Source organism: Erythrolamprus reginae, chromosome 1 (genome assembly GCF_031021105.1).
Source record: "Erythrolamprus reginae isolate rEryReg1 chromosome 1, rEryReg1.hap1, whole genome shotgun sequence".
Classification (NCBI taxonomy): domain Eukaryota; kingdom Metazoa; phylum Chordata; class Lepidosauria; order Squamata; family Dipsadidae; genus Erythrolamprus; species Erythrolamprus reginae.
The window spans coordinates 19,257,276-19,318,223 of NC_091950.1; the positions used below are offsets into that span (position 1 = coordinate 19,257,276).

The window sequence follows — 60,948 nt, forward strand, 5'->3', positions numbered from 1 at the left end:
TTGAGATCAGACTCACTGTCCCATATCGCGCCCTCCCCTGTTCTCTCCCCCCCCCCGCCACCGCCTTAACATTTCATGCAAAGAATTCAAAATCAATCAAAATCCTTGATAGAACATTTCCCAAGCAGAAAATTCCCCCCCCCCAAGCCACTTTTCGGTAAACCCAGTGCAACCGAGAGTTGCAAAAAGACGGCATCCGTTTCCCTCCTATTCTGCTTAGCCCAGCAAGAAAAGTGGTACCCAAGTCAGGTGCCAAAAGGATGCTCTCGAGAGCATCCTTTGCTCTCGAGCATCCTTATTACATCAACTCCGGTTCAGCCAACGCTGCATTATCAAGGTGAAAGCAAAAACTGTAACTCAGCCTTGCACCAAAGAAGACTCACCGTTTCTCCTTGAGGGAGGGGGAAAACAGGAGAGGTCCCGGGCCAAAAAATCTCAGCTGGTGATTGAAGTTGAGATGACTGCAGAAGTAGAAGAGAGAATGGAAGAGAAATCTATCAGTCTTAGTTTGTTTGGGGAGGGTTTGAAGTCTCTCCTCCTCACTTCTCTCCTTCCTTCCTTCCTTCCTTCCTCTTCCTTTCTTCCTCTTTCTTTCTTTCTTTCTTTCTTTCTCTTTCCTTCCTTCCTTCTTTCTTTTGCTTTCTTTCTTTCTTCTTTCTTTCCTTTGTTAATTTAGCAGCATGATGCTGACAGCTTCTTTCCAGAGTCTTAGTCAGCAAACTCTAAGAAGTAGGGAGGGAGGGAGAGAGAGAGAAAGAAAAAGGAAAGGAAGAGAAGGAGAGAGAGGGAGAGAGAGAGCACTGCTGCCTGGGAATGAAAAAAAAAATGAGCACAAAGTTGTAACGAAAATGACCGAGGAGCAATAACTGCATTAGAGCAGCCTGCACAGACCAGCAGAAGGGGAGGGTTTGGCACCAAAATGTGGGGAGGGTGAAGAGAAAAGGGATGTGGGAAGGAGAACCTGCAATTCCTTTGGCTGGATTCCTGGACAGCAGTAAAGTAGGTCGGAAGCGAGGCAGAGCCAGGCCCAAAATCCTGGTTCCAATTTTGGAGTTTGGAGCCTCATCATTACGGAAAGTGGCATCTTTAAGTTCTACCCAAAGTGGGTGGCTGGGAAAAGCCAGGCAAATTTTGTTTTTTCCAGCGACGTTACAGGCAGTCCTTAACTTATGACCACCATTGAGCCCAATATACCTCCGGGACCGCCTTCTGCCGCAAGAATCCCATCGACTGGTTAGGTCCCACAGAGTTAGAAACATAGAAACATAGAAGTCTGACGGCAGAAAAAGACCTCATGGTCCATCTAGTCTGCCCTTATACTATTTTCTGTATTTTATCTTGGTCTTCTACAGGTCCCGTCGACTAAACAATGTCGTTTGGCGGGACCCAGGAGAAGAGCCTTCTCTGTGGCGGCCCCGACCCTCTGGAACCAGTTCCCCCCGGAGATTAGAACTGCCCCCACCCTCCTTGCCTTTTGTAAAGTTCTTAAGACCCATCTCTGCCGTCAGGCATGGGGGAACTGAGACATCTCCCCCGGACCTATACAGTTTATACATGGTATGTTTGTGTGTATGTTTGCTTTTAATAATGGGTTTTTTAGCATTTTTTAAATTATTAGATTTGTTCTTACATTGTTCTTGTTATTGTTGTGAGCCGCCCCGAGTCTACGGAGAGGGGCGGCATACAAATCTAATAAATAATAATAATAATAATAATAATAATAATAATAATAATAATAATAATAATAATTTCTGTTGCTAAGCATGATAGTTGCTAATGGAATTATGCCTCATTTTACCACCTTTCCTGCCACGGTTGTTAAGCGACTCGCATGATGCAATTGTTAATAACACAATTGTTATGTGAATATGGCTTCCCCCTGCAAAGTCATGGAATCAGTCATAAATCAATCCATCACCCTTCATCTATAAACTAACAGCCTACTCTCTAACAAACAATTTCATTTCAAGGGGAAAAAATCCTGTGACCTGCAACTCCTACACTGCAAAAACATATGGACTTCACAACTCGATGAAGGTAAATCAATAGACACAATTTTAGAGCCTCAGTGTTGCAGTGGTTAGAGTGCAGTACTGAAAGCTACTTCTGCTGATCACCAGCTGCCAGCAGTTTGGCAGATCGAATCTCAGTAGGCTCAAGGTTGACTCAACCTTCCATCCTTCATAGGTCGGTAAAATGAGAACCCAGACTGTTGGGGGCAAGAGACTGACTCTTTGTCAACTGCTTAGAGGTCTGGAAAACACTGTGAAGGGGTATATAAGTCTCAATGCTATTGCTACATAGACTTTTGTAAAGCCTTTGATTCAGTAGTTCATGACAAACTACTTTGGAAACTAAAATATTATGGCATCTCTGGTCCCCTTCATGATTGGATAATTGCATTCTTGTCAAACAGATAACAAATTGTTAAAATAGGGAGTGCCCTATCAAATCCTGCACCTGTCAACAGTGGTGTCCCTCAAGGCAGCATTCTAGGACCAATACTATTCATTCTTTACATAAATGATCTCTGTGATCATATTATAATAATGTGCTTGTATCTAGTTGTCTTGGTGTGCAGGGCTCTGTAGCGACGTTTTGAGCATAGGAGTTGAAACAGTTAATGTCCAGGATGCAAGGGGTCAGTAAATATTTTCCCCACCTTCTTTTTGACTCATGCAGTATACAGGTCCTTAATGGAAGGCAGATTGGCAGCAATTGTTTTTTCTGCAGTTCTGATTCTCCTCTGAAGTCTGTGTCGGTCTTGTTGGGTTGCAGCACCAAACCAGACAGTTATGGAGGTGCAGATGACAGACTCAATGATTCCTCTGTAGAACTGTATCAGCAGCTCCTTGGGCAGTTTGAGCTTCCTGAGCTGGCACAGAAAGAACATTCTTTGTTGTGCTTTTTTGGATGATGTTTTTGACCTAGAAATTTGAAAGTCTCTACTGTTGATACTGTATTGTCTAGTATTGTGAGAGGTGATAAAATGGGAGGGTTTCTCCTAAAGTCTACCATCATTTCTACCGTTTTGGAGAATAGGTTGACTCCTTCTTTATGGCAACCCGAGATATTGGAAGACTGCTATCATGTTTCCCCAGGTCCTTCTTTTCATCAAACTAGCCATGCCCAGTTCCTGCAACCGCTCTTCATATGTTTTAGCCTCCAGTCCCCTAATCATCTTTGTTGCTCTTCTCTGCACTTTCTAGTCTCAACATCCCTTTTTCATCGTGGTGACCAAAACTGAATGCAGTTATTCCAAGTGTGGCGTTATCAAGGCCTTATAAAGTGGTATTTAAGCTGGGGCAGGTCGAACATTCTGGGCATTTCACTGGGGAACAATTTGTAATACAATTTCTGTTCATTTTTCAGCTTTTTTATTTATTTATTTATTTATTTTGTCCAATACACAATGAGGGTTTTAGTGGGTATATATCTATATACACATAGTAAAATACATGATGAAGGTTATAGAGGAGATACTCATAGCAAAATATATCTAAGAAATAATAGAAAAGAAGGTATAGTAATAGAACATATCAATGAAAGAATAGAAGAAGAGATATAGGAATAGAAGAAAGGTATAGGAGATATAGGAGAGCAATAGGACAGGGGACGGAAGGCACTCTAGTGCACTTGTACTCGCCCCTTACTGACCTCTTGATTCTATCCCTGTTAATGCAGCCTAGAGCTGTGGTGGCTATTTTGGCAGCTGCTGCACACAGCTTGCTCAGATTTAAATGGTTGTCCACTAGGACTCCAAGGTCCCTCTGACAGTTACTACTGTTGAGCAATGTACCACATATACTGTACCCAGGGGTGAGCAACAGGTACCACGGCTGCGTGTGCACTTCCATCACTGCCAGCCATACAGGTGAGATTTGGCTTCTGCACATGTGCAGCAGCAGAATCTCGCTGCCCCAGCCAGCAGCAACAGCGCCCCCTGACCTCCGGCCGCGTAGCCTGCTGTGCTTTCCCAAACCACAGGCATCTCTTGGAGCAGCGATGGTGGCTGCCCCAAGTGAGTTGTGGCCTTGGGGAGCACAGAGTTGGAGGCTGGTGCAGTGCTGATCTCCGCCATACCCAGACCCAGACGAATCGGCTGCTGATCGGAGGGCGAGGGGAGCAGACAGAGCGTCCCTCCGCAGAGAGAAATCCTCCCTCGTCCTCGCCCACTTCTGCACAGATGGTCTTACTTGTGCAGAAGTGTTGGAGGGAGGATGTCACTCTGTGGAGGGGTGCTCTGTCTGCTCCCCTCACCCTCCGCTGCTGCAACTGATTCGTCCAGGTCTGGGCTCAGTGGAGAGTGGCGTGCCGCCAGGTTGGGCCTATAGTGCGGTGCTTCAGGCCACGACTCGCTCGGCCGCCCCATACAAAAAGATATTGACAAAATTGAACGGGTCCAAAGACGGGCTACAAGAATGGTGGAAGGTCTTAAGCATAAAACGTATCAGGAAAGACTTCATGAACTCCATCTGTATAGTCTGGAGGACAGAAGGAAAAGGGGGGACATGATCGAAACATTTAAATATGTTAAAGGGTTCAATAAGGTTCAGGAGGGAAGTGTTTTTAACGGGAAAGTGAACACAAGAACAAGGGGACACAATCTGAAGTTAGTTGGGGAAAAGATCAAAGGCAACATAAGAAAATATTATTTTACTGAAACAGTAGTAGATCCATGGAACAAACTTCCAGCAGTCGTGGTCGGTAAATCCACAGTAACTGAATTTAAACATGCCTGGGATAAACATATATCCATTGTAAGATAAAATACAGGAAATAGTATAAGGGCAGACTAGATGGACCATGAGGCCTTTTTCTGCCGTCAGACTTCTATGTTTCTATGTTTCTATGTTTCTATCGCCATGCCGAGTTGCCTGCTGCAGCGCAGGAGAGTACAGCCACGCGGGAACACGAGATGAGGCAGGTCCTCGCGACTTGGCCGGGGGGTAAGAGCTCAGGGATCCCACGAGAGGGAGACCAGTAGCCCGCTCAGGCTGAGCTCCCCCTCCCTCTCAGCCTCGCCACCACCAGGCAGCGAGAGTCAACCTTCACCTGCCGTTCGATTCCCGGGCAACTTTCCCAACCGAGCACCTGAGTCCTTCCACCACCACCACCCCACCCTTCACCCCGCCAGGAGAGCACAGCTGTTCAGGTGCTCAGCATTTCCTTGCTTCCGCGCATGCGCAGAAGAAAGGAAATACCGGGGATTTGTAAAATGGTACACTGTACATGCCCAGAAAGCTGAAGGGTGTGCACGTATGCACACACACACACACACACACACACACACACTGGAGCGTTCCAGCAGGGCCATGAATGGCTGCCCTTTGCTAACTGTACCTGTGCATTTTGTTTTTCTTGCCTACATGTAGAACCTTACTTTTTTCTCCGTTGAATTTCATTTTGTTAGATAGCACCCAATGGTGATGATCAAAGATGAGGTTGATCTTTGGGCTCCGCAGAGGTCTAATATTCAAAGTGTTGGTTATGACCTATAAAGCCCTTCATGGCATCAGACCAGAATATCTCCGGGACCGCCTTCTGCCTCACAAATCCCAGCGGCCAATCAGGTCCCACAGAGTTGGCCTTCTCTGGGTCCCGACCCTCTGGAACCAGCTCTCCCCAGATATCAGAGTTGCCCCCACCCTCCTTGCCTCTTGAAAGCTCCTTAAAACCCACCTCTGTCGTCAGGCATGAGGGAATTGAAATTTTTCCCTTACCCCTATGCTTATAGAATTTATACATGGTATGCCTGTATCTATGATTGGTTCTTTAAATTGGGGGGGGTTAGATTATTTTTAATATTAGATTTGTTTACATTGTCTTTTTTATTGTTGTTAGCCGCCCCGAGTCTTCGGAGAGGGGCGTCATACAAATCTAATAAATTAAATAATTAAATAGTTAAATAGTTAAATAATTAAATAATTAAATAGTTAAATAGTTAAATAGTTAAATAGTTAAATAGTTAAATAGTTAAATAGTTAAATAGTTAAATAATCAAATAATCAAATAATCAAATAATCAAATAATCAAATAATCAAATAATCAAATAATCAAATAATCAAATAATCAAATAATTAAATAAATAAATACAGTGATCCCTCTATTATCGTGAGGGTTCCGTTCCAAGACCCCTCGCGATAATCGATTTTTCGCGATGTAGGGTTGCGGAAGTAAAAACACCATCTGCGCATGCGCTCCCTTTTTTTCTATGGCCGCGCATGGGTAGATGGTGGAGTTTGCGTTCCCCGCCGCCCACGCAAAGGGGAAACCCCGATTCGGCTCCTCGCTGCTGCTGCGCTACTGAGCAGATCAGCTGCTGGGCGACCGAAGGAACCTTCCCTGGGTCTTCCCCCTCTTGCTGGCGGGCAGGCGAGCGGCGGGCATCAGCGAGGAGCTGGGGTTTCCCCTTTGCGTGGGCAGCCGGGAAGACCCAGGTTGGGGGTTCGGGGGGGTGCTGGGAAGCCCCCCAGGCCGGCTGCGACCTTTTAAAACAGCCGCGCCGCTTCCCAGCTGACTCCCGAAGCCAAACCCGGAAGGGGAAACCCCGGCTCCTCGCTGATGCCCGCCGCTCGCCCGCCCGCCAGCAAGAGGGGGAAGACCCAGGGAAGGTTCCTTCGGCCGCCCAGCAGCTGATCTGCTTGGCGCAGCAGCAGCGAGCAGACAAAGATCGGGGTTTCCCAGCCGCCCACGCAAAGGGGAAACCCCGGCTCCTCGCTGATGCCCCCGCTCTCCCACCCGCCGCCCGCCAGCAAGAGGGGGAGAGATAGAGAAAGAGAGAGAAGGAAAGAAAGAGATGAGAGAGGGAGGAAGAGAGTGTGAGAGAGGAAGAAGCAAGAGAGAGAAAGAGAGAGAGAAAGAAAGATGAGAAAGGAAGGAAGAGAGTGACGTCATCGGGTGGAAAAATCGCGATATAGCGTTTCGTGAAGATCGAGATCGCGAAACTCGAGGGATCACTGTATTAGTATTATTCCAGGAGCAAAAGAACAAAAGAGTTGTGGTGGCACAGTGGTTAGAATGTGATACTGCAGGCTAATTCTGCTGACTGCCATCAATTCAATACTGAGCACCTCAAGGTTGACTCAGCCTTCCATTCTTCTTCTTTTTTTTTTAAAGAAAACAACTGTTAGTTGCCTTTCATTCTTCTGAGGTCGGTAAAATGAGGATTCAGATTGTTGGCGGCAACTAGCTGACTGTGTAAACCTACTTAGAGAGGGCTGTAAAGTGATATATAAGTGCTATTGCTATTGCTAAAAAAAAACCCTCCATGTGTAGGGGCAGTTACCCAAATATATGGGATACAGCAAAAGGAGGGAATTGATGGCTTTCTGCCCAGCTTGGATGCTTCCCAGAACAGGTGCCTGGCAGCTAGAAGAACAGACAGTCACTAGATGATGAATTTGAACTTGCACTGCATTATTAACCTCATCACTAGAGCCAACAACACACACTGCTCTGTATTTGATAGCTTTTGTGAAGGTAAAAGCCATTTTTTTTAGTTTACTTTTTACTTGCCTTTATTATTACTGTTGTTGTTGTTATTCACAAAAAAACAATAATACACAGCAAACATGCTGGATTTCGTATCACAATATCACAAGTCAAACACTTCCCAAGTGTTTAGGACTGTGTGATATATTTTCGTATGATGCACGCAGATCCAAGTACAGTGGCCCTTTGCAACTGATAGATTGTCATTTTGTCTATGTTTATTGTTTTCAAATGCCGGCTGAGGTCTTTTGGCACAGTACCCAGAGTGCCGATTACCACTGGGATCACCTGTACTGGTTTATGCCAGTCGTCGTAGTTCGATTTTAAGATCCTGATGTCGGCTAAGTTTCTCATCAATTCGACTGCCACCTGGTATGGTGACATCAACGATCCACACTTTTTTCTTTTCCACAATCGTGAGGTCTGGTGTATTGTGTTCCAAAACCTTGTCATCATCATAATCATCATTATTTTGAATAACTTAAAGAGATAACTGAAAAGAGTCGTGGTGGCGCAGCAGGTAGAGTGCAGTACTGCAGGCCACTGAAGCTGATTGCAGATCTGCAGGTCAGCGGTTCAAATCTCATCACCGGCTCAAGATTGACTCAGCCTTCCATCCTTCCGGCCAAGTCGCGATGGTGGGTAAAATGAGGACCCAGATTGTGGGGGCAATAGGCTGGCTCTCACAAGGCACTAAGCCAAATCCACCAAACGGCCCAAGTTGTCTTGTGGACACAGCCAATATGACCAGTAATGGGCAGCCAAAATTTTTACTGCCACACTGTGGGTGTGGCTTATTTTGTGGGTGTGGCCTAATGGTCATGGGACTGGGTAGGAGTGGCTTGCTGGCCATGTGACCAGGTGGGAGTGGCTTGAAAAATCATCATTGTTCAAGTGAACTGTTAAGTTCTCGACTTACAACCTCCCCAGGGTCACTCGATGGGGTGACAATTTGCTTCATGTTTCCTGGGCTCTCTGCCTTCCCCCCCCCCCCGCCTCAGGTTGGGTAGCTAGGCGAATGGGTGCTGCCAGAAGCATAAATGCTGCCAGCGCCGCTTCCACCCACGCCTTCTGCTTGCACCTCAGGAGGGAGGTGGCCGCGTGAAGCTGGAGGGGAGCCAGGCAGGAGAGAGGGAAGCTCGTCCGAGGCCAGGAAGGAGGAAAGAGGAAAAAAGCAAGGAGCACAGACACAGCAGCAGAAGCAGGGGGGGAAAGGAGAGCCGAGCCAAGACCAGTAATCCAGGAAGTGACAGCCGCCGATCAGCTAGAGCTGCGCACGCATCTTCATTTCCGCCAGTGGAACTGCGTGCCACCCCGTCCTGCCTGCTGCCCATCCCTGCACACACTGCTCTGTATTTGACAGCTTTTGCGAAGGTAAAAGCCATTATTTTAATTTAAATTTTTTACTTGCCTTTATTGTTGTTGTTATTCACAAAAAACGGTAATACACAGCAAACAAGATTTATATGCTGGATTTCGTGTCACAATATCACAAGTCAAACACTTCCCAAGTGTTTAGGACTGTGTGATGTATTTTTGTATTTTGGCCCCCACCCTCCTTGTCTTTCGCAAGTTACTCAAGACCCACCTATATCGCCAGGCATGGGGGAATTAAGACATCTCCCTCAGGCTTTCTTATATTTTATGTTTGGTATGTCTGTGTTGTATGGTTTTTAAATTGTTGGGGGTTTTTAATGTAATTTTATTATTAGATTTGTTCCATTGCTATACTGTTTTTATTGTTGTTGCCCCGAGTCTTCGGAGAGGGGCGGCATACAAATCTAATAAATTGAATTGAATTGAATTGTATGATGCGCGCAGACCCACGTACGGTGGCTCTTTGCAACTGATAAGATTGTCATTTTGTCAATGTTTATTGTTTTCAAATGCCGGCTGAGGTCTTTTGGCACAGCACCCAGAGTGCCGATTACCGCTGCGAACACCTGTACTGGTTTATGCCAGTCGTCGTAGTTCGATTTTAAGATCCTGATGTCGGCTAAGTTTTTCTTGTTTCTCATCAATTCGACTGTCACCTGGTATGGCGATTTCAATGATCCACTCTTTTTTATTTTCCGCAATCGTGATGTGTGTTCCAAAACCTTATCATCATCATCATCATCATCATCATCTTGAATAACTCAAACCCCAGTGGCTACATTCACACAAGGCACTGAGCCAAACCAAACAAACGCCCCAAGTTGTCTTGTGGACACAGCCAGTATGACCCCAGATAGCATCAATCAATTTGGCCAAGCACAAATAAAAGACACAAGAGTCAAGCTCTTTAAAAGTCATATATTAATCTGGGTTTTTCCCCCTTGATAATTCTGTAAACAGTGACTTCACGGCGCTGTCCCAAGCCCCTGTTTCTGCGTTATGACCAAGTTCTTTTTGTTCACAAACCAGCACTCCTTCCTTTCCATATGAAAAATAAGAAAATGGATAACAGAATAGCCAGTTCCTTCAAATCACATCCTCAAAAGGTTTTCAGATCTCTCTTGTTTGCTGTCTTCTCACATCTCCCACCCCGAAATCTCAGTGTAGTTTTTTAAAGACCTAACACCACCAGGTCTTTGTGTTAACTTTGTTCGCCACATCAAAAGGATCTGCTATAGGCAAAGGATCCACAGCTCACGTTAGAGAAACACCTTTCAGCTGTGGCGAGGGGGGCGTTTGCCCAGGTTCGCCTGGTGCACCAGTTGCGGCCTTATTTGGACCGGGACTCACTGCTCACAGTCACTCATGCCCTCATCACCTCGAGGTTCGACTACTGTAATGCTCGCTACATGGGGCTACCTTTGAAGAGTGTTCGGAAACTTCAGATCGTGCGGAATGCAGCTGCGAGAGCAATCATGGGCTTCCCTAGGTATGTTACACCAACACTCCGCAATCTGCATTGGTTGCCGATCAGTTTCCGGTCACAATTCAAAGTGTTGGCTTAGACCTATAAAGCCCTTCATGGCATCGGACCAGAATATCTCTGGGACCGCCTTCTGCCGCACGAATCCCAGCGACCAGTTAGGTCCCACAGAGTTGGCCTTCTCTGGGTCCCGTCGACTAAACAATGTCATTTGGCGGGACCCAGGAGAAGAGCCTTCTCTGTGGAGGCCCCGACCCTCTGGAACCAGCTCCTCCCAGATATCAGAGTTGCCCCCACCCTCCTTGCCTTTCCTAAGCTCCTTAAAACCCACCTCTGTCGTCAGGCATGGGGGAATTGAAATTTTCCCTTCCCCCTAGGCTTATAGAATTTATACATGGTATGCTTGTATGTATGATTGGTTCTTTAAATTGGGGTTTTTTAGATTATTTTTAATATTAGATTTGTTCACATTGTCTTTTTTATTGTGGTTAGCCGCCCCGAGTCTTCGGAGAGGGGCGGCATACAAATCTAATAAATACAAATACAAATACAAAGGAACATTTTTGATTTCACCGTTTTTGAATCTGCTTCAAGTGCACCACGCAGACGAGGCAAAGGTTGACGGAGGCTGTACAAGAACTCCAGAACGGATCGGACCACCCACCCACCCCAGGTTGCTTAAAACACTGTCAGAACTGGGGTTCTCCCAAGGAAGCACCTGTGTGTAACACCATTGGATTTGCGAGCAACAGTGAGCACAAGATTCCCTCTTCTTCTCCCGTTTTTCATTGGTTCTTCTTGTCTTTGGACTGGGAAACGGGGCTACAGAAAAAGGCAGGTTTGAAGAGACAGCGGTAAGCTAAGAGTTGTGGGCCCACCGCATAGGCTACGTTGCACAGGACCACAAACCACCAATCTCTTTCTGGGATGCGGTACGGGAAAGGAGTGCGATGGTGAACGGAGGCAGCGACGTGGGAAAACTGAGCCTGGAAAAAAGGAAGAGAGAACGGATTTTGAGCAGGGGGTTGGACTAGAAGACCTCCAAGATCCCTTCCCACTCTGATTTTATTCTGATTTTTTTTTAAGTCCCCCGATTTCATCATCAAAGTGGAAAATATACATTTAGGAATTGTAGGGCCTGGTTTTGGATTTTGTAAAAGTAAATAAAGTACATAAACTACACTGCTCCAAAAGATAAAGGGAACACACAAATAGCACATCCTAGATCTGAATGAATGGAATATTCTCATTGAATACTTTGTTCTGTACAAAGTTGAATGTGCTGACAACATGTGAAGTTGATGGTCAATCAGTGTTGCTTCCTAAGTGGACAGTTTGATTTCAGAGAAGTTTGATTTACTTGGAGTTATATTGTGTTGTTTAAGTGTGAAATTGATTGTCAATCAGAGTTGCTTCCTAAGTGGACAGTTTGATTTCACAGGAGTTTGATTTACTTGGAGTTATATTGTGTCGTTTAAGTGTTCCCTTTATTTTTTTGAGCAGTGTAATTTATATAGCAGTGATGGCAAACCTTTCTTGGTTTGCGTGCCAAAAGGGTGTTTGTGTGCGTCTGCTAGCACACACGCAAGTGTCCACACCCATTCCCTCCCTCCCTCCCATGCATGCATATTTATTTATTTATTAGATTTGTATGCTGCCCATCTCCGAAGACTCATGTTGTGGTGAGCCCCAACCTTAAGTCTAGCACCAGTTCTCCCAACAGAGCTTTAAGCTGATTGGCAGGAAGGTCAGAGGGAGACTCCCACTGTAAACGCCTGATTGGTCTGTTCCTAACACCATCGGAAATTTGTCTTCTCCCAGGGTCTTAGGAGACCCCTGTGAAACGGTTGTTCAACCCCCAAAAGGGTCCCAACCCCCAGCAGTGTTCCCTCTAATTTTTTTTGGGGGGGGGCGGAAAAGTATAGTGTCTGAGCGGCAGTCCCTTCGGGAATGGGTGGCACAGAAATAATAAATAAATAAATAAATAAATAAATAAATGAATGAATGAATGAATGAATGAATGAATGAATGAATGAATGAATGAATAAATGAATAAATGAATAAATGAATAAATGAATAAATAATAAACAAACAAATAAATAAAAAACCCACCCTGTTTTGCCTCAGAGAATTTCAAAATAAAATACTGTACTGTGTGAGCTCATAATAGGGCAACTCTATCAATATCAAAATGCCACTTAAATAGTTGAGCTAGTTTCAAACTAGATTTTGATTTTCTTTCTCTCTTCCTTACTCCCATTCTTTTTCTTTCTCTTTTCCTTCCTCTCTTTTTTCTATCTGTTTCTCTCTCTTCCTCTCTTCCTCTCTCTCTCCTTCCCTCTCACTCTTTCCCTCTCGGCTTCTGGGCAGGTTTGGGAAACTCTGAGTTGATGATGATTTTTAAGTGAGCGATTGCTCACTGCTCAGCTTAGAGGGAATTATGACCCCCAGGTTGAGAACCACTGATGTAGAGCATTGTTTCTCAACTTTAGCCACCTTAAGAGGTCTGGACTTCAATTCAGAGCACTCTGGCTGGGGAATTCTGCGAGCTGAAGTCCAGACATCTTAAGATTGCAGAAGCTGAGAAATATTGATGCAGAGTCACATCAGAAGTGATTCTCTTTATTTCAGGCAGTCTCATTCAGGCATCTGTGCCAATTGGCAAATGGTTCAATAATTCCAGGAATGATTTTGGAAATTCTGCTGGCTAAACGGAAGGTAGAGGAGTGGAACACAGCAAAATGCAAATATAGGGGACGAGAAAGAAATGTCACAGGGGAAGTGATGCATTTTTCTACATCTTCTTGGTGCCCTATTCAAAATTACTGACCTGGAAAGTACCTCCAAGGTCATCTAACCAACCCCCCCTGGAAAATTTATTTGCAGCAGTTGGCAAAAACAAAAAAATAAATGAGATTGCTGAGATTTCAAGCGTCTCAGCCTTTGAATCTTGCCTGAAACGCTGAGATTTTGTGAAGTCTCATTGCAATGTGGCCGAAATCTCTCCAAAGTTTATTTCCTGCCCAAAGTCTCACAAAATACAGCTACAGTGGTACCTCTACTTATGAACGTAATTCGTTCCGTGACCAGGTTCTTAAGTAGAAAAGTTTGTAAGAAGAAGCAATTTTTCCCATAGGAATCAATGTAAAAACAAATAATGCATGTGATTGGGGAAACCACAGGGAGGGTGGAGGCCTTGTTTCCTACCAAGAGATTCCTACTGAGGCCCCATGGAGGCTTCTCCCCGCCTTTTCCGGCCCTGTTTCCTCCCAGATTCCTAGAGAGGCCCCACGGAGGCTTCTCCCCACCTTTTCTGGCCCTGTTTCCTCCCAGGAGATTTCTAGAGAGGTCCCATGGAGGCTTCTCCCCGCCTTTTCCGGCCCTGGTTCCTCCCAGGAGATTCCTAGAGAGGCCCCATGGAGGCTTCTCCCCACCTTTTTCCGGCCCTGTTTCCTCCCAGATTCTTAGAGAGGCCCCATGGAGGCTTCTCCCCGCCTTTTCCGGCCCTGTTTCCTCCCAGATTCCTAGAGAGGCCCCACGGAGGCTTCTCCCCACCTTTTCTGGCCCTGTTTCCTCCCAGGAGATTTCTAGAGAGGTCCCATGAAGGCTTCTCCCCGCCTTTTCCGGCCCTGTTTCCTCCCAGGAGATTCCTAGAGAGGCCCCATGGAGGCTTCTCCCCACCTTTTTCCGGCCCTGTTTCCTCCCAGATTCCTAGAGAGGCCCCGCGGAGGCTTCTCCCCACCTTTTCTGGCCCTGTTTCCTCCCAGATTCCTAGAGAGGCCCCACGGAGGCTTCCCCCCACCTTTTCCGGTTACAGTTTCAGGGGCTTGGGTTTGTAAATGGAAAACGGTTCTTGAGAAGAGGCAAAAAAAAATTGAACACCCGGTTCTTATCTAAAAAAGTTTGTAAGTAGAGGCATTCTTAGGTAGAGGTACCACTGTATGTCTAAGTGCTATTGCTATTGATAATCTTTGGTATTGCAAGTCTAAGAATAAGAGAGCTGTGAATGTGAGAATACCTCTTGATCTGGAATTGTGCAGTATCCCGCAAGTTCTGCTACATACCTGTCCAATAGCACCAGCAAAAACCAGGGCCCAGTCTCTCATCCACGTGCATCCAGGAACAAGTAACGCATAGATGGAGATGCAGAAATAGGGTAGGACATAAAATAGATACACCAACATCTGCAAACAACCCCCCCCCCAAAGAACATTAGATTCCAGCATAGATCATTAATAGAATATCTCTTGAATGATAATGTCTATATCCAATTAATAATACAATTAATTAATAATAAATAATAATTATATTCTTATTTTCTGTTCTCCTTTTTTTGATAAATCAGTCTTATTTACTTCTTATTAACTAATATATATATGTACTTGAATCTAAATGTCACGAATTATATATAGAACATTAAGATATATACGTTAATGACAAGGACAACTTATATTTGTATCGTTTAAGAAATATAACATTGAGATGTAAATTTTTATGTATTACTATGCAACAACTTTACTATGCTCCTATATCCTTTTGATTTTGTACCCCACCCCTTTGTTCTTATCCCTTTCCTTTTTCTTAATTTAATAAATAAATTTTTATAACAAAAAATAAATAAAAATAAATAATAATCCAATTAATAAACAATAAATTTGGATGCACCTGAATCTTGGGATAGGCCACTGGATCTCGCAGGTACGGTTCTTGCTGGTAAATGTAGTCAAAGCAGGAATTAGCTGGGCAGTCCAGAACAACCTGTAATTGCACAGAGACATAATCATACACACACTGTTTGTAAATCTATTTCCTTTGCCCCTCCCAAAATCACGAACCACTCTCAACACTCTATTATATTTTTTTTTACAAAATATGGAATTGATTACCCCATGGGAATCAATGTAAAGGCAAATAATGTGTGTGATTGAGGAAATCACAGGGAGGGTGGAGGCCCTGTTTCCTCCCAGGAGATTCCTAGAGAGGCCCCATGGAGGCTTCTCCCCACCTTTTCTGGCCCTGTTTCCTCCCAGGAGATTCCTAGAGAGGCCCCACGGAGGCTTATCCCCACCTTTTCTGGCCCTGTTTCCTCCCAGGAGATTCCTAGAGAGGCCCCACAGAGGCTTCTCCCTGCCTTTTCCGGTTACAGTTTCAGAGGCTCAGGTTTGTAAGTGGAAAAATAGTTCTTGAGAAGAAGCAAAAAAATGTTGAACACCAGGTTTTTATCTTAAAAAGTTCATAAGTAGAGGCGTTCGCAGGTAGAGGTACCACTGTATATGATATGGCAGGTAAGTATGTGTGAAGAAAAATAAAAAAACTTTTCTGATTAAAAAAATAGTTATGTGGTGATTTGCTTAACAACCGCAACAACTGTCCAGGCTCATGTCTGGTCATTAAGTGTTGTGGCTCAGCTCCTGTCCCAAGGACTGTGGATGTGGGGGAGACATCCACATGCTGCAGGCCTGTTTTACCCCCGGTGGAATCTGCTGATGAAGGCTCCTCTGACCAAGAAGACATGAGTGACAGGGAGGAGGAGAGTGGGGCAGACAGCTCAGAAGGAGATCAATTATCTAGCTCCTCCTTGGATTTGGAACAAAAGTTAATGATACAGCCACGCATGCGGAGAGCGATGCATAGGCAGCAACAACTGAGAGATTATTATCAAAGAAAATGAGGCCACCTGTGGTTGGGTAGGGCTGTGGTCATTAGTGAGGCTGCTATAAATAGCAGCCTGTGGGTTTGACCATTGTGGAGGATTATCTGATCTTTGTGTTTTGTGACTGCTTTACTGACTTTGACCTTTTGTGTGCTGATTTTTCCCCGTTTTGAAACTAAACCAGAGCAAAGTGTGTTTCACTTTGTGAAAGAAGAAGGACTGTGAATTGCCTCACAGCTGCAAGCTAAGTATCTCAGAACTGATAAGGGATTTGTACAAATTACCAGTTTGTTTGGAGAGAGGGCTCTTTGCTATACCAAAAGAGGGCTTGGTTTAAGTGAATTTTCATTATAAAGAACATTGTTTTGAATTTTCAAACGTGTGTGTGTCTGAAATTGTATCTGTGAATTTTTGGGAGGAGTGTACCAAAGAGCTCGACAGAACATTAAGTGAGGACGGAATAGCTGAATTGGACATCTAGTGTCTATGCCATACCACTCAGTGTACATTTTGTACAGGCAGTCCTTGACTCACAACTGTTCATTTAATGACTGTTCAAAGTTACAATGACACAAAAAAACTTGACTTATAATCATATTTCACACTTACCACCACTGCAGCATCACAATAGTCATGTGATCAAAATTCAGACACTTAGCAACTGATCCATATTTCTAAGTTCAGCTTTTGTGCCCTTCTGACAAGCAAAACAGGCTCATTTCACAACTGTGTGAGTAACTTAACAACTGCTGTGATTCACTTAACAGTGGCAAGAAAGGTGACAAGTTCATAAGTCAGCAACAGAAAATTTGGGCCCAAGTGGTCGTAGGTTGAGGACTAGCTGTATATGACAAAGATGCTGTGGCCTAGAGGTGGAACTTTTGTCTCACAATCAGGAGGTTGTGAGTTCGATCCTAGGTAGAGGCAGACGTAGGGTCTCCTGCTTACGCAAGGGGGTTGGACTAGATGACCTGCAAGGTCCCTTCCAACCCTGTTAATCTGTTAAAGGTCTTGTTATATAAATATGTGGATTGACAGGTTTAATTCATCTTGTTCTCATGATACACTAAAAACAGTAATCATAATGTGATTGTGGATTTACTGTGATGTTCATCAGTGTGAAGACGGCTTCTAAGTTGTGGTTGTTGTTGTTGTTGTTGTTGTTGTTGTTGTTGTTGTTGTTGTTATTATTATTATTTATTGGATTTATATGCCGCCCCTCTCCGCAGACTCGGAGAAGTTACTTTTATTCTGTATTGTTGTAACTTTAAACGGTCACTAAATGAATGACTGTAAGTTGAGAACTATCTTATACAAAACATTGAAGGTTTAACTGGAAAAAAGGTTTAACTGGAAAAAAGTATTCCAGGGCTATTTTAAAGCCCAATTTAAACCATCAGGTCTCATTCGATATGCAGAAAACTGTACCTTGAAAGGGAAAAACAAAGATTAGATGAATAGAGAGATAGGGGTGACCCTGGGCATCAGCAGGGTTGGCAAGAGTCTCTTGACCATGTAACTCATCAGTCATTTTTTCCCCAGGGGATTGTGACCCCTCCATTAAGGATGCTTATAAAATGCAGATTGGGACCGAAAATGAATCTGCTGATCTCAACATTCTGGACACACTGCAGTCTAGGCAGAATTTATTGCCACAAAAGATCAGTACTTGCAGTCCTGCATTGATGGATTACCTGCTGTTCAATCATGGATTGAGAAAGTCCCATTTATTTATTTATTTATATTTTATATTTTTTTATATTTTATATTATTTTATATTTTATATTTTATATTATTTTATATTTTATATTATTATATTTTATATTTTATATTCTATAGTCTATATTCTATATTCTATATTTTATATTTTATATTTTATATTTTATATTTTATATTTTATATTTTATATTATTTTATTTTATATTTATTTTTAATTTTTATTTATTTTTTATTTTTTATTTTTTATTATTTTTTATTTATTTATTTATTTATTTATTCGTTCGTTCGTTCGTTCATTTATTCATTCATTCATTCATTCATTCATTCATTCATTTATTTATTTAATTGGATTTATATGCCGCCCCTCTCCGAGGACTCGGGGCGGCTCACAGCATGTACAGAAAAACAGGAAACAATAATAACAATCCAATTATACCTTAAGAAACAATCTTAAAATTCTAATTAAAAACTATCAATATCATTTGTTTAGCAGTCAAACTAAGCATTCATCAGTCAGGGGGAAAGGTCTAAGGAACCCCAGGCCTGGCGGCAAAGATGAGTTTTTAAACTTTTTCGGAAGGCAAGGAGGGTGGGGGCAGTACGAATCTCTGGGCGGAGCTAATTCCAGAGGGCCGGGGCCCCCACAGAGAAGGCTCTTCCCCTAGATCCCGCCAGCCGAAATTGTTTGGTCGACGGGACCCTAAGGAGACCAACTCTGTGGGACCTCACCTGTCGCTGGTATTCATGCGGCAGAAGGCGGTCTCGGAGATAATCTGGTCCTATGCCATGTAGGGCATTAATTGCATGAGTTGGACCAGGTCATCAACCTCTTATGGTACTCTGGTAGGAAATAAAAGTTTGCCTAGATCAGTATTTTTCTGAACCTTCAGAAAAAAGTTATCCTGCAACCTGCAACTCCTTCACTGCAAAAATATATGGACTACTCATCTCGATCAAGGGAAATCTATAGATGCAATTTATATAGACTTCTGCAAAGCCTTCGACTCAGTGGTTCATGACAAACTACTTCTAAAAACACTTCTATGGATTTCAAATCCCAGAATTCCCTAGCCAGCATGGCTAACTAGGGGATTCTGGGAGTTGAAGTCCACATCTCTGTCTAGACAGTTTGGCAGGCAGACAGAGAGATAATTATCCTTACCAGTCCTCGGAAGAGTGTGTAGACCACAGCCAAAAGGAGAAACCCTACCAATCCCAAATCCATAGGGCGCTGGAGCAGATTCTTCTTTTGCTCTTCTGCAACCTTTCCGAAAGTAGAAAGAAAAGTTGAAAGTAGGATTTACAGCAGTGCTTCGAAATTATTTTCTCTTCCCCCCCCCCCCCCCCGCTTAGAAAGAAGTAAAACATTTTGGGCACGCCCCCAACTTCTACCAGGATGATTGTTTGTAATACTCAGCACGTTTTGCATGGGGGGGGGGAGGAAATCAAGCGGCTTATCAGTGAGATTGGGATGTAATGTGTTTAAGGGATGCCTTAATTTATTTGGCTTCCTGCTGTCTGCTGCCAACATTTTTTAGGCACAGTAAACATACCGTTCTTTCCTCGTTTCCCACCATAGTCACAGTGAAGCCAAGCGCTACATACGCTTCATCATATTTCCTCGTCTTAGCTTTCAGGAGACTTTGTCTCATTATCTCCGTCTCTCTCCTCCTTTCTTTTCATCCCTCTTCTATTCTATTCTATTCTATTCTATTCTATTTATTCTATTCTATTCTATTCTGCTATTTTAAGACTGTAAACGAGTGAGTGACTAATCCAATGTTTCTCAATCTTGGCAGCTTTATAGTGTGTGGACTTCAATTCCCAGAATTCCCCAGCTAGCCCTGCTGATTCGGGAATTCTGGGAGTTGAAGTCCACACATGTTAAAGTTGTCAAGGTTCAGAATCATTAGTGTACTGATAAATTGTTTTCTGGATGGCCTGTCAAGTATCAATCTGACATTTTCCATCTGCTGTATAATTAAGCAGATCCTGTATCTCTATCCTCCTTTTTACCCAACCAAGACTCCTTCCCCAAAGACTTTAATGCTTCTGCTAAAAAAAATGCTGATCCCTCACTTTTGTGCCATTTTGGCTGCGTAAGCAAGAATCCTTGTCTCTGAGCATTGGAAATAGAAGGAATGAATTAAAAACTGCGCTGAATGCTCCTGGAGAGGTAGATAGGAAAAGCCAGAGACAAATCAATGGAAAGAATGATGATTTCGGTTTAATAATAAGAAGCACTATTATACAAATCAACCCAACACAGTAGCCAGATTAAAAATCTAATATCTTAGAGGTCAGAACTATGTTTATTGCAATAGCCGCCTCGCGTTATTAGACGTGGGGGTAAAGAAGGGATAAAAAGCTGGTTTGGCCTAGTGATTAAGCACCAGGCTAAAAACGGGGAGGCTGTGAGTTCCAGTTCTGCTCTAGTCGTGAAAAGCCGGATGGGTGACTTTGGGCCAATCACAAGGAGACTGTGAGTTCCAGGCCAGCGGTAGGCAAAGTTGGCTCTTCCTTGACATGTGGACTTCAATTCCCAGAATTCTTGAGCTAGCATGATTGGCTCAGGAATTCTGGGAGTTGGAGTCCACAAGTCATAGAAGAGCCAACTTTGCCTACCCTTGTTCTAGGCCAATCATCAGGGGACTGTGAGCTCTAGTCCCGCCTTAGGAATGAAAGCCAGTTGGGTGACTTTGGTCCAATCACCAGAAGACTGTGAGCTCTAGTCCCCCCCCCCCCCCGGAGATTCGTATTGCCCCCAACCGCCTCACCTTTTCTAAGAGTCTTAAGAGTCTTTTACAAAGCTGACAGCCGGGCGGCGGGGCTTCTCGGCATTCTCCCGAATGCCAAACTTTTGCCGAACCTCCGGGTTCAGCATTTGGGAGAATGCTGAGAAGCCCCCGGCTGTTTCAAAAGGCGACAGCTGGGCGGCAGGGCCTCTCAGCGACCTCCCGAACGCCGAACCCGGAAGTTCGGTGAAAGTTCGGATTCAGCGTTCGGGTTGACGCCGAGAAGCCCCCCGGCCGTTTCAAAAGGCGACAGCCAGGCGGCAGGACTTCTCAGCGGCGTCCCGAACCCGAACTTTTGCCCAACTTCCGGGTTCGGCGTTCGGGCGGCAGGTTTGTAAGGTGAAAAAAGTTCGTAAGAACAGGCAAAAATTTTCTGAACCCCGGGTTCGTATCTCGTAAAGTTCGTATGATGAGGGGTTCATATCACGAGGTACTACTGTAGTTGTAAGTCATGGCTACCTTTCTGCATATACTTTTCATACCTGATCAGCTGTTGGCAAAGGGCAGGTCCTAGGCTGGTCAAAGAATCGTTTGGTTGCCCAGATGGGAATGATGAGATAAGGAAGGTTGAGCAGAAAGGTTGGTTGGATCTCAGAGCTGTATTTCCCTATAAGTAGTAAATATCAGGATTTGTTGATTTTGGAAATATTTTTAGAGAAAAATTTAGAGCTTTAAAATGGAGATTGAAATAGGGGTTTTTTTTCCTTGAAGGTTAAAGAATGTGAAAGAGTATGGTGAAATTTGTTGCTATAAATGATGATAAACATTAATAAGTGCAAACAGAAATATATATTAATGTCCATAGAAAGAAAAAAAGTAGAAGGCGAAAAATTTATACGATCTGATGTTCCGGATGTTCCCGGAATCAATCCAATATACAAAATTAAAACCAAACTAGTCTGACTCTAGTTTAATTGAACTACAGAACAAACATTTGGTAACCGCTGATGCCATAGGCCGTATAATGAAATAGGAAAGAAAGAACTGTGCGACTAACAGTTCAATTGGGAAGGAGGGGAAAATACTAGCAGTTTTGCAAATTATATTTTAGAATGTAAGTACAATATTTCAACAAATAATAATTATATTGTAAAATGATATAATATGTACTAGTTTAGTTTCCTCGGACGAAGAAGAAGGTGGGAGTGACTCGGCAGAGGAGGGCTTGGCACACAGCCCAGGCAGTCACTCTCCCTTATCTTCCTTTGATTCAGATTATGACGTTTTGGACCCACGCAAGCACAGAATTATGCGTAGAAGAGACCAAGTAAGAACATATTACAGGAAATAAGGGAGGCCACCTGTGTTTGGGTGGGGCTCCAGTAATTAGGGCTGCTGCTATAAATAGCAGCATGTGGTTTGGCCATTGTGGAAGAATATCTGTTGCAGTTTCATCAGGAATCTTGTGTGCTGGACTTCGTTGCTTTTTCATGCCTTTGAAACCAAAGCAGAGCAGTGTGTGTGTGTGTGTGTCTCCCTTTGTTGGAAGAAGAAGGGGTGTGAGGTTTCTCCACAGTATGTAATGACTGTTTAAGGGAAATTGTACAGACTACCCGGTTGTTTTGGGAAGAGTGCTCTTTGCAATACAAAAAGAGTGCTTAGTTTATTTTGACTTTTGTGATAAAGAACATTGTTTTGAATTTTCAAATGTGTGTGTGTCTGAAATTTGTATCCTTGAATTTTCGGGAGGCTCCTAGCAGAGAGCCCAGCAGAACACTTATATACCTGATTTTTAATCTTTGTATAATAAAAACTTTTATTAACAAAAAAAAAGAAATAAAAAAAGTAGAGATGTTAAATTAATTGCTTTATTTAAAGAAAAGCATATCTAATTTTGTTTCCTTTTGGAAACTGCTACTGGATTTTGAATGTGATGGAAAAATGAAACTCTGACGTTGATTTTGCTGATTAGATAGGCTCATTGTTATAGAAATGACTGGTACATATTGTGTGAAAGTAAAAAGCTGAGACAGTAAAGTTATTTATCTTCTATTGTGATAAAAAAGAATCAAAAGTCAATGTCTTTTTTTTTCTCCCCCCCATCCCACATTTTCTCATTTTTTTTTCCTCCCTTAATTTTTGTTTTTTAAACATTTTCATTTCTTTTTCATTTCTTGACTCAATAACTGTAACTCCTGTAACTGTAACTCCTCAATAACTGTAACTCCTATGAGCCAAGAATGTGCTGCAGCTGCCAAAAACGCCAATACAATCCTACTCTGCATTAACAAAGGGACAAAATCGGGATCATATGAAGTGTTAGTACTGCATTACAAAGCTTTGATAAGACCATACATGGAATATTGTATCCTGTTTTGGTCACCATGATATAAGAATAGATGTTGAAAGAGTGCAGAGAAGAGCAACAAAGATGATTGTGGGCTGGAGGCTAAAACATATGAAGAACTGTTGCAGGAACTGGGCATTGCTAGTTTAATGAAAAGAAGGACATGACAGCAGTGTTCCAATATCTCAGGAATTGCCACAAAGAAGAGGAGTCAACTTATTCTTCAAAGCACCTGAGAGTACATGTGCTGAATCAGACAAGCTCACAATGGTGCTAAAAGAACAAGACAACTCAAAATACTATCAAATATGGAATGATTTTTACACGTGGTTGAATAAAAGAATAACTACTAGTAGTGCTGCGTGACAATAAATGTTATAAATACAAACAACTTAAGAATTAAATACAACTCTTTTCTATGTTTAGTTAATGGAATATATGATTTTAAATTGTAAAACAAGAACTAAAGAATGTAATATTGCATACTATAAATCACAAATTATATACTATTGATTAACCACTGGTTACAATACCGCTACAAATTAAAATAAGGAGGCTGTCAATTAAGCCAACCTCAGGAGGGGAGAGGAGATATACTACATACGCGTCTTTTAATTTTTAGTTTGTACTGTACGTAATGTACTGTAAGTTGTTAATGTTTATCTGTTTAACTGTTTATATGTAAATAAAAATCATTTTAAAAAAACAAAAAAACAAAGCACCTGAGAGTAGAAAGAACAAGAAGCAATGGGTAGAAACTAAACAAGGAAAGAAGCAACTTAGAACTAAGGAGACATTTCCTGAGTCCTGACAGTCAGTGGAACAGCGTGCCTCCAGAAGTTTTTAAGCAGATGTTGGATAACCACTTGTCTGAAGTAATGTCAAGGGGTTGGATTAAAACAGAGGTCTCCAACCTTGGCAACTTTACGACTTGTGGACTTCAATTCCCAAGTGCTTACTGGCTGAGGAATTCTGGGAATTTAAGTCCAAAAGTCATAAGGTTGCCAAGGTTGGAGACCCCTGGACCAGAAGACCTCCAACGTCCCCTCCAACTTAGTTATTGGTTTGTTTTTTTAAAATATTCTGGTAAACAAATAAAAATTTTAAAAGTGGATCCTGCTATTTTTGAAAACAAAAATTCCAAGAATAGACAGTCCACTCTATTGTTTTAACACTCTCCCAACATATTTTATACTGAGGAGCGTACTTCTTCTTTATTTTAAATCATAACTGAAATGGGGAAAGGATTTTGCCATGTTCAGATAAAAATTAAAAATCCAGGACTCACCAATCATATTTCCCAGCAAGAAGACCACAATTGCCATGGTAAATGATCCTGTCCAATAGAGGCCAACGTTGCGATAACTCTTTCTAGAAAGCAAAATGTTCCAGTTACTTTAAAAACAAGCAGATATCTTGGAAAGAGTTACAGGTAGTCCTCGACTTATGACCATCACTGAGCCAGATTGACGGCTGTAAGTCGTGGTGGTCATTAAGCAAGTCCCCATGTCACCACACCCAATTTTATAACATTGTGGTCGTAATCATCTCAGACAACCTTCTGACCAGCAAAGTCAACGGGGAAGCCAGATTCACTTAATCACTTAACCAAGTGGAAGTGATTCACTTAACAATGGTGGCAAGAAGAGTCACATAAAATGGAACAAATTTCACTTAAGGACCCAGATTTGTTGGGTACAATATATGTTGCAGAGTTTGCAGAGTGTAAACCACTTAGAGAGGGCTGTAAACAACTATGAAGCCACGAGAGCCATCGTGGGGCTTCCAAGATTCGCCCACATTTCTTCAACACTCCGTGGCTTGCATTGGCTGCCGATCAGTTTCCAGTCACAATTCAAAGTGTTGGTCATGACCTTTAAAGCCCTACATGGCAACGGACCAGTGTATCTCCGGAACCTCCTGCTACCGCACGAATCCCAGCGACCGATAAGGTCCCACAGAGTTGGCCTTCTCCGGGTCCCGTCGACTAAACAATGTCGGTTGGAGGGCCCCAGGGGAAGAGCCTTCTCTATGGCGGCCCCGGCCCTCTGGAACCAACTGCCCCCGGAGATTAGAACTGCCCCCACCCTGCGTCTTTCATAAACTTCTCAAGACTCATTTATACCGCCAGGCATGGGGGAGTTGAGATATTCCTTCCCCCTAGGCCATTACATAGAAAAATAGAAACATAGAAGACTGACGGCAGAAAAAGACCCCATGGTCCATCTAGTCTGCCCTTTTACTATTTCCTGTATTTTATCTTACAATGGATATATGTTTATCCCAGGCATGTTTAAATTCGGTTACTGTGGATTTACCAACCACGTCTGCTGGAAGTTTGTTCCAAGGATCTACTACTCTTTCAGTAAAAAAATACTTTGTCATGTTGCCTTTGATCTTTCCCCCAACTAACTTCAGATTGTGTCCCCTTGTTCTTGTGTTCACTTTCCTGTTAAAAACACTTCCCTCCTGAACCCTATTTAACCCTTTAACATATTTAAATGTTTCGATCATGTCCCCCCTTTTCCTTCTGTCTTCCAGACTATACAGATTGAGTTCATTAAGTCTTTCCTGATACGTTTTATACTTCAGACCTTCCACCATTCTTGTAGCCCGTCTTTGGACCCGTTCAATTTTGTCAATATCTTTTTGTAGGTGAGGTCTCCAGAACTGAACACAGTATTCCAAATGTGGTCTCACCAGCGCTCTATATAAGGGGATCACAATCTCCCTCTTCCTGCTTGTTATACCTCTAGCTATGCATGGTATGTTTGTGTGTATGTTTGGTTTTATAATAGGGGTTTTTAGTTGTTTTTTATTATTGGATTGTACATGTTGTTTTTATTATTGTTGTTAGCCCCCCCCCCCGAGTCTGCGGAGAGGGGTGGCATACAAATCCAAAAATTATTATTATTATTATTATTATTATTATTATTATTATTATTATTATTATTATTATTTATATAATGTAAGTCTAAATGCTACAATCCTATTGTTATTAACAACTGTCTCACTTAGCTGCAGAAATTTTGGGATCAATTGTGGTCACAAGCCAAGGACTATCTATACCTCTGTATAGGTTGTTATCAATCTTTCCCAAAGGATGTGGAATGCCTGTCTTGGTAAATTGTGATTATTTACTCAGTTCTCTGTCCTGTTCAATGTAAATATTATTTACTCAGCTCTCTGTTTATCTGAGGTAGTTAAACACCTTTATTTCTTAGTTAGCAATCATACCTTGCTATGATCTGTCTGTATACTGTATGTTATATATTAACCATTTATCCATTGTAACCAAATTAGTAAAGTTAATCTTTTGTACATGTGTGCACAAAGAAATTTGCTATAAAAAATAAACACAATTCACAAGCAAGAGAGATCTCCAAATATACCCAGAGAGAAGAGGCCTCTAAGAGAAGAAATTTCTGAATGAACAGATCTCTGAACACAAGAGGCTTCAGACCCAGAGAGAGATTTTCCTAGCTCGGAACAGCTTTGCTCAGAAAACCATGTCTCCGTGTCTAATGATTCCTACATACAAAAATGCAGCTGCGAGAGCAATCATGAGCTTCCCTAGGTATGCCCATGTTAAACCAACACTTCGCACTCTGCATTAGTTGTCGATCAGTTTCCGGTCACAATTCAAAGTGTTGGTTATGACCTATAAAGCCCTTCATGGCATCGGACCAGAATATCTCCGGCACCGCCTTCTGCTGCACGAATCCCAGCGACCGGTTAGGTCCCACAGAGTTGGCTTTCTCCAGGTTCCGTCGACTAAACAAGCCTTCTCTGTGGCGGCCCTGACCCTCTGGAACCAGCTCCCCCTGGAGATTAGGACTGCCCCCACCCTCCTTGCCTTTCGTAAACTTCTAAAAACCCACCTCTGCCGCCAGGCATGGGGGAATTTATTTATTTATTTATTATTTAGATTTGTATGCCGCCCCTCTACGAGGACTCGGGGCGGCTCACAACAGAGAAAAACAAATCATAAATAATCCGAGTAAGTTTAAAACATTTAAGATTTAAAAACCCCATATACTAACAGACACACACACAAGCATACCATGTATAAATTAAACATGCCCAGGGGGAGTTGTTTCAATTCCCCCATGCCTGACGGCAAAGGTGGGTTTTAAGGAGTTTACGGAAGGCAGGAAGAGTAGGGGCAGTTCTAATCTCCGGGGGGAGTTGGTTCCAGAGAACCGGTGCCGCCACAGAGAAGACTCTTCCCCTGGGGCCCGCCAACCGACATTGTTTAGTTGACGGGACCTGGAGAAGGCCCACTCTGTGGGACCTAATCGGTCGCTGGGATTCGTGCAGCAGGAGGCGGTCTCGGAGGTATTCTGGTCCGATGCCATGAAGGGCTTTAAAGGTCATAACCAACACTTTGAATTGTGACCGGAAATTGATCGGCAGCCAATGCAGACTGCGGAGTGATGGTGAAACATGGGCATACCTAGGTAGGCCCATGACTGCTCTCGCAGCTGCATTCTGCACGATCTGAAGTTTCTGAACACTTTTCAAAGGTAGCCCCATGTAGAGAGCATTACAGTAGTCAAACCTCGAGGTGATGAGGGCATGAGTGACTGTGAGCAATGAGTCCCGGTCCAGATAGGGCCGCAACTGGTGCACCAGGCGAACCTGGGCAAACGCCCCCCTCGCCACAGCTGAGAGATGGTTTTCTAATGTGAGCTGCGGATCGAGGAGGACGCCCAAGTTGCGGACCCTCTCTGAGGGGGTCAATGATTCCCCCCCAGGGTAATGGACGGACAGATGGAATTGTCCTTGGGAGGCAAAACCCACAGCCACTCCGTCTTATCCGGGTTGAGTTCGAGTCTGTTGACACCCATCCAGGCCCCAACAGCCTCCAGGCACCGGCACATCACTTCCACCGCTTCGTTGACTGGGCATGGGGTGGAGATGTAAAGCTGGGTATCATCAGCATATTGATGATACCTCACCCCATGTCCTTGGATGATCTCACCCAGCGGTTTCATGTAGATGTTAAATAGCAGGGGGGAGAGGACCGACCCCTGAGGTACCCCACAAGGGAGAGACCTCGGAGCCGACCTCAGACCCCCCACTAACACCGACTGCGACCGGCCAGAGAGGTAGGAGGGGAACCACTGAAGAACAGTGCCTCCCACCCCCAGCCCCTCCAGCCAGTGCAGAAGGATACCATGGTCGATGGTATCGAAAGCGGCTGAGAGGTCAAGGAGCACCAGGACAGAGGATAAACCCCTGTCCCGGGCCCGCCAGAGATCATCCATCAACGCAACCAAAGCGGTTTCCGTGCTGTAACCGGGCCTGAAGCCCGACTGCTGGGGACCTAGATAATCGGCTTCTTCCAAGGACCGCTGGAGCTGGAGTGCCACCACCTTCTCAACAACCTTCGCCATAAAGGGAAGGTTGGAGACTGGACGATAGCTATTGAGTACGGCTGGGTCCAGGGAAGGCTTCTTGAGGAGGGGGCGCACAAGCGCTTCTTTATAGAGTTGGAAAGACTCCCCTCCCCAAGGAAGCGTTGGTAATCTCCTGGGCCCAGCTCCGTGTCACCTCCCTGCTGGCCGAAACCAACCAGGAGGGACACGGATCCAGTAAACAGGTGGCGGAACTCACAGCTCCAATGGCCTTGTCCACTTCATCAGGTGTCACCAGATCAAACTCTTCCCAGACAGGTGGACAAGTACGTGCCCCAGTCACCTCAACTGACTCGTTGTCAGTCGACTCTGTATTACAATTGGAGTCGAGATCGGCCCGGATCTGAGCGACTTTATCAGCGAAAAACGTGTTAAAATCCTCGGCACTGCTCTGCAAGGGCTCCCCAGCCCCACCCCTGGTTAAGAAGGGAGCGGGTCACCCTAAACAGAGCGTCCGGGCAGGATTCCGCTGATGGAATCAAGGCGGCATGGTACGCGCATCTTGCCGCCTTGAGCGCCACTTTGTAAGTCTTAATAAAAGCTCTTACAAGTGTTCGATCAGATTCAGACCTACTCTTCCTCCATCGCTTCTCTAGAAGTCTCTTTTGGCGTTTCAACTCCCTGAGCTCCTCATTGAACCATGGGGCTCTACGGGGTCTAGCACCTCGGAGAGGTCGCAAAGGTGCAATCCGGTCAAGAGACATTCTCCCCTGGGCCTACACAGTTTATGCATGGTATGTTTGTGTGTATGTTTTGCTTTTTAATAAGGGTTTTTTTTTGGTGATTTTTAATTATTAGATTTGTCTTACATTGTTTTTGTTATTGCTGTGAGCTGCCCAGAGTCTGCGGAGAGGGGCAGCATACAAATCTAATTAATAATAATAATAATAATAATAATAATAATAATAATAATACCCTCCCTTTTATACTTCAGTGGGTCAAGGAGATGTTTGCTTGAGCCACCTCACAAATTACTTTGTTTCTCCGGACTTAAAATATGTTTTATCGCCCTTCACCCAGGTTATAGTTCTTGCATGTTTTCCTCAAAGTCCCCTCCCTTGCTCTCCATAGCTATCGTACCCTATAACAGTTATGGTAAATCTTTTTGGGTCCACGTGCCAAAAGGGTGTGTGTGGGTATGCTAGTATGTGTCCACGTGTCCATACCCCTTCCCCACACACACATACACAGGCACACACACACCATACTGCCCCCCGCAAATGCACACAGGTGTTATTAAAGCCTGGTTTGTGAAAAAAATGCCTAAATAGGCAAACTGGAAGTTCGGGAAAACACACTTCCAGTTTGCCGTTCTGCTGTTATTTTGCACTCTGGAGGGTTCAGGGAGGCTTCCTGAAGCTCCGGAGTGCAAAAAACAGCACAACAGGCAAACCGGAAGTTCAGGAAAATGCACTTCCAGTTTACCCATTGTGCTGTTTTTCGCACTCCGAGGCTTCAGGAAGCCTCCCTGAACCCTCCAGAGTGCCAAAAACAGCAGAACGGCAAACCGGAAGTGTGCTTTTCCAAACTTCCGGTTTGTTCATTGGGTGATTTTTTTTTTTTTTGCCTCCGGGGTTTCACGGAAGTTTCCCTGAAGCATCCGGAGGGCGAAACGGCCTTTCCCAAGGCTGAAAATCAGTGTGCACATGGTGCTGGAGCTGACACAAGTCTCACGTGCCCTCTGATATGGCTATAGGTTCACCATCACGATCCTAATAAAATATAGTAGAGTCCTAGTTAGAAACATAGAAACATAGAAGACTGACGGCAGAAAAAGACCTCATGGTCCATCTAGTCTGCCCTTATACTATGTCCTGTATTTTATCTTAGGATGGATCTGTGTTTATCCCAGGCATGTTTAAATTCAGTTACTGTGGATTTACCAACCACGTCTGCTGGAAGTTTGTTCCAAGGATCTACTACTCTTTCAGTAAAATAATATTCTCTCACGTTACTTCTGATCTTTCCCCAACTAACCTCAGATTGTGTCCCCTTGTTCTTGTGTTCACTTTCCTATTAAAAACACTTCCCTCCTAGACCTTATTTAACCCTTTAACATATTTAAATGTTTCGATCATGTCCCCCCCTTTTCCTTCTGTCCTGCAGACTATACAGATGGAGTTCATTAAGTAGAGTTATCTCCTGCTCGATCTGGTCTATCTCCAAGAGTTGAGACTCGGACTCACCTTTGAACAATGGCTGCAATCATGAGGAGATACATGGCAAAGTTCACCGCCGCGTGCCAGTAGGAGATCATAATGCCATATGCTGTGCCCAGATAAGGCTCAACCTGCGACCCAGAGGAGAAAACAAGGAACATCATCAGAAAAAAAAAATCACCTTGAGGTACAGATGGTGAGACCACCCTTGGAGTACTGTGTACAGTTCTTGTCACCGCACCTCAAGAAGGATATAATGGAACTGGAAAAGGTGCAAAAAAGGGCAACAAGAATGATCAAGGGAATGGAGCCCCTCCCTTAGGAAACCAGGTTGCAACACCTTGGTCTCTTCAGCCTTGAAAGACGGCGTTTAAGGGGTGACTTGATCGAAGTGTATAAAATCATGCATGGGATAGAAAAGGTGGATAGAGAAAAATTATCTTCTCTATCACACAATATTATGACGAGGGGGCACTCCCTAAAGCTCATAGGTAAGAAAGTGAGGACAAATCAAGAGAAATATTTCTTGGTTTATGGAATTCACTTCCAGAAGAGGTTGTGACAGCTGTCAGCCTTGATAGCTTCAAGGCAGGATTAGACAGATTCATGGATGCCAAGTGTCTTGGTGGATATTGAAGTGGATGTCCATGTGCTGCCTCTATGTTGCTTGAGGCAGGCAGGATTCCCTTGAGTACCATTTATTTTATTTTATTTATTTATTTTGTCCAATACACAATAATACACAAGGAATGTTATAGAGGATATAGTAGAGAAGAAACATGAGATATGAGAGACTATAGGACAGGGGACAGAAGGCAATCTAGTGCACTTATGTATGCCCCTTACTGACCTCTTAGGAATCTGGAGAGGTCAACCGTGGATAGTCTAAGGGTAAAATGAGCCGGGGTGGCGCAGCAGGTAGAGTGCTGTACTGCAGGCCACTGAAGCTGACTGTAGATCTGAAGGTCAGCGGTTCAAATCTCATCACCAGCTCAAGGTTGACTCAGCCTTCCATCCTTCCGAGGTGGGTAAAATGAGGACCCGGATTGTGGGGGCAATAGTCTAGCTCTGTTAAAAAGTGTTATTGCTAACATGTTGTAAGCTGCCCTGAGTCTAAGGGCGGCATAAAAATTGAATGAATGAATGAATGAATGTATAAATAAATAAATAAATTTAAAAAATGTTGGGGATCAGGGGAAAGGGAGGGTCTTGCCTTCTATTTCTGCTCAAGATCCCCATGGACAATTGGTGGGCAGAATGCTGGACTCAATGGGCTTTGGCCTGATTCAGCATGGCTCTTCTTAGGTTCTTATGTTCTTATGTACAGTGCAAAGTGTGAGCTGTAATACACTACCTGAATGCTAAGGGCATGAATGCTGCTGTGATGGGTGCTCAAGATACTTATTGAAACACACAAAATCGACAGAGTCAGTGCCGCCCGAGAATTTCTTGACCATTTTGAAATTGAAGGTGAGGCTTTTCTCAAATTAATGGATTTTTAGATACTTTTTAAATATTAGATTTGTTTATTATATACTGTTTTATTATTGTTGTAAGCCGCCCCGAGTCTATGGAGAGGGGCGGCATACGAATCAATCAATCAATCAATCAAACAAACAAACAATCAAACAAACAAACAAACAAACAAACAATATAGTGACAAGAGATGAAACCTGGGCTTATCACCACACTCCAGAGAGCAAATGTCAATCAATGCAGTGCCACTATATCATTCTCCTTCAGCCAAATACAGTGGTACCTCATCATAGGAACTTAATTGGTTCCAGGAGGAGGTTCGTAAGGTGAAAAGTTCGTAAGGACTCAATGTAAAAGCAAATAATGCGTGCAAATCCTTCAGGAAAATCCCAAACTTTAGAAGGGAGGCGAACAGAGGGCAGGGAGGAGCAGCTAAAGGGGGCGGGTGGAAGAAGCAAGGCTAGGCTAAAGGGTGAGTGGGAAGGAAGAAAGGCAAGGGGGGCGCCCCTCCCTTTTCTTTCTTCAAAAGACACCGTTCTTTGCAAGCACCGTTGTTCTCTACAAAATTTTTCCTCCCCCAAGCTGCCCCTCCCTCCTCCCTTTTCTTTCTTAAAAAGACACCCTTTCAGTTCCTTTGCAAGCATGTTGTTCTCTACAAAAAATTTCCTCCCCCAAGCTGCCCCTCCCTCCTCCCTTTTCTTTCTTAAAAAGACACCCTTTCAGTTCCTTTGCAAGCATGTTGTTCTCTGCAAAATGTTTCCTACTCCAAGCAGCCCCTCCCTCCTCCCTTTTCTTTCTTAAAAAGACACCCTTTCAGTTCCTTTGCAAGCATGTTGTTCTCTACAAAAATTTTCCTCCCCCAAGCTGCCCCTCCCTCCTCCCTTTTCTTTCTTAAAAAGACACCCTTTCAGTTCCTTTGCAAGCATGTTGTTCTCTGCAAAATGTTTCCTACTCCAAGCAGCCCCTCCCTTTTCTTTCTTAAAAAGACACCCTTTCAGTTCCTTTGCAAGCATGTTGTTCTCTGCAAAATGTTTCCTACTCCAAGCAGCCCCTCCCTTTTCTTTCTTAAAAAGACACCCTTTCAGTTCCTTTGCAAGCATGTTGTTCTCTGCAAAATGTTTCCTACTCCAAGCAGCCCCTCCCTTTTCTTTCTTAAAAAGACACCCTTTCAGTTCCTTTGCAAGCATGTTGTTCTCTGCAAAATGTTTCCTACTCCAAGCAGCCCCTCCCTTTTCTTTCTTCAAAAAAGGGGGGGGAAAGAAACCCCTTCATCCCAGCAGCAGCTGCTTGGGTTCGTAAGGTGAAAATAGTTTGGAAGAAGAGGCAAAAAAATCTTAAACACTGGGTTCGTATCTTGAAAAGTTCATTAGAAGAGGCATTCGTAAGATGAGGTACCACTGTAATTCAAAATCAGCAATTGGTGAGAAAAATCCTGGGCATCCATCGCAGCAGCGTTCATGCCCTTAGCATCCAGGTAGCGTATTACAGCACACACTTCACACTTGGAGGGAAACGGAATGAGGACGCTCATCTCTAACCTTTACCACAATGCCAGTTGATGATCTACTGACCACTGGCCCTGCTCGTTCTGTTCTGCCGCCTTCCTGTTACACAATAGTAATACCAACTTCCCTTGTGAACATTCCCTGCAAGAGCTATGTGCCTTGTAACCTTATTCTCCAGATAACCCTTGTACAATTGGAGGATTTAAAAAATATCTGAAAGAAGGCACAGCGGCTAAAATTCAGTTGATTTTTTTGATCGCATTGCTGATCTGGGGAAGATCAGGGAAACTAATTTTCTCCTAACTCCCCTTCCTATTAATTGACATCTCCCAAAAGACCAATTAGCCCCTAAAAGTGATCAAAAAAACTCAAAACGGCCATGCACAATCAAAGCTTGCCTCTTCTCCCTCCCCCCTTTCAGCTTCTCGAGGCAGGCTGCAGACACAGCATTTAATAATTGGGTTTCCCTTAACTTCCAAAAGCACAGGCAAACAAACCTCTCTGATGTAGACATCTGCAAAGCTGCTGGTGTAGCCGTCTTTCTCCAAAGCGATGACAGCATCGTGCCCAGCGATGAAGCAAAGGACCATGAACACTAGCGGAAGATAAAGAGACAGTAAGTGGACATACCTTCAGGACCGCCTTCTGCCGCACGAATCCTAGCGATCGATTAGGTCCCACAGAGTTGGCCTTCTCAGGGTCCCATCGACGAAACAATGCCGTCTGGCAGGACCCAGGAGAAGAGCCTTCTCTGTGGCGGCCCCGGCCCTCTGGAATCACCTCCCCCCAGAAATTAGGACTGCCCCCACCTGCCTTGCCTTTCGCAAACTCCTAAAAACCTACCTCTGCCGCCAGGCATGGGGAAATTGATTCCCCTCGGCCGTCCTGTTTTATGTATGGTTTGTTTGGGATGTATGATTGTTTTTATATCAAGGGTTTTAATTGTTTTGTTTTTAATCACTGGATTTGTATTGTATACTGTTGTTGTGAGCCGCTCCAAGTCTTTGGAGAGGGGCGGCATACAAATCTAATAAATAATAAAAATAATAATAATACTTATAGCGGTGTGTGTGTTTTCACAGGCTTTTGGATTCTTGAAGCCGAGACCATTATATTCCTTAAACCAGTGTTTTTCAACCAGTGTGCCATGGCACACTAGTGTGCCGTGAGACAAGGTCAGGTGTGCCGTGGGGAAATTAAACATGGGTCCCCAAACTACCATTCCTGCCAGGATATCCCTTTTGTGTTCATCGAAACAGGCCCAGGTTTCACACTAAGTAAGTATAAATACATTTAGAAACTATATTATTAACTATATGTATAATATGTACTGTTTTAGAGTGTCATTTTGTGTCATTTTGGTTGGTGGTGTGCCAGAGGATTTTGTAAATGTAAAAAATGTGCCGTGGCTCAAAAAAGGTTGAAAATCACTGCCTTAAACAAATTCATTAACTGTCATTTTACGGAATCATTCTTCTTCTTTTTTTAATAAAACATTATTTATTTTATTTATTTTATTTATTGGATTTGTATGCCGCCCCTCTCCGTAGACTCGGGCAGCTAACAACAATAGTACAAAACATCATGTAAATCCAATACTAAAACTAATACTAAAACAATTAAAAAATCCTTATTTATAAAACCAAACATACATACAAACAAACATACCATGCATAAATTGTAAGGGCCTAGGAGGAAAGAATATCTCAGTTCCCCCATGCCTGACGGCAGAGGTGGGTTTTAAGGAGCTTACAAAAGGCGAGGAGGGTGGGGGCAATTCTAATCTCCGGGGGGAGTTAGGTCCAGAGGGCCGGGGCCGCCACAGAGAAGGCTCTTCCCCTGGGGCCCGCCAAACGGCATTGTTTTGTTGATGGGACCCGGAGAAGGCCCACTCTGTGAGATCTAACCGGTCGCTGGGATTCGTGCAGTGTTTTTTATTTTTAAAAAACCAAACAAGACATACATACAAAAACCCCTCACAAAACATATAACACAGAAGGAGCTCTAATCGCTCCACTCTTGGTGGAAGACTTTAGTAAAAAGCTTTTGTCGATTAGATACAGGTACAGTCAACCATTCTTCTTAAGGGAGTGGGCCCCAACCTTTTGGACAATAGTGGGGTAGGCCCCTCTGGGACGGATGCCGACAGGGGAGTGGGGGCACGTGATCCTGGGGAATGTGTTTTTTTTGCCGCAGGGAGTAGGGTTTTTTTTGCACCGAACAATAGCACACAGCCCAGAGTAGGAGATACGAACTGCATATCACAAACTCTCAAGAGACACCATGGAAGAATATTTAACAGGCATGAAAAGAAGGGAGGAGAGAGACGGAGATCATGAGACAAACATAAGTCTCCCAAAAGCTAAGACGAGGAAATATGATGAAGCGTATGTAGCGCTTGTCTTCACTGTGACTATGGTGGGAGACGAGGAAAGATCGGTATGTTTACTGTGTCTAAAAATGTTAGCAGTGGACAGCATGCAGCCAAATAAATCATCTCCTGATATTTGGCAGATGCATATTTGCTTAGTATAATCACAATCTGCTCCGCTACATTCAGGGGCCTTATTTATGCAAAAACCACGGAGCAAAAACTTCTAAACCGGTGTGATTTAATCAGTGAAGGACCACAAAATGTTTTACTACCACACTGTGGGTGTGGCTTATTTTGTGGGAGTAGTTTGCTGGCCATCTGACTAGGTGGGAGTGGCTTGACGAACATGTGACCAGGGGTGGCTTAAAGGTCATGTGACTGGCTTAAAGGTGGCCAACTTGACGTCACTCACGTCTAGGGTTAGGGTTAGGATGCCTGGCCTCTCCTCACCTCAAAGAGAGACAATTTCCCTTTCTATTTACTATTACTGAACATCCAAAATATACTATTTAATTCTATGTATATATGCCATATGTGTACATACATATACTCAGGCACACAAAAATATACATTATCTACTATATAAACCGTATGTGTATACACACACACACACAAACAAAAGCATAGCTCTTCTAAAATTATACACATTCAACCTCATTTACTGCTATAGAAAAAACATACCCAGAGCCCAGAAGGGGAAAAAAAAGAACTTTTTTTTTTTAAAGATGGTGTCCCCAGGAAGTGATGTCATCGGCAGGCACCTACCAGTACTGCGTACCTGATCATACCCGTAGGAGCCCATCACTGGATTTAATGTAAAAATATTTCAACCACGCTTTTCTATTCGGTGATCTCCTGGTTCGCCTGGTGCACCAGTTGCGGCCCTATTTGGACAGGGAGTCATTGCTCACAGTCGCTCATGCCCTTATCACCTCGAGGTTCGATTACTGCAATGCTCTCTACATTGGGCTACCTTTGAAAAGTGTTCGGAAACTTCAGATCGTGCAGAATGCAGCCGCGAGAGCTATTGTGGGGCTTCCTAGATTCGCCCACGTTTCTACAACACTCCGTGGCCTGCACTGGGTACCAATCGGTTTCTGGTCACAATTCAAAGTGTTGGTAATGACCTTTAAAGCCCTTCATGGCATTGGACCAGAATATCTCCGAGACCGCCTTCTGTCGCACGAATCCCAGTGACCGATTAGGTCCCACAGAGTGGGCCTCCTCCGGGTCCCGTCGACCAAACAATGTCGTTTTGCGGGCCCCAGGGGAAGAGCCTTCTCTGTGGCGGCACCAGCCCTCTGGAATCAACTCCCCCTGGAGATTAGAACAGCCCCCACCCTCCTTGTCTTTCGCAAGTTACTCAAGACCCACCTATATCGCCAGGCATGGGGGAATTAAGACATCTCCCCCAGGCTTTCTTATATTTTCTGTTTGGTATGTATGTGCTGTATGGTTTTTAAATTGTTGGGGTTTTTTAATGTAATTTTATTATTAGATTTGTTCCATTGTTATACTGTTTTTATTGTTGTTGTGAGCCGCCCCGAGGCTTCGGAGAGGGGCGGCATACAAATCTAATAAATTGAATTGAATCTCATCCAGTGTTTCTCAATCTCCATAGCTTGACGATGTGTGTGAACTTCAACTCCCAGCATTCCCCAGCCAGCATGCTTGGCTGGGGAATTCTGGGAACTGAAGTCCACACATGGTCAAGCTGCCAAGGTTGAGGGATGCTGATGATTCTGGGAGGTAATCAGGAAGTCAGCAATTATTTCCATTTGTCCCTCCTGGTCAAAGGCTCAACCATCCAAGATGGGATTGAGAGGCGAAGAAAAGCGTCACGCACGAGGAAGCAGAGAAATAAAAGGGAAAAATGTACGTACCATATAAAAGAGGATCCTCGTAGGAGCGGTTTGGGAGATAAATCAGAACAAACAAAGGCAACAGAATAATAATTCCAAGTACCGCAATCACCAGAGGGCTGTAGGGAGGAAGGAACAAGCACAGAGTTCAAATGTTAAAGTCGTTAATTAAAAAGCCACCACTGGGAACACTATTTGAGGTTCTCCATGTTAGAATGTCGAGGTAATATAATAAACCTTCAACAAACTTTAAGTAGAGTTAATGTAGCAATGAGGGTTAGTCGGTCTTAGTACAAAATAGAACAATATTATTATTATACAGTGATCCCTCGAGTTTCGCGATCTCGATCTTCGCGAAACGCTATATCGCGATTTTTAAAAAAATATTAATTAAAAAAAAAACCACTTCCGGGTTTGGCTTCGGGAGTCAGCTGGGAAGCGGCGCGGCTGTTTTAAAAGGTCGCAGCCGGCCTGGGGGGCTTCCCAGCAACCCCCCGAACCCCCAACCTGGGTCTTCCCGGCTGCCCACGCAAAGGGGAAACCCCGGCTCCTCGCTGATGCCCGCCGCTCGCCCGCCCGCCAGCAAGAGGGGGAAGACCCAGGGAAGGTTCCTTCGGCCGCCCAGCAGCTGATCTGCTCGGTAGCGCAGCAGCAGCGAGGAGCCAAATCGGGGTTTCCCCTTTGCGTGGGCGGCGGGGAACGCAAACTCCACCATCTACGCATGCGCGGCCATAGAAAAAAGGGCGCGCATGCGCAGATGGTGTTTTTACTTCCGCAACCCTACATCGCGAAAAATCGATTATCGCGAGGGGTCTTGGAACGGAACCCTCGCGATAATAGAGGGATCACTGTATACAGATAGGCAAAAACGATAGTAGTTGCACAGTCCAATATCATACACAATAGTCAGCCATCATATGTACATCCCATCTACCTTGATACGGTGTCTCCATGACCTTCAAATCTTGCTGGAATCGCTCACCTTGCTCATCACTGACTGCACCAAGATTTTCAGGGAAGTTAGCAAGATGGCTATGTAAAAAATGCAATTTGATGCTCATCTTGCCTAATTAACTATACTGCTCAAAAAAATAAAGGGAACACTCAAAGAACACATCTTAGATCTGAATGAATGAAATATTCTCATTGAATACTTTGTTCTGTACAAAGTTGAATGTGCATTGTATTGTCAATCAGTGTTGCTTCCTAAGTAGACAGTTTGATTTCATAGAAGTTTGATTTACTTGGAGTTATATTGCATTAAGTGTTCCCTTTTTATTTCTTTTGAGCAGTGTATATTATATATATAAGGTGTAGAGAAAAAACTTGACGCGGTAGAAGGAAACTAACTACAGCAGATTTGAAACCAGCAATTAACTACTTCAGCTTCAACCACAACAACACAAGAGCACACAACAGATTTAAACTTAATATTAACCGCTCCAAACTTGACTGTAAAAAATATGACTTCAGTAACTGAGTTGTCGAAGCATGGAACTCATTACCGGACTCCATAGTGTCATCCCAAACCCTCAACACTTTACCCTTAGATTATCTACGGTTGACCTATCCAGATTCCTAAGAGGTCAGTAAGGGGCGAGTACAAGTGCACTAGAGTGCCTTCTGTCCCCTGTCCTATTGCTCCACTATATCTCCTATACCTTTCTTCTATTCCTATATCTCTTCTTCTATTCTTTCATTGATATGTTCTATTCCTATATCTTCTTTTCTATTCTTTCTTAGATATATTTTACTATGAGTATCTCCTCTATTACCTTCATCATGTATTTTACTATGTGTATATAGATATATACCCACTAAAACCCTCATTGTGCATTGGACAAAATAAATAAATAAAATAAATAAATAAATAAAAAAGCTGAAAAATGAACAGAAATTGTGTTACAAATTGTTCCCCAGTGAAATGCCCAGAATGTTCGACCTGCCCCAGCTTATGCATATATTATATTATTATTATTATTTATTCTTTGTCCAATATACAATACATATGAAAGAGAATAGACATTAAGTAATATATATAATGATAGAAAGTAAGAAAGAAGAGAAGTAGGAGGAAAGGAGAGAAAATGTATGAGATATGAGATAAGGAAAGAAGATTGGACAGGGGACGATAGGCACATCAGTGCACTTATATACGCCCCTTACTGGCCTCTTAGGAACCTGGAGAGGTCAATCGTGGAGAGTCTTAGGGAGAAATGTTGGGGGCTGGGGGCTGACACCACTGAGTTTGGCAATGAGTTCCACGCTTCGACAAGTCGATTGTTAAAGTCATATTTTTTACAGTCAAGTTTGGAGCGGTTGATGTTAAGTTTGAATCTGTTGCGTGCTCTTGTGTTGTTGCTGTTGAAGCTGAAGTAGTCGTTGACCGGAAGGATGTTGCAGCATATGATCTTGTGGGCAATACTTAGATCGTGTTTTAGGCGTCGCAGTTCTAAGCTTTCAAGATCCAGGATTGTTAGTCTATTTTCGTAGGATATTCTGTTTCGAGTGGAGGAGTGAAGGGCTCTTCTGGTGAAATATCTTTGGACGTTTTCGAGAGTGTTGATGTCTGAGATGTGGTGTGGGTTCCAGACAGATGAGCTGTATTCGATAATGGGTCTGGCATAGGTTTTGTAGGCTCTAGTCAGTAGCGAGAGATTGCCAGAGCAGAAGCTACGTAGGATCAGGTTAACAACTCTGGAAGCCTTCTTGGCGATATTGTTGCAGTGGGCTTTAGCACTTAGGTCATTTGATATTAGTATTCCAAGGTCTTTTACTGAGTGTGGGTTGGCTGCGAGAATTTGTTTATTAAGTTCATAAATGTGGTTTGGATCCACCAATACTTCCACTACCACCACCACCCACTCCCCTATCCTGACTGCCCCAAACCAGAAAGGAATTCCCAGGAATGCAAACTGCTGGGCCGATTTATGCCAACAGCAGCCAATGCACCGAGTTCTGAGTGGCGCTGCAGAAAACAGCTGGTGCCTGGTGTCGAACTGCAATGCAGATCCAAGCCCGGGATTCACGCAGGGAGCCCGGAAGTTTATTGAGGTCAGGAAAAGGCCGCTTAGTATCTGCAGAGCTGCATGGGGTCTTCAGACCAATAGTTACAGCTGAAGAGGCGAAAGAAGACATGACAGGGAGAAACGCAGGGCTGCCTCCCAACCCTGTGGTAGTAGTATTTCCTTTTTTCCTTTTTTTTAGATGGACTCAAAGCTCAGCTGCATTTAAGCAGGCAAATGCTGAGCCAGCCAGCTCAGCATTTAGCTAAGCATAAGACAGCTTTCTCTTTTTGTGTTGGGTTTTTCTGTTCTCTGCGAGCATTGGAGGGGGGGGGAAGCATATTTTTCATTGATTTTTAATTGATCTTCACAAATACACTGCTCAAACAAAATAAAGGGAACACTTAGTAGAGTAGAGTAGAGTAGAGTAGAGTAGAATAGAATAGAATAGAAAAGAATAGAAAAGAATAGAAAAGAATAGAAAAGAAAAGAAAAGAATAGAATAGAAAAGAATAGAATAGAATAGAATAGAATAGAATAGAATTCTTCATTGGCCAAATGTGATTGGACACACAAGAAATGTGTCTTGGTGCAGATGCTCTCAGCGTACATAAAAGAAAAAGATACATTTGTCAAGAATCATGTGGTACAACACTTAATGACTGTCACAGGGGTCAAATAGGCAACGAAGAAACAATCAATATTAATAAAGATCTTAGATTACAAGCAACAAGTTATAGTCATACAGTCCTAAGTGGGAGGAAAAGGATGATAGGAATGATGAGAAAAAAACTAGTAGAAATAGAAGTGCAGCCTTAGTGAATAATTTGACAGTGATGAGGGAATTATTTGTTTAGCAGAGGGATGGCATTCGGGGAAAAACTAAACTTGTGTCTAGTTGTCTTGATGTGCAGTGCTCTATTGCATCATTTTGAGTGTAGGAGTTGAAACAGTTCATGTCCACGATGCAAGGGGTCAGTAAATATTTTCCCTGCCCTCTTTTGGACTTGTGCAGTATACAGGTCCTCAATGGAAGGCAGGTTAGCAGCTATTGTTCTTTCTGCGCCAGCTCAGGAAGCTCAAACTGCCCAAGGAGTTGCTGATATAGTTCTACAGAAGAATCATTGAATCTGTCATCTGCACCTCTATCACTGTCTGGTTTGGTGCTGCAACCCAACAAGACAGACACAGACTTCAGAGGAGAACCAGAACTGCAGAAAAAACAATTGCTGCCAACCTGCCTTCCATTGAGGACCTGTATACTGCACCAGTCAAAAAGAGGGCAGGGAAAATATTTACTGACCCCTCGCATCCTGGACACAAACTGTTTCAACTCCTACCCTCAAAACGTCGCTACAGAGCACTGCACACCAAGACAACTAGACACAAGAATAGTTTTTTCCCCGAACGCTATCACTCTGCTAAACAAATAATTCCCTCAACATTGTCAGACCTTTTACTAAATCTGCACTTCTATTCTACTAGTTTTTCTCATCATTCCTATCATCCTTTTCCTCCCACTTAGGACCGTATGACTGTAACTTGTTGCTTGTATCCCAAGATCTTTATTAATATTGATTAGTTTCTTCATTGCTTATTTGACCCCTATGACAATCATTAAGTGTTGTACCACATGATTCTTGACAAATGTATATTTTATTTTATGTATACTGAGAGCATATGCACCAAGACAAATTCCTTGTGTGTCCAATCACACTTGGCCAATAAAATTCTATTCTATTCTATTCTATTCTGTTCTGTTCTGTTCTATTCTATTCTGATTCTCCTCTAAGTCTGTGTCCGTCTTGTTGGGTTGCAGAACCAAACCAGACAGTGATAGAGGTGCAGATGACAGACTCAATGATTCCTCTGTAGAACTGTATCAGCAGCTCCTTGGGCAGTTTGAGCTTCCTGAGTTGGTGCAGAAAGAACATTTGTTGTTGAAGGAGGTAATTGCAAAGCATCCTTGAAACCTTGCCTACACAAGGACCAGTTCAGGTAGTCGCCAGAAGTCAACACAGTCAAAGATATTAAAAATCTTAGGGAAAGGCTGTTTTGACCAGATGTTGAAGGCTGAACATCTGAGAAATTTCTCCCTGCAAGGAAAGACTCCCTGAAAGACTCTTTCTTGATAACCAGAATTTGAAAAATGACAGGTCCCTCTACTTTGCTGTGTTAGATCCTTGTAGCCTTGGAACACCTTTTCAAAAACCCTCTGCAAAAAATTCAACTGCTGAGTCTAATACATAAAATTGAGCTGCCTTTTAAAAGTCTTTATGATCTAAAAATAAGAAGACACACTATGTTGCTTTATGCACTTGCGTTATATTGCTCTACGTCCTAAGATGTAATGAAAAGCTTAATAAATGCATTAATTTTATAACAGATATTATTTATCCCACGGATGTTTCATCTGTTAATTAACTTTGGGCTATGTTTAGTTCATTTTAATTATGGTAACATTTTTTTTCCCTTCACTGCGCAATTACTATTTAATGGAGGCATCGTAGGAGGAGAGCTATGCTATTTATGATAGCCAAAATTAAGCAAGAATCTGATACCATCTTTTACGGATTAATTATTTTTTCTTAAAAGACATCAAATTTTGTGAGCTGCCGCTCCAAAAAGCTTTTGTCTCTGAAGGAAATACAGTGGTACCTCATCATACGAACCCCTCGTCATACAAACTTTTCGAGATACGAACCCGGGGTTTTGAATTTTTTTGCCTCTTCTTACGAACTTTTTTCGCCTTACGAATCCGCCACCACCGCTGGGATGCCCCGCCTCCGGACTTCCGTTGCAAGTGAAGCACCCGTTTTTGCGATCCTGGGATTCCCCTGAGGCTCCCCTCCATGAGAAACCCCACTTCCGGACTTCCGCGTTTTTGCGAGGCTGTAGGGAAATCCCAGGAGGGGAATCCCAGGATCGCAAAAATGGGTGCTCTGCTGGCAACGGAAGTCTGGAGGTGGGGTTTCCCAGAGAGGAAAGCCTCAGCGAAATCGCAGCATCGCAAAAACACGGAAGTCCGAAGAGGTCAATTGTAGATAGTCTAAGGTTAAAGGTTTTGGGGTTAGGAGTAGAAACCACAGAATCAGGTAGTGCATTCCAGGCATTGATGACTCTGTTGCCGAAGTCGTATTTTTTGCAGTCAAGTTTGGAGCGGTTGACATTTAGTTTAAATCGGTTTTGTGCTCATGTGTTATTGCGGTTGAAGGTGAAGTAGTTGTTAACAGGTAGGACATTTTGATATATGATTTCATGAACTATAATTAAGTCGGAATGGAGACGACGGAGTTGTAAGTTGTCTAAACCAAGAATTTCAAGTCTATGTAGCTCACCAGCACCTCCTTCCTGAGTTCAGAGAAAACAGTCTCTATAAAACTCGCAGGACCCGGCGTCGGCTTGCAAGTTGTGTCAGAATTGGGTCCAAAGGGCAGCTGAGTCACCGGCTCCAACCCATATGGGTGACATCCCGCCAGGTTAAGCCGGTTCGCAGCTTGTGGTCACCCGTGCGGCTCCTGTCGGCCCCCAAATATTTAGCTGCCCAAAACAAACTTTAATATGGTGCTTCTTCCCCCCAGTTTGTGTACAGAAGCTGGGATGGGCTGAGCGCTGATGATCCCTTCCTTGAAGAGGGGGAGAGATAGCGTTCCGTTCTGAGATAAAATAAATAAATAAAGCCTTGTCGATCAAGACAGTAGAAATGCTGATGGATTGAGTGACTTTATGGACTAGAAACTTGGAATGTTGGGTTTTGGGCTACCATGGACTACCAAGACTCATCTCTCCAAGAATGCTTCCTTCTATGGAAAATTCAAAGGGAAGTGTAGAATTAAATTGGTTGGTAGTGGCTTTTTAAGCATGCTGGTTGGGGAATTCTGGGAGTTGAAGTCCCAGCAGCAGCGGCCAAAAAAGGCAATGCCATCCTAAGCTGCATCAACAGGGGGATACACTCCAAGACAAGGGAAGTATTAATACCACTCTACTACACTCTGGTCAGACCACATCTGGAGTACTGCATCCAGTTCTGGTCACCACACCTCAAAAGAGACACTGAAACTCTGGAGAAGGTGCAGAAAAGAGCAACCAAGATGACTAAGGGACTGGAAACCAAGACTTATGAAGAGAGATTGAGGGAACTGGGCATGGATAGCCTTGAGAAAAGGAGGGCCAGAGGGGGCATGATAGCTGTATACAGGTATACGAGGGGTTGCCACAGAGAGGAGGGGATCACGCTATTCTCCAGAGCACCAGAGGGCCGGGCGAGGAACAACGGCTGGAAGCTGACCAAGGAGAGATTCAACCTAGAAGTAAGGAAGAACTTCCTGACGGTCAGAGCGATCAACCGGTGGAACAACCTGCCTGTGGAGGTTGTGAACTCCCCAACTCTGGACACTTTCAGGAGGAGATTGGACTGCCACCTGGCTGGGGTGCTTTAGGATTCCTGCTCAGGCAGGGGGTTGGACTTGATGACCTACATGGTCCCTTTCAACTCTAACAATAAATAAATAAACAAATAACAATATACAATAGCATTTAGACTTACTGGTATACACTGCGGCATAGTGCTTTACAGCCCTTTCTAAGTGGTTTACAGAGTCAAAATATTTGCCCCCAACAATCTGGGTCCTCAGATCTTCAAATTGCTAAGGTTGAGGTTCCATGGTTTAATGCAAGCCCAGGCACCCATCCAGAGTAGGATTTAATGCAGGGGTAGCATTTTAATACGGACACTTCAAAAGTGCTCCCCCCCCCTTTTGTTTAATTTTAAAGAAGGGGAGAATATCATATGTTTTAAGGATTGCAGTGAGTGACTTCATAACCTGCAAAGTTTTGAGTCCTAATTTTTGTTGTGATTGGCTCTGGCCCAGCTCCTGCCCCAGGGAATGGGGAGGTGGATGCAGGGGAAAATTCAACATGTCACAGGCCTGTGTTATTGCCGACAGAATCAGATCAGAGTTTAGTTTCCTCGGAGGAAGAAGAAGGTGGGAGTGACTCAGCAGAGGAGGGCTTGGCACACAGCCAAGGCATTCAATCTTCCTTATCTTCTATAGCTTCAGATGAAGACGTTTTGGACCCACGCAAGCGCAGAATTATGCGTAGAAGAGACCAAGTAAGAACATATTACAGGAAATAAGGGAGGCCACCTGTGTTTGGGTGGGGCTCCAGTAATTAGGGCTGCTGCTATAAAGAGCAGCATGTGGGTTTGGCCATTGTGGAAGAATATCTGTTGCAGTTTTGTCAGGAATCTTGTGTGCTGGACTTCGATGCTTTTTCACGCCTTTGAAACCAAAGCAGAGCAGCGTGTGTGTGTGTGTCTCCCTTCCTTGGAAGAAGAAGGGGTGTGAAGTTTCTCCACAGCTGCTGGCTAAGTACTTAATGATTGTTTAAGAGAAATTGTACAGACTACCGGGTTGTTTTGGGAAGAGTGCTCTTTGCAATACACAAGGAGTGCTTAGTTTATTTTGAATTTTGTGATAAAGAACATTGTTTTGAATTTTCAAACGTGTGTGTGCCTGAAATTTGTATCCTTGAATTTTCGGGAGGCTCCTATCAGAGAGCCCGGCAGAACAATTTTGCTCCTTAAAGCCTCCGACATTAGAGTAACATAAGCATAGTAACAATTTTGTCACACCTACTATGGGGCAATCCAGGGGGGCAAGAAAGGGTTGTATTTGGATTGTATGATGTCACACCTAGGCTGTGGTTGTTGGGTTTTTTTAAAAATCCCCATCCCGGGGTGCCACGCAAACATATTCTGTGGGTGCTGTAGAAATTAAAGCATGAGCTGTGGGGGCGAAGTGGTTAAAATACAGTAATGCAGGCTGTCTGCCAGCTGCCTGCAGTTTGATTCTCACCGGCTCAAGGTTGATTCAGGTCAGTAAAATGAGGACCCAGATGGTCGGAGACAATATGCTGACTCTATAAACCGCTTAGAGAGCACTGTAATGCAGTATATACAGGTAGTCTTAAGTTCTATTGCTATTTTGGGGGGGGGGGAGATAAATGCTGCAGGAATAGAAGAGAATAGAAGAGATGAGATGAGAATAGAATAGATGAGAAGAGAACAGATGAGAACAGAATAGAATAGAATAGATGAGAATGGAATAGATGAGAATGGAATAAATGAGAATGGAATAGAATAGAATAGAATAGAATAGATGAGAATAGATGAGAATAGAAGAGATGAGATGAGAATAGAATAGAATAGATGAGAAGAGAACAGATGAGAACAGAATAGAATAGATGAGAATAGAATAGATGAGAATGGAATAAATGAGAATGGAATAGAATAGAATAGAATAGATGAGAATAGAATAGATGAGAATAGAATAGAATAGATGAGAATGGAATAAATGAGAATGGAATAAATGAGAATGGAATAGAATAGAATAGATTAGAATAGAATAGAATAGATGAGAATAGAATAGAATAGATGAGAATAGAATAGAATAGAATAGATGAGAATGGAATAAATGAGAATGGAATAGAATAGAACAGAATAGAATAGATGAGAATAGAATAGATGAGAATAGAATAGAATAGAATAGTTGAGAATGGAATAGATGAGAATGGAATAAATGAGAATGGAATAGAATAGAATAGAATAGATGAGAATAGAATAGATGAGAATAGAATAGAATAGAATAGATGAGAATAGAATAGAATAGATGAGAATGGAATGGAATAGAATAGAATAGATGAGAATAGAATAGATGAGAATAGAATAGAAGAGAATGGAATAGATGAGAATGGAATAAATGAGAATGGAATAGAATAGAATAGAATAGATGAGAATAGAATAGATGAGAATAGAATAGAATAGAATAGATGAGAATAGAATAGAATAGATGAGAATGGAATAGAATAGAATAGAATAGATGAGAATAGAATAGAAGAGAATGGAATAGATGAGAATGGAATAAATGAGAATGGAATAGAATAGAATAGAATAGAATAGATGAGAATAGAATAGAATAGATGAGAATAGATGAGAATGGAATAAATGAGAATGGAATGGAATGGAATAAATAGAATAGATCAGAAGAGAATAGATGAGAATGGAGGGGAGGAGAAGGGAAGAGGAGGAGGAGGAGGAAGGGAAGGAAAAGATGAAGGAAAAGGAGAAGCAGAAGGGACCTTGGAGCTCTTCTAGTCCAACCCCCTGCTTAGGCAAGAAATCCTATACCATTTCAAGCAAATGGTTACCCAATCTCTTCTTAAACACTTCCAGCGTTGGAGCATTCGCAATTTCTGGAGGCAAGTCGTTCCACTGATTAATTGTTCTGTCAGGAAATTTCTCTTTCGAAATGCCTCCAGTGTGAAACTCTAATTAATAGTATAAAAATTGGAGCTATGACCGCCGTGCATTCCTTTCAAAATTGCTTTACACCATCAATGGGCAAATCGCCACAGCATAGATTAGCTGGCAGACTCCACAATGTATTTTTAGGCACAATCATTAATGATTTCCCTATTTCCTGCCAAAGGAGAGAGGCCAGGAGCCCTGGCAAGCCTGCTTGGCGAAAAGCACTGAAACTAAAGATCAGATGGATCATCGTTGTCTACAGCGGCGTTTTGTTAATAACTACACATTGCTCAACCTTCAACCGGAACCCTGCCACTGTCTGCAGCCTGGGATTTGATCTCTGGATTTGAATTGGACTCTTGCTCTAGGGTTGCTGTCTACAACAAGGCCCTCCCTATTCTCCAACAGGGCCGTGCAGGCAACCCATCCCTAGACTGAAATCCCTTAAGGCAGTGTTTCCCAACCTTGGCAACTTGAAGATATCTGGACTTCAACTCCCAGAATTCCCCAGCCAGCGAGGAAAGATTTCATGAACTCAATCTGTATAGTCTGGAGGACAGAAGGGAAAGGGGGGACATGATTGAAACATTTAAATATGTTAAAGGGTTAAATAAGGTTCAGGAGGGAAGTGTTTTTAATAGGAAAGTGAACACAAGAACAAGGGGACACAATCTAAAGTTAGTTGGGGGAAAGATCAAAAGCAACATGAGAAAATATTATTTTACTGAAAGAGTAGTAGATCCTTGGAACAAACTTCCAGCAGACGTGGTAGATAAATCAACAATAACTGAATTTAAACATGCCTGGAATAAACATAGATCCATCCTAAGATGAAATACAGGAAATAGTATAAGGGCAGACTAGATGGACCAGGAGGTCTTTTTCTGCCGTTAACCTTCTATGTTTCTATGTTTCTAACTCTAAGAGTTGAAGTCCACAAAGTGGCCAAGGTTGGAAACCTCTGATCTAAGGTACCTTCTTATGGCCTGAACATCAGTGGTCCTTCTGCCAAACCACCTGGTTTTGACCTGCCTCCTTTCGTCTGGTTAAAATTGAACAGATTTAAGTGTGATATTGTGCATCAGGGGTGCATCAGTGACTTATAGGCAAATTGTGAGGCTCAGCAAAGGATGCCGTAAGAACATAAGAACATAAGAGCCATGCTGAATCAGGCCAAAGCCCATCGAGTCCAGCATTCTGTGTCCCACAATGGCCCACCAATTGTCCATGGGGATCTTGAGCAGAAAGAGAAGGCAAGGCCCTCCCTTTCCCGGGACCCCCAACAAATGGTACCCAAGGGAATCCTGCCTGCCTCAACCAACATAGAGGCGGGCACATGGACATCCGTTTCAACAACCACCGATACACTTGGTATCCATGAATCTTTCTAATCCTGCCTTAAAGCTATCCAGGCTGACAGCTGTCACAACCTCTTCTGGAAGTGAATTCCATAAACCAACGACCCTATGGATGAAGAAATATTTCCCTTGATTTGTCCTCACTTTCTTACCTATGAGCTTTAGGGAGGGCCCCCTCGTCCTAATATTGTGTGATAGAAAAAAGAATTTTTCTCTATCCACCTTTTCTATCCCATGCATGATTTTATACACTTTGATCAAGTCCTCACTTAAACGCCGTCTTTCAAGACTGAAGAGACCAAGGCGTTGCAACCTGGTTTCATAAGGAAGGGGCTCCATTTCTTTGATCATTCTTGTTGCCCTTTTTTGCACCTTTTCCAGTTCCATTATATCCTTCTTGAGTGCGGTGACCAGAACTGTACACAGTACTCCAAGTGTGGTCTCACCATCGATTTGTACAGAGGCAATACAACACTTACTGACTTATTTTCAATTCCCTTCCTAATCATGCCAAGCATGGAAATTGCTTTTTTTACTGCTGCTGCGCACTGGGTTGACATCTTCCTTGAGCTGTCCACCAAAATCCCAAGATCCCTTTCTTGGGTTGTCTCAGAAAGCTTTGTCCCCATCAGTTGGTAGGTATAATTGGGGTTCTTGCCCCAATATACACAACTTTGCACTTATTTATGGCCATGTTAGCGGCCTTTGAAGAAGCAGCTGGCGAACATTACTAGATTGGACAAGACACAAACGTGGAGATTTTAATGGAGACTCAGCCTGCCGAAATTTCAAACTTTAGGAGTTTCCCCCACCAAGCCATTCTTTTAAATAGGATCATCGCAATCACTTATGCCTGCCAGAAGACACTGGGGAAAATTGGCAGTCAAAATTGTAGCTATGTCCAGCAGGACCCCATCATTATGACTGCTGTTGTTATTATCCTTATGTATTTCTCTAATGGCATCAAATTTTAAACTATCTCATTTAACATCCACACACACATGTTCAACTTCCTGCCTTTAACCATTCTACGTTACATTACATTTTAATAGAATTCTCTATTCTTTATTGGCCAAGGATTGGACACACAAGGAATTTGTCTTTGGTGCATATGCTCTCAGTGTACATAAAATAAAAAGATACATTTGTCCAGAATCATACTTAATTATTGTCATAAGGTACAAATAAGCAATCAGGAAATAATATTAATATAAATCGTAAGGATAAAAGCAACAGGTTACAGTCATAAGTGGGAGGAGAAATAGAATAGAATAGAATAGAATAGAATTCTTTATTGGTCAAGTGTGATTGGACACACAAGGAATTTGACTTTGGTGCAGATGCTCTCAGTGTACATAAAAGAAAAAGAGACATTTGTCAAGAATCATGAAGTACATCACTTACTGATTGTCATAGGGGTCAAATAAGCAATCAGGAAACAATCAATATTAACAAAAATCTTAAGGATACAAAGCATCAAAATTCACTCAAACAAAACAACCGCTCTAAATCAGGATAAAATTGGAATTAAAGCTACTAAAAGTCAGGATTTTATTCTATTTATTTTTTTGTTCTCAAGTCTTATTCAAAGCCCTACACAGGGAGAGTGTCTCTTTACCGAAAACCTAGCAAAACCCAAGAAGTTTCTTCAGAGTTGAAGAAGCTTCTTGGATGAGAAGCAAAACGTCCTCAAAGGAAAACCAGTTGCCTCTTGGTGGGGGGGAACCACCTTTGGGACAACCTGCCGCTAACATGGCCATAATGGTTCCCATTTTTGCAATTTCTCTCTTTTTCTTTATCCTATGTTCCCTTCCCACAAATTGTCCTGTAACAGGTTTAATAGTTTACAAGATTAATAGTTTACAAGATTTCTTTCTTTCTTTCCTTCTCTCCCTTCCCCTTTCTTTCTTTTTCTTTCCCTCCCTCCCTCTTTCTTTTTCTGTTTCCCCTCTTTCTTTCTTTCTTTTTCTTTCCCTCCCTCCCTCTTTCATTCATTCTTTCCCTCTTTCTTTCTTTCTTTCTTTCTTTCTTTCTTTCCCTCGCTCCCTCTTTCTTTCTTTCTTTCTTTTCCTCCCTCCCTCCCTCCCTCCTTCCTTCCTTCCTTCCTTCTTTCTTTCGACTTCTATGCCGCCCAATCCCAAAGGACTCAGTCCGGCTTACAACAATATAAAAATACAATTTACAATAAAAAAACCAAGTCAAATATAAATATTAAAACGATAAGCCCAGTTTAAAAACAACAACAACCCAGGACTCAAACAATCCAATTCAACAGATGCATATCATTCAGTACAATTTGCCCATGAAAAATATCAAATCTATGCCGCCCAAACTCCAGTGCACCCCGGGGTTTAAACTTTTTTAAGCCCTTCTTTCTGGTCCCCAGAAGTCGTGGGAAAGAAAGTTTTAAAAGGATCGGGGTGGGGAAACAACCCCGGGTGCAGGCGGGAGGGGGGGGGCAAACCCGTGTCTTTCGCGCTTACGTTCACACGACACGTACCTGTGCAAGGCCGCCGCGGCGTTGAAGAGGTAGAAGGTCGGGAAGGCCGAAAGGAAAAGCCCGACGGCGACCCCGAGGGGATGCAGCCGCATGGCCGGCGCCGCCGAGAAGTAGACCCTGCAAGAAGAAGGTGGTCGTGGGAAACGGGCGACCAGAGGCGATCGCTCCGGCAGGGAAGGGTCGATCGGCCAAGCGGCGGGTTCACGGGCGTGAACGCAATCTCCTCAGGTGATCCTCCCGCCCAAAAAGAGAGAGAGAAAAGGACTCCTCTATCCAAAGGTCGTGACTGTTGGCAGTTTCCTTGCTCAAGCGACCCCGGGTAAAAAGAGCGGCGCACCTCTTCAAAGGGCGAGACGCGCCTTTGTTGGGTCTCTCGCCCCCCCCCCCCCAGCCGCCGCCCATTACGACAAGGGAAGGCAAAGTGGGCTCCCCTGTGACATGTGGACTTCAGCTCCCAGAATTCCTCAGCTAGCATGATTGCCTCAGGAATTCTGGGAGTTGAGGTCTACAACTCACAGAAGAGCTAACTTTGCTTACCCCTGCATTACGAGGGTCGGGGATAGGGCCTTCCTTGCAAACCCAGCCCGGAGAGAAAAACAGCGCAGGGAACTCTTGACAAAAAACGTGATTTTTTTTCGTTTGTGCTCCATTCCCGGGTTTGGCTCAGGTCCCGGGGCGCTGGAATAACCAACCGCTGCGAATGATACCTTGCCAGTGAGGGTCAACAACCGTCAGAGACAGGCTGTGCCAAGTGGGCCTCGGCCTCTGGCTGGCATAACGAAACCCCGGCAGCTGGACTCCCTCCCTCCCCCCCTTAAGATTTGCGCAACTAACGGCAAAGTCCAAAGCAAACGTGCCTTGGCATCTGTGGAGAGTCTCAGTCAGTCATCCAGCTGGTGGTTTTGCTTCCCCAAGAGGCAAATGGGGAACCCTCCACTTGTTTTTCTTTTGAAGAGGCTTTGCTTCTTACCCAAGAAGATTCTTCAGCTCTCACTCGATGATGGGGAGTGGAGTGGCATGGCATGGCGTGGCATAGCATAGCATAGCATAACAGAGAAAGAATGGCATGGAATAGAATAAAATAGAATAGAAAAAGAATGGAATAGAATAGAATAGAGAAAGAATGGAAGTGAATAGAACAGAACACAACAGAATAGAATAGAGAAAGAATAGAATGGGATAGAATAGAATAGAGAAAGAATGGAAGGGAATAGAATAGAACTGAACACAAAGAATAGAACAGAATAGAATAGAGAAAAACGGAATAGAATAGAGAAAGAATAGAATAGAATAGAGAAAGAATAGAATAGAATAGAGAAAGAATGGAAGGGAATAGAATAGAACTGAACACGAAGAATATAACAGAATAGAATAGAGAAAAACGGAATAGAATAGAGAAAGAATAGAATAGAATAGAATAGAGAAAGAATGGAATTGAATAGAATAGAACACAACACAACACAATAGAATAAAATAGAGAAAAAATTGAATAGAATAGAGAAAAAATAGAATGGAATAGAATAGAATAGAGACAGAATGGAAGGGAATAGAATAGAACTGAACACAAAGAATAGAATAGAATAGAGAAAAAATGGAATAGAATAGAGAAAGAATAGAATAGAATAGAGAAAGAATGGAATGGAATAGAGAAAGAATGGAATGGAATAGAATAAAACAGAACAGAACAGAATAGAATAGGAGAAAGAATGGAATAGAATAGAATTTTATTGGCCAACAGTTATTAGATACACAAGGAATTTGTCTTGGTGCATATGTGCTCAGTGTACATAAAAGAAAAGATAAGTTTGTCAAGAATCATAGGGTACAATGGAAGGATTTATGCTCCTTGCAGACTGCTGGTCATTTGTTTGTTGTTGTTTTTGTATTCTCGCTAAAGGAATGCAAAGGACCAGCTGTCTGCAAGGCGTATAAATCCTTCCATTCCCCACTATAGAGTCAGAGCTGAAGAAGCTTCTTGGATGAGAAGTGAAATGTCTTCAAAGGAAAACCAGAAAGTCCAGTTCCCTGTTGAAAAAAAACAACACATTTGGGAAATGTGTCTATACTGTAGGTCCCAAAAGAAGCATTAGGTCACCATGTTGAGGATGTTGAGACTAGAAAGAGTGCTGAGAAGAGCAATGAAGATGATTGGGTACGGTTGGTCAACCAGTTGTTAATCCATCTGGTTGTGTAGCTGTCTATCCCTCTATTTTTGAGCTTGCCGAGTAGTAGATTGTGGTCTACTTTGTCAAACGCTTTACTGAAGTCCAGGTATATTAAGTCCACTGCATTTCGCTGATCTATTGCTTTGGTAACAGTTTTGAAGAATGAAATGAGAATCAATTGGCATGATTTATTCCTAACAAACCTGTGTTGGCTGTTGATTGTTACTTTGTTTGTTTCTAAGTGATGGCAGATCTCTTTCTTGATTATTTTTTCTAGTATTTTCCTAAGTACAATGATACCTCATCTTACACACGCCTCGTCATACAAACTTTTCGAGATACAAACCCGGGGTTTAAGATTTTTTTTGCCTCTTCTTACAAACTATTTTCACCTTACAAACCCACTGCCGCCTCTGGGATGCCCCGCCTCCAGACTTCCGTTGCCAGCGAAGCACCCGTTTTTGTGCTGCTGGGATTCCTCTGAGGCTCCCCTCTATGGGAAACCCCACCTCCGGACTTCCGTGTTTTTGTGATGCTGCAGGGGAATCCCAGCAGGGCAAAAACAGGTGCTTCGCTGGCAACAGAAGTCCGGAGGTGGGGTTTCCCATGGAGGGGAGCCTCAGGGGAATCCCTGCAGCACAAAAACGGGTGCTTCGGCTGGCAAAAGGGGTGAATTTTGGGCTTGCACGCATTAATCACTTTTCCATTGATTCCTATGGAAAACATTGTTTCGTCTTACAAACTTTTCACCTTAAGAACCTCATCCCGGAACCAATTAAGTTCGTAAGACAAGGTATCACTGTATTGACGTTAAGCTGATTGGTCTGTAGTTACCTGGGTTTGGTGTTTTGCCTTTTTTGTAAATATTTAAGAACAGTGTGTCATCTTTTTCAGGGTCACCAGGTATCTATTTTGCTCTGCTCTGCAGCTTACTGGGAGGGATCCTTGATAGGATTGCAGCTGTAAATCAGGCCAGCGCTAAAAATACTTGACGGAAAAGGGAGAGAGCTGCCTGTCAAGTCAGAAATGTGGCCAACAGACCTTTTTCCTATTAATCCATCATTTCCAGTGCGAGCTTCCCCTGTTTCAACTTTGTTGTGTTGGCAGATCGCTGTTAAATCATTGCAAAATATATCTAGAGTATATGTCAGGATGGGTTGCAAATCAGTTTTTAAAAAAAGGAGAACTTGCATGGTTATAAGCTGGCTAGCTTTTAGATTATCCTATAATACTTTCCTGACTCTGAATTTAGAACAGTGGTTCTTAAAACTGGGGGGGGGGGGATTTTCCCCGAGGGAGAAATTTGGGCACATCCTGGGGGAGTCATGGAGCAATTTGCAATGGCTTATTTGTGAGTTGAGGATCCATTAAGGGATTGCTGGGGCAGAGATGCTTGTACAAAACTAGCAATTTTTTTTGTTTTTTGAAATGGGCGTAATAGTATTATTTGAGGAAAAGGGATAATTTAGTTGCGGCAATGTTAAGTGCCGCTCTTTCAGAATATGTTTCAAGGCCTCGCATCTGTTCTCTTCCAAAATCAGTCGTGTCGATTTTCCTCATCAACTGTTTTGTTAATTCTTTTTATGTTGTATGATAATGAGCAGAGTCATTTTGAATTGGGCAGACTTACAAATCCAGTGCATGGAATTAAAATAACATGAACTCCCTTTGACTTGTGTTTCCAAGTAGTCCTCAACTTACGACCACAACTGGGTCCAGAACTTTTGTCGCTAAGCAAGGAACACCAGATTTTGTGACCTTTTTTTGGCCAAAGTTGTTAAATGTATTGCTGTTTATTTTTTTTATTTTTTTATTGGACTTGTATGCCGCCCCTCTCCGTGGACTCAGGGCGTCTCTCAACATATAGCGAAACACAACAGTACAGTTATCCAATTAATATACTAAAAAGTTCTTAAAATTCTAATTTTTAAAAAACATTCATTTTCATTCATTCAGTAATCGCACTAACAACATTTGCTGGACAGGGGAAGGTCTAATGTCCTCAGGCCTGGCGGCAAAGATGTGTTTTTAAGCTCTTACGGAAGGCAAGGAAGGTGGGGGCAGTGCAAATCTCCAGGGGGAGCTGATTCCAGAGGGCCGGGGCCTCCACAAAGAAGACTCTTCCCCTAGGTCCCGCCAGCCGACATTGTTTGGCCGACGGGACCCTAAAGAGGCCAACTCTGTGGGACCTCATCGGTCGCTGGGATTCATGCAGCAGAAGGCGGTCGCGGAGATAGTCCAGTCGTATGCCATGTTAAGCCAGTCCTTCTCAAATAGTGGGGGATGCCTCCCTGGTGGGGGCATGGAGCAATGCCAGGGGGGAGTATGTGACCCCGGGGAACATGAGTGGTCCCTCTTGATTGCTCCGAGCCCGGAAGAGCATAAAACGTATCAGGAAAGACTTAATGAACTCAATCTGTATAGTCTGCAGGACAGAAGGGAAAGGGGGGACATGATCGAAACATTTCAATATGTTAAAGGGTTAAATAAGGTCCAGGAGGGAAGTGTTTTTAATAGGAAAGTGAACACAAGAACAAGGGGACACAATCTGAAGTTAGTTGGGAGAAAGGTCAAAAGCAATGTGAGAAAATATTATTTCACTGAAAGAGTAGTAGATGCTTGGAACAAACTTCCAGCAGACGTGGTTGGTAAATCCACAGTAAGTGAATTTAAACATGCCTGGGATAAACATATATCCATTGAAAGATAAAATACAGGAAATAGTATAAGGGCAGACTAGATGGACCATGAGGTCTTTTTCTGCCGTCAGTCTTCTATGTTTCTATGTTCCTAAGAGAAGGCGGCCAGGCAGGTTCTTGTTGTTCTCGGTGGGTGCCGCAGTAGCCATGAATTGTGTGACGAACCTGGACAAGGAGGAGTGTCCTCTGCAGCTGGGCGAAAGCTTTGAATGGCACCCTAAAGCCTCCTTCCATACCATTCACTGTGAGTGCCCAGCAGAGGCTGCGCTTATGGGCCAGGCCGGTGACCCCCAAAACATCGGCTTGATTAAGCTGGCCAGGCCCTATGTCAAAAGGGGCCCTTATGCTGTTTGAGCCCAGAGCTCTCCCAGAGTATTAACTCAGCACAATGATACATCACAGATTATTTTATTACAAGCATCCACACGATAACTCACGATTACGATGCGATTCTTCTGCAGTGTAATCTTTCCCATTGTACAGGTAAAAAGAGTTGAATCATCCCCGGCTCTGCCCTCCTGCTGTTCTACATGTTGCTTCTACATGATGGCTTGCTTAGTGAATAACAAAGAGCCCACTGGAATGTTCTCTCTAATTAGAGACTCCATCAGAATCAGAGTCAATAGGAATACATAGATGTGGTCACATGTAAAACTACATTACCCAGAGTGCAATCTAACTAAAATTCCCCTAATGCAATTTAAAGAAACACCTTTTGTTTTGTTTTTCTTGTTAACTGTCTGTGTTGTTTAATATTGTTGTGTATGTGTTATATTTTTTAAATTTATATAAATAAAAAACTTTATTTATTCTAGAATAGAATAGAATAGAATTTTATTGGCCAAGTGTGATTAGACACACAAGGAATTTGTCTTGGTGCATATGCTCTCAGTGTACATAAAATAAAATATACATTTGTCAAGAATCATGTGGTACGACACTTAATGATTGTCACAGGGGTCAAATAAGCAATGAAGAAAGAATCAATATTAATAAAAATCTTAGGATACAAGCAACAAGTTACAGTCATACAGTCCTAAGTGGGAGGAAATGGGTGATAGGAATGATGAGAAAAACTAGTAGAATAGAAGTGCAGATTTAGTAGAAAGTCTGACAGTGTTGAGGGAATTATTTGTTTAGTAGAGTGATGGCGTTCGGGGGAAAACTGTTCTTGTGTCTAGTCTTGGTGTGCAGTGCTCTATAGCGACGTTTTGAGGATAGGAGTTGAAACAGTTTGTGTCCAGGATGCGAGGGGTCAGTAAATATTTTCATAGCCCACTTTTTGACTCGTGCAGTATACAGGTCCTCAATGGAAGGCAGGTTGGCAGCTATTCTATTTCTATTTCTATTCTATTCTACTCTAAATATGAGTCAATTGCCAAGCAACATTTTGATCATGTTTACCATGGGGATGCTGCAAAGTTTGTGTGAAAAATGTGGTCATAAGTCAGTGCTTCAAACAGCCACTAAGTAATGCCGTAAGCCAGCGGTCCCCAAACTACAGCCCGGGGGCCGGATGCAGCCCACTCAGGCAAATTATCCGGCCCGCGGCAGCCCACAAGATTTTATCAATAGATATAATAAGCTCCCGAATCTCCTGTCAACTCACCGCGGTCTGCTGCTGAGCGAGGAGGTGGTACAGAGGCAAAGGACGGGGATGATAGGAGGGAGAGAGAGGGAGAGAGAGAAAGAGGGAGAGATACAAAGAGGGAGAGAGAAAGAGAATGAGTGAGAGAAAGAGAGAGAGAGAGGGACAGAGAAAGAGAGAAAGGGAGAGATAGAGATGAAGAGAGGAAGGGGGATAGATGGAAAGAGAGAGAGAGAGAGAAAATGAGAAAATGGTGGAGAGGAAACGAGGGAGAGGAAAATGAAACAAATGAGAGAGAAGGAAGAAAAGAGGGAAGAGAGAAATGGAGAGGAAGGAGGGAGGGAGGAAAGGAAGGAAGGAGAAATGGAGGGAGTTTGTTGATTTAAGTTTAAATTTACTTGTTAATGAAGAAGTATAAATTACTTTATTACTTAATTACTTCTTCTTTATTTTAAATAATGTATTTGTTCCCATTTTGTTTTTTACTTTAAATAAAGTATGTGCAGTGTGCATAGGGATTTGTTCATAGATTTTTTTTTTATAGTCCGGCCCTCCAACAGTCTGAGGGACAGTGAACTGGCCCCCTGTGTAAAAAATTTTCGAACTCCTGCTGTAAGTCATAGACTACCCAAATAGAAAGCTGCTTTCAGACCAGCCATTGGTCCAGCTTAGTATTTTCTTCACCAATAAATATAATAAATATTAAGCATAAATACAATGGCCTTGCTCTTCCCTGCCTCAGAAAACGTGAAAACTGCGGTAAAAAATGAGAATAAATGAAAATTAAATCAATTGGGATTCTTATGTGCTTATAAAAAGCTGGTTTCCCCCACATCTAAAGAATTATTATGAATGTACTGCATACTGTAATCCTTTTTTTTTTTTTTTTTAATTCTTCATCTTGCAAGGGTGCAGAGAATTTTCTTCCTGTTAGCAACTGGGACATTTATCAAGAGAAGAATTTTCTTTAAGCTGCCCTGGAGGATTTGGGATAATTTCTATAAAGGATGGCAGTCTCAAGAAGCGAAGGAAAATACAATTTTAATGCAAAAGGATGCTTGTATTTTCATAGGCACATTTTGATAACAGGATCAAGGAACAGCAAATAATAAATGACAAAATGTTTTTCGAGAGAGGGAGAAAGAGAGAGGAGAGAGAGAAATTAATTATTTTCTTCAAGGAGTAAGCAGCAGGGGGGAGTGAAGGGTTTGTATTTATTTATTATTTATTTACTAATTGGACTTTTATGCCGCCCCTCTCCGAGGACTTATAGGTTCTTATATCATGGATAGTGTTGGGCGAACCGAACTTGCACAGTTTGGGTTCGTGCCAAACTTTGCAGTGTTCGGCGTGCCAAACCCGAACCTGGACTTCTTTAAAAGTTCGGGTTTGGCGTTCGCTTGAACACCGCAAAACGACCAGTTAGGTCCCAGAGTGGGCCTTCTCCGGGTCCCCTCAACTAAACAATGTCGTTTGGCGGGGCCCAGGGGAAGAGCCTTCTCTGTGGAGGCCCCGGCCCTCTGGAACCAACTCCCCCCGGAGATTAGAATTGCCCCCACCCTCCTCGCCTTTCGTAAGCTCCTTAAAACCCACCTCTGCCGTCAGGCATGGGGGAACTGAGATACTCTTTCCCCCTAGGCCTTTACAATTTATGCATGGTATGTTTGCTTGTATGTATGATTAGTTTTACAATAAGGGTTTTTTAGTTGTTTTAGTATTGGATTTACATGCTGTTTTTTATTGTTGTTTTTAGCTGCCCCGAGTCTACGGAGAGGGGCAGCATACAAATCCAATAAATAAATAAATAAATAAATAAAACACCACCGCCTGGCTGTCATCTTCTGAGAAGAGGAGGAGGAGCTGGGTGCTGGTGGCGGCGGAGGAAGGCAAACGCTGGGGAGCTGTCGACCGGTCGGGAGGCGCAAAAGGAGGCGGGGAATCCCACGATGGGATTCCAAGGGCAGAGCTTTGACATCACAGAGACTCCTTCCTGGCCGGCCGAAACGAGGAGTTGAAGAGGAAATAAAGCCAAGGGCCAGGAAGGAGTCTCCATAATGTCAAAACCCTGGCCCCGGAATCCCATTGTGGGATTCCCCACCTCCTTGTTTATTTTTACGGAAAAGGACGCCGCAGCGGCGCTGCAAGCAAAAGGAGACTCCTTCCTGGCCCATGGCTTTATTTCCAGAAGATGGGAGGGCGGGGCCAGAAGTGTTCGGATTTGCGTTTGCGTTTGGGTTCGGCGAACTTACCTGAACTCCACCGTCAAGTTCGGGTAAGTTCGCCGAACCCAAAATTCGTTGGGTTCGCCCAACACTAATCATGGAATTTAAAAATTGTAAACCGGCTGGAGTCAACCGCAAGTTGGGCAGCCATTTAGATATAATAATAATAATAATAATAATAATAATAATAATAATAATAATAATAATAATAATAATAGTAATAGTAATAATAATAATATATTAGATTTGTATGCCGCCCCTCTCCGAAGACTCGTTTAATAAATAAATCGTTGACTTAGAACCACAATTCAGTCCAAAATTTCTGTGCTGAAGTGAGACATTTAAATGAGTTCTGCTTCATTTTGCAACCTTGCTGGCCACCATGAATCACTGCCGTCATTAGCTTAAGTCACATCCTTGTTAAGCAAATCTGCCTCCCCCATCCACTTTGCTTGTCAGGAGGTTGCAAAAGAGAGTCACATGACCCCGGGATGCCAC

The 60,948-nt window shown here is 43.2% G+C and overlaps 1 protein-coding gene across 1 annotated transcript; it reads right to left on the bottom strand.

Moving 5' to 3' along the window:
• Window positions 1-9,774: 9,774 nt before the first annotated feature.
• Window positions 9,775-52,159, bottom strand: TM6SF2 (transmembrane 6 superfamily member 2). Its single transcript, XM_070746287.1, has 10 exons — window positions 51,777-52,159; window positions 37,626-37,723; window positions 33,866-33,963; window positions 30,415-30,518; window positions 24,097-24,179; window positions 21,004-21,128; window positions 18,889-18,990; window positions 15,020-15,112; window positions 14,419-14,538; window positions 9,775-11,340 (listed from the first exon to the last, which is right to left on the bottom strand). Exons 1-10 carry the CDS (start codon window positions 51,866-51,868, stop codon window positions 11,140-11,142), a joined length of 1,116 nt encoding a protein of 371 aa, XP_070602388.1. The 5' UTR covers window positions 51,869-52,159; the 3' UTR covers window positions 9,775-11,139.
• Between the last annotated feature and the right edge of the window lie 8,789 nt (window positions 52,160-60,948).

Excerpts from the sequence above, each read along its gene's own strand:
- TM6SF2 (XM_070746287.1), bottom strand. The coding sequence starts at position 51,868 with ATGCGGCTGCATCCCCTCGGGGTCGCCGTCGGGCTTTTCCTTTCGGCC. Across the intron at positions 14,539-15,019 it reads TGGCCTATCCCAAGATTCAG|ATGTTGGTGTATCTATTTTA; the intron begins GTGCATCCAAAT and ends GGTTGTTTGCAG. Across the intron at positions 11,341-14,418 it reads TTGCTGGTGCTATTGGACAG|GCTCAGTTTTCCCACGTCGC; the intron begins GTATGTAGCAGA and ends CCTTTTTTCCAG.